Here is a 72,089-nt window from a genome sequence, read left to right as displayed (position 1 = left end):
GCCCGCAAATTAGGGGGCTCGCAATTTACTCAGAAAATGCAGTAATTTTGTCATTTTCAAAGGAAAAATTCAACAAGTGAATTCAACAAAGGAATTCGCAACAAGAAAACATAGAGACTCAACGAATTCAACCTATTTCGTCGCCTGAATATTTCGTACCCTGAAAAGATCGAGAAAAAAAAACGACATGGCCGAAATCGCTGATCGGAGTTGCCGCAAACATTTCAAAATTTCTCGATCTTTTCAGGGGACGAAATAAGTCGAAATTTAATTTTGTTACACGATTTCAGGGGACGAAATAGTTTGCATCCAGACTCAACATACTGTAGAGACATAGCTTTATTTCCGAAAAATGCCAAAGAAAGCATGATCTTATCCTTTTGCTATGCCACCGGACAGCACCATTTCACAGTAATATTCATACTTAAATTTTTGTTGAACATGCTCTCAGAATGTCCCAAATTCAAAGTAATTTTTCAAAATTTTCTGGGGGAGGCCCCCCAGACCCCCAGCCGCTGGTTGTCGTCTTTGGCGATCACGCCGCCGCCCCTCTCCATTCAAAGTACCTAGCTACGCCACTGAATTGGATTATTGTCATTGGGGCCCGCAAAAGCATATTCCGCACAGGGCCCGAAAAACCCTAAGACCGGCACTGCTTGCATTGACAGAAGCGTCGCGCGCTTCTTAAACAAACCGGCAAATCAGTGGCGTATCCTGATTGGTTGAGCAAGGGAAGCAATAAAACTCGTGGGGGAATAGAGCGTGCCGAAGGCACGCGTTTTCTAGGGGGTCCGGGGGCATGCCCCCCCGAAAAATTTTTGCAAAATTACACTCAAATAATGGATTATAGCGCTTTCTGGAAACACTTTTAGGGTAATATTTGTATGAAATTTATTAGCAGATAAACAGCCATTAACTTATTAAAGGTAGCTCTTACACACGAACGGGCAAAGGGCAAAAAATGCGGCTAAAATTAGAGAACACCAAAAACTCAGTTACAAAGTCAAGTCTAGCTTAGACCTCACATATCCTGTCTTACTCTCATGCCAAAGTCTATCCAGCCAGGATAACAGTGTAAAGCCAACATTTGGCTCAAACTTTTGCTTACAAGGCCGATATTATAACCATAGCAGTGCCCTGCCCTAGATTTTCTCATTCCATAGCCCACAGGAAAAAACTAGAGCATCACACGGCCAGGGCGAAAGAGAAAATTGAATTGAGTCTTGTCTTTGTCATGAGTTACCAAGAGGGGTGGGGGGACTTATATACCAGTCCCAGGTATAACCTGTCCTCCCCACCCCCATGGTAACTCATGACAAAAACAGGACTCAATTCAATTTTCTCTTTTGCCCTGGCCGTGTGATGTTCTAGGCGTTACCTAGCCCACAGGCACAACATACAACAGAGCAGAGTTGCCAGATTATGAAAAGGTCTTAAAGCCAAAATAATACAAAGAAAAGGCCAAAACAAGGAAAATATTAGACAAAAAAAGCCAAATGGATATATTTACCTGTTTCTATCAAAAATAATAAAATGTACATATATTTTATGACTTGTAGCGGATTTTAATAGAATGTAGTAAAATAATTCTGAAAGTAGCCCAAAAAATAGCAAGTTAGCCTATAAAAAGACCATAGCGGATGAGTTTTGATCCGCCACATTACGAGTATTAAACAAGTATAGAACATGTATTGAATAATGGTGAATATGGTTTCATCTGGTAAGGTGACGAAATTAGAGAAATATTGATTACATTATGCATTTTGAAGAGTTAATTTTAAAAAAGACTAATTTGCGGAATTTGGCCAATCTGGCAACTTCGCGACAGGAAGCAATTTTTAAATCGCTTCCACGATTAGTTAAAATTCAATTCAATTCAATTCAATTTATTTTTCTTTGTCGGAAAACAACAGTAATGATAAAGTTACAAATAGTGAACGGGAACAAAAGGAAAAGGTGGCAAAACTACAAAAGTTTAAAACGTGCATGCGATGCAAATTTAAAGGTTACGTACACGAAAGTAAATTAAGCACGGCCACCAAACCTAACAGTTTAAAGTAGATGAATTAGTTGGAAGAACCAGTTGGCTCCACATACCTAAAGCAACTGGAGGTGTGCCAGTTGATGAAACCATGCGGGGACGACTGAACCTTACAACCAATATAAAAAAGAAAAATCAACAACACGAGCATTTAAGAATAAACAATGAACATACGGCTTATTATTACATATTAAACATATTACATATTATTTACATATTAAACATATTACACATACAAAATACTATGTACAGTGCTTCGTTTTAAGTGAAATGGAGTGTTCGCAGCAACGACAGTGGAGTGATGTTGAATAGGAATTGATAACTGATGGGTACAGGAATTTAGATTAATTAACTTATTATTTGAGCATGATATTAAACTGATGATCATGATTCATGAATGATGAAAAATGTAGTGAAGATGATATGAAAATGGTCTAGATGGCATGCGGGTGACTTCGGTATCGGAGCGGGATGGAGTTTCTTTGGAGTTTTTTGAAATGAATTTCCAACCAAACTTCTGGAGAGTCATACAGCTTCATTGTTGAAGTACTCTTGTCAAACAAATCTACACAACAAAGTAACAGAGAGTTATAAGGTTCTGTGAACAAGTATATTATACGTAGTTCGGCTAATTAAAGGCGTATTGCATTGGTAACATATTAGCAATTAATAGCAGCCTATTGAAATTGAACAGTTTTAGGTGGTGATGGCAGATGTACGACAGTGACAGCTGTAATAAGCTAAGCAGATACTAGGTGTCAAACAGTAGTACTTGAAAGATTAAATGTACAAAAGTGGTATCTATTACACAATGGACGTATGCTAATCGGTTAGATTTTTTGTTTGCAGATGGGTTTTCAGCTTGCTGCTGAATAATGAAAAGGTTTCGATTTCAGTAATGTGTTTAGGGAGATCGTTCCAGACTTTAACTCCACTAAATTGGATGGATTGTTGGGTTAACTTTTTCGAGTAATAGGGGAGAAAAAATCGATTGCTACTTCTAGTTGATATGTGATGCAAGTTGCTGTTAAGTTGAAATAGTGAGTTAAAGTTTTTAGGCAGTTGATTATGTTTTAGTTTAAACATGAATTTGCCAGTTTCGATGGTATAAAGGTTATCAATTGTGAAAAAACTGTCAACATTGCATTGTGGTTCATGCTTAGTGATTATTTTTAAGAATTTGTTACAAATTTTTTGCAGTTTGTTTACAATGGTAACATGACCATGCTTCCAAGCACTAATGCAATATCTTAGATTGCTTTCAATGAGAGAATGATAGAGAGAAATCAAATTCGCAGTGTTTAAGTAAGGTTTAATCTTGCAGATTATTCCGAAATTTCGTCGCAGTTTTTGTAGCAAGTGAATCATATGAGATTTCCATGACAAATTTTCATTCAGTAAAATGCCTAGGAAACTAACAGTGTTAAGACGTTCAATGGGTTGATTGTACACAGATAATGTATGGGTGCAGTTAAAACACTTTGTATTATTATTATTGTTAAATAAAATGTGCTTAGTTTTATTTACATTTAACGACAGCCTATTTGCTGCCAGCCAGTCTGTTACATTTAACATTTCCATATTGGCCAGTTCATAAAGCTCGGTGATACTGTTACCACATAAAAACAAATTGGAGTCATCAGCAAACATTACAGATTCAGAGTGTTGTAAGCTGTTACAGAAATCATTTATATATATTAAAAACAGTAAAGGTCCTAGAATTGAACCCTGGGGGACCCTTTGCGCTGCTTTTTTCCTTTCTTTCAAACGTGTTTCTTCTTATTGCAAAAACGAGAGCAATGGATGCAATACGAATCTTTGCTTCCGTAGGCTTCCAACTTTTTTAAAATTAAAACCGAGTTGAAATCATACGGGGGCATGAGTTAAAAACCGTTCTAAATCGCATTCAGGTAAAGAAATTACGAAATCGTTTTACTGAAAAATATCAGCTTCTCTTTTTTCAATTTTGACAGGGAAAGCAATGCTTCCCTTGCTTCCATTGAGGATACGCCCCTGCGGCAAATTTTGGTTAGACGTAAATGATGCCTACAAACCTTTATCTTTTTTGATCTTCTGACCATTTAGCACAACCATATGACACAGTTCTAATTTTTTTATTTGTATCAGACAAGGTTGTCCATATTAAAACCAAAACACAAAAAGTTAAACAAACAACACAAAAAGCTAATGCACACACACACACACACACACACACACACACACACATGTACAATAATTTTACAAGATGAATTTTAATAATGTAGCCTTCATAACACGTTCATGGAACGAAATCCTACGTCTGTAAGGCCTATCAGTATCAAAGCTGCAGCAGATTATCAGAGTATCAACGCTGTGAGCAGACCGCATCCAGCCAGCGGGCCCTAGGTTGCCCACGCCTGCATTCAGGGATACCTAAACTAGTTTAGGTATCCCTGCCTGCATTAAGGCAAATTTTTATTGACTTAAAAATTCACAAAAAACGACTTTGAAGTTTAAAAAAATTGACTTTTTTGACCTTAGAAAAGAAAAGTTTTACTTCGTGAATTATAGTAGGCCAAAGTGAGTGTAGGCGACAATGTTACATGGGGTAAATACGTACAGCGGCGTTATCATCGTCGTCGTCGTGTGAGCCTCAGGGACCGAGAGTTTATTATTTTACCACACCAGATTCATGATGTTCCCGGAATAAGCTGGAAGGCTACTAGAGAGCAGCCAGCTTTTGGTTTCATCATCCAAGATGCGCAGACCTCCACACAATTAGGTGACTTGAAGGTGGTGCAAATGTCGATGATGTGATCTGCGGTCTGTTCCTCAGCACCACATTGACAAGTAGAGGAACAAGCCATTCCTTATTGGTGCATGACTGCATGGTTAAGCGGAAAAGACATTGAGAGTTCCATTTATGGTCCGGCCCAGTGCCGGATTAAGGGGGGGGACTGGGCTGAAGCCCAGGGCCCCCACTTTTGGGGGCCCCCACCTCAAAGAAAAAAATTAATTTTAGTTAATTTTTGGTTGCACAGCTGGAGTTTGCTGCGTTAATTCGTATCTCAAACAAGCAAGGGCGGCTCGCTCAGTGGTGTAGCCAAGGGGGGGGGGGGGGTTTCAACCTTCATTTGGCACGCGTGTGACGTCATGATATTGAGAATGATGCTTTCAAACTCTTTATGTCTCTAAAACAAAGTTTGCCTAATTTTAAACGAAACTGCATTAAAAGAACGAGTTTTGCCAATAGCCTACCAAACATTCAAATATCTCAGCCAGGAATTAGTAACAAGAAACATAGAGACTTAGCTTTATTTCCGAAAAATGCTGAATAAAACATGATCTTATCCTTTTGCTATGCCACCGGACAGCACCATTTTACAGGAATATTTATACCCACATTTTTGTTGAAAATGCTCTCAGAATGCACCAAATTCAAAGTAATTTTTCAAAATTTTCTGGGGGAGGTCCCCCAGACCCCCCGCCTCTGGGTATCCTTTCGTCTGCCGGCCGTTAACCCCCCCTTTCAAAATTTCTGGCTATGCCACTGGGGCTCGCCCACATGTGCACCGCTGCTGCAGCACCCCTGCCCCGCCCCAGTTATTCAATTTCTTTTTGTATGATGGTCTCCAACTGCAGTGGAGAAAGATCTTTTTCAAAATTAAAGAGAATCAAAAACGGAGTTCGAAGTTCTTCGCGGCAAGAGCGAGTTTCGAATCTTTCGCTTCTAAGCATTGAACACGATATTTTGGATTCATTGCATTTTGAAGAATTGATCAGCGATTTTTCCAAGAGAAAAGCAAGAAAGCGTCCATTTTGAGTTGATATGAACAATGTTCTAGGGCAGCAAACAAAATGACTACGGTACCGACTACCAGTTTGCAGTTTCATTTTTGATTTGTAGCCTATACTCCTATGAATATGATTATGTTTTTATCGTGTGAAGCTGACAAACAATTTATAGTTCATACATAAAGTTGCGGACAAAAACAATTTTTGTGAAACGATTAAACTTGCTTTGATCGCTCTGTATCTCAACAGTTTTGTGTTTAAGTATTCGACACCATTCACACCAAGCACTAAAAGTTCATTGTCATTGCTAAATTTGCTTTTCAACCAGAAAACGAATCTTTTCCGAAGAAATACTGTTGAAAATTAACCAGGTTTTGCTTTCAAAAAGACAACTAGAGAACAGTGGCGTACTTAGAGAATAGTGGCGTCGCTCGGGTAAGTTTGAGAGTTTGTGCCCCTCCAAAGTCAGCATTAAACGAATTATGTCATTTTGTTGTTCTAAAAATAATGCTCCTGTTTAATCGCTTTTTTCGATCTCAATCGCAGCAAAGGCACAGTACCAACTACACAATACACACAACTCGGAGTTTGAAGGCGGAGCCCCCAGCTGGTGAGAAATGCTTTTAGCGTCATTGATCGATAGCCTTTTAGCGAAAAATGTCACTTGATAAGGGCCCCCACTTTCAGCTCAGCCCAGGGCCCCATAAACCCTTAATCCGGCCCTGGTCCGGCCGATTAGCCGAAGAGATGTTTTGTCCATCAGCTTCGTTGATCAGAAGTTGAGCGGCTTGCACGAATGGGTGCTCCCCTTGGGGGAGCAGAGATCTTGGAACGGAGAAGACACATATCATCCGAGACATATCACATGAGCAACGTGTCAAATGATACACAATTGCAGCCTTCACCTGTTCCCGACAATTTTCACCAAATCAAACGTCATATAAAAACCGTTATGGTCTACTTAACCTAGCTGGCATCTTACGTCATGGAAATTGCTAGAAAATGTCCAAATATTGCACCATCGGTCGTAAGACCTGATGAAATATTGCATCAGCCGCTTTGAACACGGGTTTGAATTGCGTGACAATGTCTTTCATTATTGCGTCACAGTTACTGTGTAGGCTACGTGCATTTGAGATATCGCAAATTATTCTAGTCATTCGTAAAATTGTTTGTTGGAAGTCAGCAGTCGCAAGTTTAACTGTTTGCTTGGTGCTTGCTAGCTGGACAAATTTTCCGTCTTTTATCCAAGTAATCTGTTCTGTAGTGACAGGTTTAGAGGCGTACGGTGTTGCGTCCCATTTTCGATAGCCGCGGGCTAATTTTACAGGAATACACTTTTGAATAGACGTTTCAAAAGAGTGTTTATTTTTCGGTCATTACATGCAGACGAACGGATTTGGGAATCTTATGTTACAATTTTCCCACGAAGAGATTATGGTTTACCGCTGTGACCATAAAAAATAAAAGACGTGGCTTGTTAGTTGGTAGGCCAAGAAGCACTTAGAAGCACATAAAAAATAAAAGACGTTTTTGTTAGCTGGTAGGCCAAGAAGCACTTGAAGGCATAAAAAAATAAAAGACGAGTTCTTGTCGGTTGGTAGGTCAAGAAGAAATTAAAGCAAAATAACAAAAGAAGATCTTGTTGGTTGGTAGTCTACAGAAGCAAAAGAAAATTAAAGACTTTTCTTCTCAGTTGGTACTGAAGAACTTCAAGTTAAAAATTAAAGGCGTTTCTTTGTTGGTTCTGAAGAAAAAACAACATTGACATTCATTTGAAGAAAAAAGATTAAAGACAATCGATCTGTGCTTGAAGATTCAAGTGAACGAACCCAAGCAAGTTTTGTGGAACTCTAGGATTTCATATACCCGTACAACTACGGTATCGTGCATTTAAATTCTTTTTGTATTTTTATGGTCTTTGCAGTTAAGTTTTTTATAACTTAATTTTGTGTGTTTGTGTAACTTAATTTTTTTAATTGTTAAATTGAGCCCCAACATTTAATATGTCTACACTCGGTGGCGACAGGGACTCGACCGCCGTCGACTCGACTGAGTTTAAGCCTGATGATGTTCTTTGCGGTCGGGCAGGCCATTCTGGGGAGGGACCCAGTAACGATGAGGCTAAGTCAGTTCGAGAGGCCCGGCATCTTAGACGGGATATTTTGACTCAAATTGGGAAACTTTCTGTAGCCCTAGGTTCTTTGAGTGATAAGCAGGAACTGTTAATTTTTAGATCTAAGTTCTCTACTTTGGAAGAGGATTTACTGCATTTCCATGCTCTTTTGACTAAAATTTTTAACTCTGCAATCTTGGCAGAACTTCGTGATAGGGTAGATCCCGAATTTAACTCGTTAAAAAATAACCTTGAACAAAAAGTAAGTGAGTTCTCAGATATGTTGGATGCTGACATACATCCTGAGGATAGCGCCTCAAATGTAAGCACTAGGATGTCTACGAGTTCGTCTCGGATAGTGGCACAAATTAACCTACAGCTAAGACGAGAGGAGCTCCAGATACAAGCTGAGGCCGAAGCAAGAGCTGCTGAGGCTGCCGCGAGAGCTGAGACCATAAGAGCTGAGGCCGTACGAGCAGAGGCCGCTGCGAGAGCTGAGGCCGAAGCGAGAGCTGCTGAGGCCGCCGCGAGAGCAGAAGCGAGAGCTGCTGAGTTCGCACTCAAAGACGCTCAGTTGAGGGCTGAACAACGTAAAGAGGTAGTTTTAGCTGAATATCGTTCAGAGTTGGGCTCCCGGCGTAGTTCTAAGAAGGGCTCTTCTAGCCATTCCAGAAATGAACATCAATCGCAGTTTAATTTACATAACCTTTTCCAGACGCCTGTTCAATCTGTAAGTGGACCAGTGCAATCCACACGTTTTCCAGCTGTTTCAGGAGGTCTCGGGGCCGCGGCTAAGAGTCTTCCGAAGGCTGTAGAGCCAAGACCTGCGAATTATAGCCGAACTCCTCCCCCAGAGCGTACAGGTCACGGGGCCGCTATCAGAAGTAATGTTTTGCCCCCTTCACAATTTTCTGCGCCGCTAGTTTTTGATCTCCCAGCTACACGTAATTTGGGTGGTTGTGAGAGGCGTATCGCGTCTCCTGATTTTAACGTGTGTGAGGATCGTGATCGGGCTGTGCATGTGACTGAGCCCACTCAGCCCCTTAAGGGATATAGTTTGTCTTCTCCCGCTAAATCGAGTTCTCAACAACAGGATTGCTTTTTTGAATACCAAAATAGTAGGACGTTTTTTGATAAGGCGGCCTTGATTGGTTACGATGGTAATAATATGCCATTTATCTTCTTTAAAAATCGTGTTACGGCCTTAATGGCAGCTTCGCCCTTTAAAGGAACTCGTTTGACTTTGTTACAAGCAGCTTGTGTTAGGACAGCTGCTCAAACGATTGCTAATTTGGTTTCTGACACCCCTGGCTTGTCAGAGGAAGACAGAATAGAAATGTCGTTAGCTCGCTTGTCCCAGCGTTTTGGGGTTCGTGGAAGTCTTTTCGCAGAACCAGAAATTAGAAAGTATCGCTATGGTAGCAAATTGACTTCTATCTCTTCCAGTGATTTGAAAGAGTTTAAAGATGAATTGTCGCAGTGTTTGCTTTACGCGCAAGCTTATGGTCAGCGTGACAAATTGGAAGAACGTTTTGTTTTGGATTTGGCTAAGCGACTCCCGTTTGACGCTAAGCAGCGTTATCTTGACTTTTTAGGTGATCAGTATGGTGGCACTGATGAGCCTACTTTTCAGAGTTTGTTTGAATGTGTAGTACGGGAGGAAACGCGCAAGTCGACTGAATTTAGCATTATGCTAATGGGCGATTCTGGTGAGTCGCAGCATTTTAAAAAGTTTGGCAAAGGAAAATTGCTTTCTTGTCCGGTTAGGCAGACGTCGGTAAAACCCCATGATGATGTGATGTCAGGGAGTGTTCACGAAATTATGGCCAAGTTATCTGTCTCCGTATTGTGACATGGATTGTCGCGCAATCGTGACGTCATCATTGCGATGCACTGTCACGCTTGAGCGACAATCTCTCGTCATTCTTTTTCTAATTTTCTAACTTGTGTTTTCCAAACGTGCTTCGTCTTGACAGTCTAGAACAACTCATTGCCTCTGCACCGTCGTTGTATGTTTTGCAGAAGCGTGTGGCCTATAGGGCAGCGTTTGTTCAGTTTCTGTTCTGCAAAATCAAAGGACGCGAGTTTCGTAAGCCGAAGTTAGATGTCGATTATCTTAACTGGTCATTGGAATTAGTTGTTAAATTTGTTCAAAATAAAGTGTATGGGTCTGCTGTGGAATTGATGACTGAAGAATCGCCAGAAGCCTTGGATGAGGCGATCAAAAAGCTAAGCAAAAGGAGTAGCGTACGTAATAAACAGTGGTTGGGTGATTTGAGATCATTACGTAGGTTTAGACCATGCGTAGATGGAAAGGGTCTGTTAAGAATTGAAGGAAGATTGAGTAATGCACCGGTTTTGTCTGAAGATAGAAAACATCCGATTATCTTGCCAACAAAGCATGCGCTCACGCGGCTGGTTGTGTTATGGTATCACAGCCGAAATGGTCATGTTGGTGTACAACATTCGCTGCTTTGTACAAGGCAGAGGTTTTGGATCATCAAAGGTGCATGTGCGGTCAAAAAATACTTAAAAGAATGTGCAAGGTGTGCGTTGGAGAAAGCGAAGCCCATAAGGCAGCTCATGTCAGATCTCCCAGTAGCTCGTACTGCTACATGTGATAAAGCCTTTGACATCTGTGGCATGGACTACTTGGGGCCAATTGAATTCGTTCAAGGGAGAAGTACACGTAAGGCGTGGGGATTGTTGTTTACTTGCATGGCTTCAAGGGCAATACATGTCGAACTTGTCACTTCGCTGTCATTGAATGAGTTTATATTGGCATTTAGCAGGTTCACTGACGTAAGAGGCTCCGTGACGAAATTGTTCTCTGATAACGGGTCTACGTTTCAAGGGGCAGCTAACCTTTTGCCAGAGTTGCTTGAGTCTTGCGAGTGGTCGAACTCTCTACGTGAAAGAGGTGTTAAGTTTGAAAGGATCCCGCCATATGCCCCATCGCAAGGTGGCACTTGGGAATCCATGGTCAAGCAGTTTAAGCTAATTTTCACAAGAACTGTGCACGAGTTGGCACGTAAGCCAAGCTATGTTGAATTGCTGACGTTTTCCTCGAGCGCCGTTAGGATTGTCAACGAAAGACCATTAGTATCGTTAAGTGATGATCCTGACGATTTTGCGGTGATAACACCTGCGTCATTGCTTACACCCGCCTTCGGCCGTTATGTGCCTTTGGGGGATCCTCAACCCAGGGACCTTCTGAGGCGTGATTACCGGTTTTTACAAGGGCTCTCTGATAAGTTTTGGGGTCACTGGACAGATTTCTACCTACCTCAGCTGCAGGGTCGGGGAAAATGGAGAGACATCTGTCGCAATTTAGAACCCGGAGACTTGGTCCTGGTATGGGATATGAACGATCGGCCTAAACGAGGGGACTACCGAGTCGGCAGAGTGGTTGAAATTTTACCGCAGCATCGAAAAGGTAAAGAGTTTGTGAGAAGGGTGAGGGTGGCTGTGGTAGCATGGGACACTAACACAAAGAAGTCGCACGTTGAAACCGTGCTTCGTGATATTTCTTGCGTTGCTCCGGTAAAGGGCGCGCGGGCACGCACTGCTGTGCTCGTTCCAGTTGGTTCGGGCCCCCCGGATGGACGTTAAGGAACGTCACTCATAGAAAATGTGTTCACTTTTTATTAATGTTTAATTGTTTATGACTTGTGTGATGTATGATGCTTATGTTGGCTGTTTACAAATTAAATAGATACAGTCTGGCTGGAACCGTATGTATTTATCAAGTACATATTGTCACTTTGAGTTACGCCAATATCGCTTACAGCAAATTTGCTTGTGATACCTGTGACTAAGCTGAGCATCTTATTCATTCTTTCACATTTAATTTAGTATCTTCATATGACAACTTTGTTTTGTATAACTTTAGGTGTATGGTGTGTTAGTACTGTAATGTCGTGTGAGCATGGTCCGTTTTAAATACCTTCAGACAGCAGTATGGGACTACAGGTTCATCTACATGACTATGTATGTTATTTATACGACAATATTATGCGGTATTGCTATTATGTTTAATGCGTGTTAGGTATGGCCAATGATGAGTAATTTCGTTTAGGCAAAAATAATCTTCTGGAAGATGGATATTGTAATATTCATCTTGGAGGCTGCTATGTTCACGAAATTATGGCCAAGTTATCTGTCTCCGTATTGTGACATGGATTGTCGCGCAATCGTGACGTCATCATTGCGATGCACTGTCACGCTTGAGCGACAATCTCTCGTCATTCTTTTTCTAATTTTCTAACTTGTGTTTTCCAAACGTGCTTCGTCTTCCTTTTATGATGTGTGAACCTAACGGACGGACGTAATTAAGAGTGTGAAGTGACTATTCCACATCACAATTGAACCCGTCTCTTGTTAACAATATACCATCAATCTTCACTCAACACATGTGGAACTTGAGTCGAAAGTTAGGAAGAAGACAGGTTGGATAGCAGCTCATATACATAGCGGTTATCAAAAAGAAAGAACAGGGAGTTCGCAGTACTCGACTGCTGTTGGCGCACCGCGCGGTGGTGTGGCCAGACGTAGTGACATACCGGCATGTTTTTATTGTTCGTCACGTGGTCAAGTTGAATATCATTTTTTGTCTAATTGTAAAGAATTTTTGCGCTTGACACCTAAAGATCGGAGAGATGTCATTGTGAAAGCTGGCAAATGCTTGAATTGTTTGCGCCAGCATATGGTTAGGGATTGCGTTCATGCAAACAACTGTCGTAAGTGTGTCCCTAACAACGATAGGAAACACTATTTTCTTCTGCATGATTTTTATGTGATGTCACGTGATTCTCTGGATTCGATTGGCAAAGATGATGCTGGTGCCAGAGTTCCTGTGCGTAATGTTAAGATTGGAAATGTTAAAGCAGCTTTTAACCGCGTTACTGCTGCTTGTGTTTTGAATCCAATGACTGGCAAATCGAAGTTGGTGTATTGTCAGCATGATCCTGGTTCGCAGCAGACTTTTGTTTCGAGTGATTTGGTCTGCGAACTTGACGTTAAACCGTATGACAAAGCGTCGTTTAAAATGGACACTCTGGCTGGTCAGAAACCTACTTGTGCTAACCTTGTTAAACTCAACATCCAGTCGTTAGAGACGGATGAACTGTTTTGTGATATAACTTCGGTGGTTAACCCAGCTTGGGCTGACGATGTTAAAACTTTACCCCATAAGCAGGATTTAAGAGGTTTCCGTCATTTTCATGACGTGAATATGTTTTATTTGAATGATTGTAGTACTGTAGATGTGCTGATTGGCAACGACAACGCTTATTTGATGTGGGCCAAAGAGGAGCGTGTTGGTGAAAATCGTAGTGAACCGCATGCTTTGCTCACTCCTCTCGGTTGGTTGGCTTGTGGTGGTAAGTCACCCTTAGATGAAAGCGTTGCTAATGTGTGCAGAATGCAAACGTCTTCAGAGTCGGATGTCATCTCTAGCTTTCAGCGTAAAATTGAGTCTCGTGATATGGAAATAGCAGACCTGAATAAAGTCATTCAGGATTTGACCTTGCAAAATGAAACCTGTGAATTGTCTCGCAATGATATTTTGGCTAGAGAACTTGTCGAACCGAATATTGAGTTGAAAGATGGTCAATTTGAGATACCTGTTCCGTTGAAGGAAGATATTGATCTACCTAACAATTTTGTGCTGGCGTCAGATAAAGCTGCTGCTTTAAGGAAGAAGGCTTTAAAACAACCTGAACTTCGTGATTTCCTTACCGACACCATGAAAGATCTTAAATCTACTGGCTATATTGAGCGTGCTGGTGAAGCAGAAAATGTAAAAGGATTTCAGTGGTATTTACCATACTTTGTGATGTCACAATTAAAAAAGCGCATTGTTTACGATGGCAAGTCTGAATTTCGAGGAACTTGTGTTAATGATGTAATGTTTTCGGGTCCTGACTTCTTAAACCTTCTGGCAGATCTCTTGGCTAGATTTCGGCTTAGTAGATTTGGTTTCGTGGCCGATATGACCAAGTACTTTTTTCACATTTTGGACTCTTTAATTCGTAAGCCCAATTTTATTGAACTGCTTACGTACACCAGCAGTGCTGTTCGGATCGTGAACGAACGCCCTTTGGTACCTTTGAGTGACGACCCTAGGGATTTTACTGTCATCACCCCTGCCTCACTTTTGACCCCATTCTTAGACCCATACTGTGCTGTTGGGCAACCACATGATCGTGACCAACTAAGAAGGGATTATCGGTTCAATTTGTCACTTTCTCAGCAGTTTTGGAGTAAATGGATCGATTTTTACTTGCCAGGTCTTCAGGGCCGGAAAAAATGGCTAAAAATGGCCGAGAATTTGGAGCCTGGTCAACTTGTAGTGGTGGGTTCTCTCCAAGACATTGGTAAACGTGGGAAGTATCAACTTGGGAGGGTGCATGAGGTAGTCCCACAAATTAGGAAAGGGAAGCCTGTGGTTCGTAGAGCCAAAGTTGCCGTCTGCAACTATGATGAGAGTACGGGGAAAGTGAAAGTAGACTACGTGTTGAGGGATATTTCGTGCCTCGCCCCCGTAAAGAACACCCAAGTGTTAGGGTTTGAGCCTGGTTTTGTCTGCGGTGGCCGACCCTTGTCTGAGCCCGGAACAGTCGGTTATTATCGCAACCATTGTATATAGCGTCATTTTAGTGTGTACCTATGGTACCAATTTCATGTATCGTCGTGTATTATTCCGTATTGTTGTTCATTCTTTGCATGCCCTTTGTATTTACGTATTAACTTAAACGTGAGTGATTCAAACAATTTGTGTATCGTGTGTTTTTATTCATTGGCTCACAATTGTCGTCAATTCTTTTTTAGTTATGCCATGTCAGACTGTCATAACTAGGGGCCGCTATGTTCCCGACAATTTTCACCAAATCAAACGTCATATAAAAACCGTTATGGTCTACTTAACCTAGCTGGCATCTTACGTCATGGAAATTGCTAGAAAATGTCCAAATATTGCACCATCGGTCGTAAGACCTGATGAAATATTGCATCAGCCGCTTTGAACACGGGTTTGAATTGCGTGACAATGTCTTTCATTATTGCGTCACAGTTACTGTGTAGGCTACGTGCATTTGAGATATCGCAAATTATTCTAGTCATTCGTAAAATTGTTTGTTGGAAGTCAGCAGTCGCAAGTTTAACTGTTTGCTTGGTGCTTGCTAGCTGGACAAATTTTCCGTCTTTTATCCAAGTAATCTGTTCTGTAGTGACAGTTTTAGAGGCGTACGGTGTTGCGTCCCATTTTCGATAGCCGCGGGCTAATTTTACAGGAATACACTTTTGAATAGACGTTTCAAAAGAGTGTTTATTTTTCGGTCATTACATGCAGACGAACGGATTTGGGAATCTTATGTTAAGTTACAATTTTCCCACGAAGAGATTATGGTTTACCGCTGTGACCATCACCATCCTAGAAAGTTTGAGCTTAGTTGAGTTCATGAATTAGATTTCATGAAAAAAAACTTCTTTTAAAATCATTTTGTAAAATTTTGAGGTATGATAGCAAATATTTTGTAGTGACTGTCGTTTTTTCTTCACAGTTTGCTTAGCACATGTTACACCGAAACCGCGACCAAAGTTAAATGTGAAAATAACACATTAGGCTGTAGTATCTGAGCATGCGAACAAGTTGCTATGCGGAACCATCGGGGCAAGTTGTGACACATAAGATGGGGTTGTTTGTTACAGTATCACAATTTTACCTATTTGCAGTAATTTTGCGGGTCTGACAAATAAATCAGTAGTTTCACGTGTGTTGGATAACAATATGTAAAACTGGCTGCTTTTGAATGATGGGATGTAGGAATGCGGCAGGAGTTGACTGGTTTCAGGGTTAAGAAATGGTTTATCATTGCGAACTACGGAAAGAGCAAGTTAAGGCAGAGCTAAGTTTCATATTTAGGTTCAAAACACACGAAAGTTTTTTTGATAATTTTCTGAAGGTATTTGATAGTTACAAGTTGGGCCCTGAGTCTATATACAATGTAAGCAAAACTGGTGTTACAATTGTGCTTAAGAATATCACATTAGTTTCTAAAACGGCCACACGCTAAGTGGGTCGAATCCAGGGATATCTAAAAGGGCTTTTTTTTATCGTAAAATGACAAATGGCACCGATAGTAGTATAATAAGTTTGTTTGTTTGTTTATCTTTATCCTGCATTGCGGGAAAGCGGACTTGAGCGCTATGCATCGGTGTACGCCTTCCGACATACACCTGACCCACGCTGCAGCCGACGGCAATGTCAGTTTCCGGTTGTCTACTCTACTTATGACTTCAATTTGGTACTACCCATTACTCGAAATCGATCACTAGGTAGAGGCAATTATCGTTAAGTTTCTTGCCCAGAGAAACAACAGCAAGTGCGGGTGGCTGGTAACCTGCTTTGCGCTATTAACATCAGGTTTGGATATTCACTGCATGCTCATGATTACTTGTTAATTCAACTACCCGTATGCTTGTTTTACATCTAGCCTACTGCAAAACTTTGTTAAGTAAAACAGCTTACTGGTAACTTTTCAACTGTCTTTTCGAACAAGTATTCTTTAAATCTGCTCTGCTACTCTGCGTACCATTTGCTAACTGTCTTGTGTAGCTGACTGCACCAGCTGCACTACAAAACTTTCTGCAATCGCTGCAAGCCTTCGTATTCCCTTCTTTAGATATCCCTGGCCGAATCGTATCTTGAGAGAGGGACTCTGTATCCATTGTTTGTGTCATCAATGCGATTGCATATTTCACCCTCCCTATGTGTCTCAAGAGACTTTACTGCGTTTATTTCATTCATGATGTTCCTTCTGGATCTAAAAGAGTTGCAAATGTTTCAGGATGTATGAAAAAAGAGCATTGCAAGTTTTACTAAGCCCACTGCAGAAAGACCTGTAGGCCTACTATTTATTTTGGACAACCACAAGTTATTTCTCATCTTTACTGGCCAGTGATTGAATTCTGCACAGGATTATAACATCGTACTTTTATCCACCTCTCCTCATTCATCTTACACATTGGAGCCGCAGATCGAGTAATTTGTGGACTCTTTAAAACTTATTTCAACAACAGATTGCATGCCTCGTCAAAAGAAAACCGGGGAAAAGCAATTACAAGTTACGATGTACCGGTAAAAGAAAAACATATTTGTTTCTATTTGAAATGACTCCAGTAGTGTTGACAAGGGAGTCTAGACTCTAGTCTAGAGGGTAGCCTAGTTTTGGGCCAGGGAAATTGAAGAAACCCTCACATATTCTTCGGATATTGTGCCTTTTTCTTAGAAGTACCTTGATTTGGGGCCCAGGAATCTCATTGGTACCGGGCCCAAATTATGGTCTCTGTGCCCTGAATGGCTCTGTAACAACTTGCCCCTGAAGTTAAACAACTTACTCCACTAATGAGATAAAAAGTTAAAAACGACACTTTGATTTCAATTTTAGTTTACAAGGTCTTCAATGTACTGAAAAAAACGCATCAACAAACGATACACCAAAGCTCTGAGGCCAGCAGGCGAAATTTGATTGCAATCGAATTTGTAGTTTGACCAGGAGATTACTTTATATTGAGTGTGAGACGAGTGTTTCCAATTTTTTTATATGATATATAATATACTGTATTCATTCAAGTGGTTTGAGAAAATCGGGAAAAATTTTATTACTTTTTCTGTAGCTTTTTATTTTTAAAAAGCAAATGTCTGTTTCACCCGTCTTCCCAACTGCCCTATATGCGACAGTTTGAGGCTCTTCAAGTTGCCGAACCTAAGGCACCAATTTATTTTTAATTAAGAGAAATTTTCCCGACAAGCCTCGCTCTCTCTCTTGGTGAATTAATCTATACTTCTCAGTGCAATAACCTCCCTAAAATCGATCCAAAATCTTACAAAACAAAAAGTAAAATATGGCTTTCGCCAGCAACCACCAAAGCTGGTTTGAAACAAACTTAGTGCAACTTCTTTCCAGTTTTTAAAACGTTGCGAAGTAGCATTTGAACATTTCTTACGGAAATCTGTTTTGTCTCCATTCTTCCAATATCGTTTACTTTACACGACACCAGAAGGAAATACAACGTTTACACACAAGATTGCCGCAGACGTTAAATTAATCTAAAAAACGGACCATTTGCTGGCTAGAAAAGTTTGACAGATCTGCATCTAACTTCCACATAACATTTATTTATGACCGCAAGCAGAACAGACATAACATAAAGACGTCTAACAACGTTTCAGCAACCTTATCAAATTGATCAATGAAAGAAAAGAGTTATTTGGAAGGAGCCGCAACAGGCATCGAGATTTCATTAACAGCATGGAAAGGAAAGCGCATTGGGCAAAACAAACGAAAAACAACCACAGCTAAAGTTATGCATCATGTAATTCAAGATTCCAGACACTAAAATCCGTCATTCTTAGATTGATTCAACGTCTGCAGACGTTGAATCAATCTAAAAATGACGGATTTTGTTGTCTGGGATAATGCTACGAAAAAGTGCCAGGTCTGGTAAGTTGCAAGATTGAGTCAATGCAACAAGAGCAAAATTTACAGAAAGAACACCAGCGCCAAGTGGTCACAGCAAATTGCGCAAAACATCACAGCTACGCCGCACAGTACAATCATAAGCACACAGTTCAATTGTAGCCAATGCGAAGGTTGTCCAGGCTGGAAACATAAATAATTTTAAAATTTAAAGAGTTTGTGCAAAAAATAATCTTCTTCTTAAAAAAAGTAACAGGAATGCAAGATTTCTTAAAATTTTATTTGTAAAACACAAGTTTCAAAATTATCAGTCAAATTTACGGGTTAAAAGTTAAAGAGATCCAAATGCTGAACGTTGAAGAGTCTTAAGTATAAACGTTACGCAATCGGTGATGATGTAACCGGCAAAGTCAATCCTATCAACACTGACATATGATTGCAATCAAACACAGCACAAAATGATTGCGAGAAATATAAATTAACATCTGACAAATACGCGATATATGATTGATAGACCTGAACAAGAAGAACTCTCTTGACGACAATCCATATCTGGCAGCAACAAACTTTCGGATTTTTCATGCATTTAACATCTGGTAACATCAAATCAATGACAACTGATTGATTTTTACACAGACAGCAAAATCCACCATTTTTACATTGATTTAACGTCTGCAGACGTTGTATAAAAATGGCGGATTTTCCTGTCTGGGTAGTTTTGAGAGACATGTTTAAGCTGTCAATGAGCAGTTCCATATGGCATATGTCTTATCGAAGACTGCTCGCTATCAAAACCCCGTTGGGCCTTCAATAGTAAGCAAACTTCAACAAGCTTGCGAACCATACAATGACAGACCATGGGAGACGTTTAAATCCATCACATCATAACATACTTAGTGAAATTAAAGTGCTTGTACTAAATAAGCATGATGCTTGACTAAATGCAGCGAGACCCATCACGAATTGAAATATGTGGGGACGACATAAAAAGAATTACTTACACAGCAGCATTGGATTCACACACAGTAATACACATTCAATACACAGCAGCATTGGAATGCATTCACACAGTAACACTTGGATATGTTCATTGCAGACACGCATATATGACTTTAAAAATTTTAACAATTTGATATACACAATGTTATGACATGCTACTGGATGTTCATGAACATTGTAATTATGAAAAGCATCTAAAATTAAAACAAGAGTTTGCAAGAAAATTTGTTTTAAGTCTTAACGCAATCTAAAATGACGACATGCAATTAATTTAAAAGTAAAATAATTTTGCAAGTCAAAATCCGTGGCAAACCACGCCCACTCTAAGTCGACACTGGTTGGTTTGTCAAGTCAACCGTGCAAACTTCGGAAGTCTCTGAAGACGCGACTGATGGACTTTTCGCTTTCGGCGAAGATAGCGGCTGATTGTCTACCCAGAGGGGAACCTGAAGCAAGAACAATAATTAAACCAATTAATCTTTGCCAGCCGAGATAGTTTCGAAGGAGAAAGAAGAAAAATTTATCTGAAACGAATATCAATATCCTTCTCCATTTTAGTTACTGAAAAGTATATATAAGATCCTTTGTGTTATTGATTATTTAGTTTCAAAAATGTCACACAACGCAAAACAGGTGCCAACAGAACGTTGTAAGTAGCTGCTGACCTGCAATCCGGTGTGTATCTCCATTGATCCACACCACACCGAGAAGCCTGGAACTAACGAAGAAGAATACTTGACTTGCTTGAAGAGATGAAGACATTCGTGGGTGTTCACGTCATAGAAAGCAAGAAAGCCTTCAAACAATCGCAGTCATCAATAATTGATGTGTTTCAGCTACAAATTGAGCAGCTGGTACAATCGCAGGCTAAAATCGCCACAAAAATGAAGTACAAGGTTTTCACAAATAGTTTTTTGTACAAAACGAATATACCAGCCAAAATTGCTGGGTTAAATTTCGTTTTCAGGAAAAAGTGTTTTCTGTAACATGGTCATGCTCGATTTTATCGTCACTGTAAAACGAATGCTACAACTGTATACGACTTTCAACCTTTTTTCTGAATAACAACTACTTTTATCGCAAATATGTGACTTAGTGTTTCCTTACTGTAATCCGGGAAATACTTTGTGGGCGTCTTCGAAGCATGACAAGAAAATTTAATCAAGAATGGATAAAAAAAGGAATCAAGCATGCACTGCACCAAGTTTCAGATGTCGGTATATTCAACCATAATTTCGTGCACACATTTTCATATTTACAAACTGACGAATCGAAGAAATTTTATTCCAAAACATGGTCAACAATCTGTTAAAAAATATTTCGAATAACTGCTTGAGACTGGCCTTTGTTGGGATGTTTATAATCCGGTTTAAACAAGACAAATTTAACCAGAACTGCTGACGACTTGCCATTTATTATTTTATTTTACTTTAATTAACTGTTTATTACGATAATGTTGCCGATAATTTTCAAATAAAGTCACACAAATCTCACTTTGCTCGCTGTTGAAGTAGATTCCGATCCTTGTTGGTACAGAAGAGTCGAGTTGCTTCATTTTGTTGTTGTGTTTCGCAGCAAAACTGTTCTGAAACGGAAAAGTGTCAAGTCTTGATCTCTACACATTGCCCCATAGCTATACCATCAATACAAGCTCCAGATATATATTTCTGTATGTCATGTAAGTTAAATCTCTTCACACATAGAGCACACTGAACAATGAACATAGAGCACTTGCAAATTACATCCAATTGAAAAAGCTTAATTAATCCAAATGCTCATATTTTAGCTAAAAAGACGCAAATATCTAATTCGTCAAATCTCAAGTCGCGAAACGCTCTGTTACAAAGTTATCGTGTTGTGGTTTTAATGAAGCGGTGTGCAACGCAAGCAGTAGTGCGATAGAGTATTTTTCAGTAGATACCATACTTTAAATTATGCGCTACTGTTTTTAGCATGCAAACGATGGAGAGTAAACTGAAGTTACAAAAAGACACATTATTAATACCCCGCTAGCAAAATTGGTCATTTTTACATTTCTTTAACGTCTGCAGACTTCAGTCTGAACACATTGAAGCAATGTAGTAATGACCAATTTTACTAGCTGAGTAGCCAACCAAAGAAAACCTGATTTTTTCATGTCTAAAACAACTGAGCTGAAAGTTAAACGTTGATTGCGTGTTTTGTTTTATTTCCTAACTCATAAACAAAAAAATTCCATTTCAAACTGGCTGATCCAATTGAAAAGAACGATATATACAAGTAGGGTAATTGTCAGCACCTGAATCCATTTGCTCACGAACAAGCACCATGACCCAGCAGTCCTGCCTAGCTGGTCGTACCGGGACAGGGTGTTGGAAGTGATCCCAACCGCAAAAGTCTTGCAATCCTTGTGAGGAGTCACCTCAAAGTAAGATTCTTCTTCCGTGAGGCTTGAATCGCCTGGGAGAGTTAAAGTGGATTATTGTTTGTATTTATGCGTCACCCCATTTCCATCACAAACGAGGCAGCAAAAGTGAATACAACGCAACCGCGCTGGTTCAGTAGCAAATACGTAACTGGAAATTATTTCTAAACAAAAAAAACAAAGAGTACTCAATATGGCATCCACCACACTTACTAAGAGAGCGTACGGCGTATGTTGATAAATGTACACATCATTCACGGCTTCCATGCATTCACCTCACGATGGTGGGGTGGCGACGAGAAATACGCCAACAATGGATCTTTCATTTTAACGTTTCTTAATCAGTTTTACAACAAATACATTCGTCCAAGGAGGGGAGGGGTTGTGTTATGGGGCGAAATATGTAGAAAAAAAGAACACAAAAGCAGATATAAACGTTATATATAATACAGAAAACTCTACTGAAAACCACCTTGCACAACACTGAACATGTTAAAAACAATGGAGTAGCCGACCTAGGATTGTATAAGATTCTCCAATAAATCGATCTTTGTGTTTCATTTTCTTGGGGGATTTACTCGGTGACAAAGAAGTTCGTGAGTTCCCAGCACTACGAACTCTCGCTTCAATAGCTGCAACAAACACGACGTTTGACAGATGCCATTGTGAGAGCATAGAGAACACAAAGGAATAAAAAATCAACTTTATTCTCTTTCATTAAAATAAAGCAAATTATGCCACGTCATGCGGCTTGCATCTGAAGGGGTTGAAAACGCTGACTTATATTGTCAACCTGTATACGCAAAACCCCTTGTGGCATAGAGATAGAGTGCACTTGAAAACATTTGAAAGATGACAAAACTACTTCGAGCATTCAACTACAGGCAAAAATATCACGTATACATTGGAAAAAATCGGTTATATGTCTAATTTCAGTAGAATAAAAGATTTCATGTCATGAAGCAAAAACATCGCAAGAAGCGAAATAGTAAAAACGAAAACCATTAATGAAATGTAGAATTTATAGTACACTGAGTATCAATTAATAAACATCTGCTTACAGAACAAATATTTTTTCACTCTAAATTTTGTCATCTTCAGCTGAACGTGCTTGACAAAAACCGAATGACACCAAACCAATATAAAGTAGATACCGTAGAACAATACTATTTCGTCATAAAGTGATGGGTAAAATCCCAGATACGTTCGTCTTACGTTTGGTGGCGGAAGAATCCCATTCTACTGTGTGGGGTCCAGTCACCTTCAGATTGGCATGGACCGCCTCGGGATCTAGGGCGAAGTTAAATGCGGGAGTGGGGAGGGTGATGGTTTTACTGAACTCTCCCCCGACAGCTCTGTTCCACGCCTGCACGCGCACTTGTATTAGAGGCTCAGTGAACTCTAAATCTGCGTAAATGATGTTAAGTGACTAAATGTTAACTGTTATCGATAAAAAACAGCTGGTTGAACTTGCACAAGATGGAAATGTTAGAAACGTGGTCGAATCCCAGCTGCTATCATATACTTTTGTGGTTTTGCCAATACAAGATTACATTCTAGTCATCTTCAATACATTTTACTCTTTTAAGATTTTTTTTTAGGTTTTGAAAGCTAGTGCACCGGCACTGATGGTTAGTAACGCAATAATCATTAGTATGACCTCATAAATATATACATGCATAATAGTTATATGTAGACACTGACCAGAGATAACATGCTTCATCTTAATTATATTTTCTTTCGTTTTCCAGGGGACATCTTGGCTAGCCTGATCTGTGAGTACTTGACGATACTGAAGGAGGAACGACTCCGTTGAAGAGTCCTCCATTCCACATCTATCCTCATACGACCCCATCCTCCACTCACATGTCACGCAGTTATTGGCGATCGTGCAATTGTCTTCAGTCATGATCGGTGTTTCAGGGACTAAACAAAACATAGATACAAGGAGTTTGTTTTATTAAAATTTAAAACTGCACGCATTGTGCGCTTTCACGCGGACAAACGGTATATAGATGGTATCCCGATGAGTGTACTAGAAAAAGCTACTGTAGATGCGGGAGATTGAACGAAGTTGCGATTTTGTTGTTGTATCACTTAGCAAGCAGTAGGCATTTAAACGTTGAGATATTTTTTCACGTATTTTGCTTAGATACAAATCGTGTTTTAAACATGCTTTTTTCATGAAAGATATGATATAAAACAAATATAGTACGGTCCCACGAATTACCCATAAGTACCCATAAGCACCATAAGTACCCATAAGCCCCATAAGTCGCGTCGAATTACCCATAAGCCCCATAAGTCGCGTCGAATTACCCATAAGCCCCATAAGTCGCGTCGAATTACCCATAAGCCCCATAAGTCGCGTCGAATTACCCATAAGCCCCATAAGTCGCTAGGAATTACCCATAAGTAGCATATTGAATTACATAGAAGTAACGTCGAATTACCCATAAGCCTGTATAGTGTAGAGTGTAGTTTATAGCCGTCTAGAAGCCTAGTAGTCGGCTGCATAGCCGAGTGGTGAGGAGCATGGCTGGGCGTTCCAAAATATAGTTCGACACCGCTCAAGAGCAGGACACTTGAAGGCATGCCTAAAGGTGGACACGAAGATTGGCTTCGTTGCCTTCCCGTCCGCTTATGTGTAATCTGCAGTTTGCTGCAGCAGATGGAGTGTTTTGTCCGATAAAACACCTTAACATTGGACAATTTTTCCTATGAACCAGGTGACTGCAGCATAGCAATCGTTCTCGCACTCAGCCAGAGACTTAATTCTTGCTTTAAACTTAATAATTAAAGAAAAAAAGAATAATGGCAAGGGTGGGAATCAAACCCGTGTCACCAAATTCAATAGCTCTTCGGCTATACCAATCCGCCACGCAAGCGCTCGTGAAATCTTCGCTTAATTTGGTTTATATGGGTAATGTTTCGAGAACGCTCACAATATTATCACTTTAGTTTGTTTTTATTTCTGACCATCACAACGAAAAAACAATATACGACAAACTTGGCAGAGGTCTATAAAAGGTAGAAGCGACAAAACGCGGACGTCATAACGTGCATGATACCAAAGCAGGACAATCAGTTTAAGTGACACGATCGCAAGTCGCAACAGCGACTTGCAGATTACATATCCGCTGACATGAAGGCGCAAGTAATTCCACGTTGCTTATGGGTAATTCGACGCGACTTATGGGTAATTCGACGCGAGTCGAATTACCCATAAGCCCCATAAGTCGCGTCGAATTACCCATAGGCACCATAAGTAGCATTGAATTACATAGAAGTAACGTCGAATTACCCATAAGCCTGTATAGTGTAGTCTATAGCCGTCTAGAAGCCTAGTAGTCGGCTGCATAGCCGAGTGGTGAGGAGCACGGGCTGGGCGTTCCAAAATATAGTTCGACACCGCTCAAGAGCAGGACACTTGAAGGCATGCCTAAAGGTGGACACGAAGATTGGCTTCGTTGCCATCCCGTTTGCTTATGTGTAATCTGCAGTTTGCTGCAGCAGATGGAGTGTTTTGTCCGATAAAACACCTTAACATTGGACAATTTTCTCTATGAACCAGGTGACTGCAGCATAGCAATCGTTCTCGCACTCAGCCAGAGACTTAATTTTTGCTTTAAACTTGATAATTAAAGAAAAAAAAGAATAATGGCAAGGGTGGGAATCAAACCCGTGTCACCAAATTCAATAGCCCTTCGGCTATACCACTCCGCCACGCAAGCGCTCGTGAAATCTTTGCTTAATTTGGTTTATATGGGTAATGTTTCGAGATCGCTCACAATATTATCAGTTTAGTTTGTTTTTATTTCTGACCATCACAACGAAAAAACAATTTACGACAAACTTAGCACAGATCTATAAAAGGTAGAAGCGACAAAACGCTGACGTTATAACGTGCATGATACCAAAGCAGGACAATCAGTTTAACATGACACGGTCGCAACAGCAACCTGCAGATTATATATACGCTGACATGAGGCGTAAGTAATTCCACGTTGCTTATAGGTAATTCGACGCGACTTATGGGGCATTTGGGTAATTCGACGCGACTTATGGAGCTTATGGGTAATTCGACGCGACTTATGGGTAATTCGACTTGCGTCGAATTACCCATAAGCAACGTGGAATTACTTACCCTTTAATGTCAGCGTATATGTAATCTGCAAGTCGCTGTTGCAACTTGCGATTTCACGAGCGCTTGCGTGGCGGATTGGTATAGCCGAAGGGCTATTGAATTTGGTGACACGGGTTTGATTCCCACCCTTGCCATTTTACTCTTTTTTTCTTTAATTATCAAGTTCAAAGCAAGAATTAAGTCTCTGGCTGAGTGCGAGAACGATTGCTATGCTGCAGTCACCTAGTTCATAGGAAAAATTGTCCAATGTTAAGGTGTTTTATCCGGAATGGCCCGTTTCGGTGAGTCCGATTCGGTGAGTCCGATCCCTTAACTGGGGATTTTTTCAATTTTTTTTTTAAATTATCGGGTACCATAGCCTAATTATCATTGCCGTTTTAGGGTTAGGGGTTAAGGTTAGGGGTTAGAAGTTAGAAACTCACCGAATCAGACTCACCGAATCGGACTCACCGAATCGGACTCACCGAATAGTAGCAGACCCGTTTTATCGGACAAAACACTCCATCTGCTGCAGCAAACTGCAGATTACACATAAGCGGACGGGAAGGCAACGAAGCCAATCTTTGTGTCCACCTTTAGGCATGCCTTCAAGTGTCCTGCTCTTGAGCGGTGTCGAACTATATTTTGGAACGCCCAGCCAGTGCTCCTCACCACTCGGCTATGCAGCCGACTACTAGGCTTCTAGACGGCTATAGACTACACTATACAGGCTTATGGGTAATTCGACGTTACTTCTATGTAATTCAATGCTACTTATGGTGCCTATGGGTAATTCGACCCGACTTATGGGGCTTATGGGTGATTCGACGCGACTTACGGGGCTTATGGGTAATTCGACGCGACTTACGGGGCTGATGGGTAAGTCGACGCGACTTATGGGGCTTATGGGTAATTCGACGCAACTTATGGGGCTTATGGGTAATTCGACGCGACTTATGGGGCTTATGGGTAATTCGACGCGACTTATGGTGCTTATGGGTACTTATGGGGCTTATGGGTAATTCGTGGGACCCCAAATAGTATATCAAAAAATGCTGAAACAAAGCTACATTGCACTTTTGCGGTGCTGAAATATGTACGTTCTAAAATAAGCAAGACTTCTATAAGTCAACAAGTATCAGATGATTTAACTGCCGGCTCTCTAAGCAGCTTTAAAGAGCATCTACAAAGTCCGGTGCTTGGCTAACTGAGCTACCAGCCACCAGGGTAATTGCTCAGCACACAAGCATTCAGGGTAACGTAACTAATGGTGACACTGGAAGACAACCAAACACCGAAGTACACCAACGAATAAGCGTTTCATTAAGAGCAAAGGTGACGTGAATACCTGGCAAAAAATCCAGATTATGCAAAAGTATCTGTTCTCGCTTGAAGTCGGCCACTAAACGGCAGTGCAGGTCAGTGACGGAAGGAACTGGTGATAGGCGGAATATTGACGACATGGTGACCCTATGTTCAGTGTGGACCGATTAGTTACCTGGATCGAGTACAACCTTGGCGCCGATGACAAAGATTTAAATATCATAGTTATATAAACGAGCCCACCGCCGACATCTTAGCTTGTATTTTATGTTTTGGCAAAGTAGGATCGTACGCCCAGAAAAACTAATCTGACGCACATCAAATGTCTTCATTAACTGTATTAAATCAAATTTAAGAAAATTCAGACGAAAAATAAAACTTAATCACTCCTTTGAAGCAGTCGTGGAGATATAATACGTACGGAATATAATATAGTATAAGTAGCAAACTATGTAAACTCGCACAATTACAACCATAGAATAGTAAAAAAACGAAGTTTTACGACTTGACTTGGTATTAAGTTATTATCACCAGTTGACAAAAAATAACATTCTCACTTAATTGTAAGAAATACAATATTATCAAATGAGAAGTGCAAGTGAAAATGAAATCCCAAGTAAAGACTAGTTCTGACAAAGTCATTGTCATAAAAACAATCTATCTACTTACCTTGATTTAATTGAAACAGCCGCCTGCAATAAAATGGATAGATTACTGACTACTGTGATTGACGGAAGGGTGCATAGATAATTATTTGACTTGTTGCTGAATGAAGTTCATAAATTTTACAATTAATAACACTTAAGATTTTTCAAAAAATTATGTACATTGTAAGTAGGTATACTGCACGAGACTTCACACAAACTTTAAATTTTTTTAAAATAAAGATGCAAAATGTCAGATGTCATAATGTCAAGATGCAAAATGTCAGATGTAGTTAATTTGTATGTATATTATTCCTGAAGAGGATATCTTGTGATGTCGAAAACGTTCGATACTTAATTTGTTGCGTAGTTTTATGTTTATGTAAATGTAATAAACTTGAAGATGTTAAACTTGATCACGTTGCTCGGCTTCGTATGCCTATGGTTCAAAAAGATGCAAAAATTGAAGAATGAAAAAAGGGCATGATACCTGATTGAACTCAGCTGGGTCAGTGACTTCTGATGCTTTCCGTGCTAGATTTATTAACTCAGTAGCATCTTTACGAGCTTCTTCATAGCCATTCAACTGGGTCTACAGAGCAGATGGTCACATGAAATCATGTGTTAACCATTACCCAGTTTAACAGAGCATGCAAACAGAATACATTGGCAAACTATTAGCAGATTTTAACAGAAGTAACCATGATGCTAAAACCTTGGGGTAGCATCAGACTAAGACAGTGTATATATATAATCACTGAATCTCAAATCACCACAAAAACTCCTAATATTGCGTTAAAAAAATGACAAAACTCCCACTATTACCAGATGCTTTTTGGATTTTCAGCACAAGTGCTGTGAAATTGAGTCCATTATTTGTATGGTAACAATAGCACAAAACATGCACAATTTATTAACTTCTACTCAAGCTATCCACTTATATTAGCGATTTTGGCTAATAACAGATCAGCCTGCAGTAAAATTGTAAGTTGCGTGTTGGCATGGCCTGTGTTAGGGGGGTGTGTTAATTGTCGATTCATACCATACGCTGCTAAAAATTTGTGGAGCAGTATCAAAATCTAGAATATTTATGAAAATTCGACATACGATCCCCCTAACCCCCATGTACATGCCCCCTGAATAAAAGGTACTCCTATTTTCAAAAAAATATGAGATTGTTGGCCTTTTCACCCACTATACTTGCGTTTTGGTGGTATTTATCTTACTCATATGTGGCTTTTCGGGGTCTGTGTGTTCAAATATGACATTAGAAAATTCCTAAGAATTTTCAATATGGCGGTATTTCAATATGGCGGCCAAAATGAGGCTTGGAATGGGTACTTTTGTAAATTTAGACCAAACATAGTTGTGTGATATGTCGAATTATAAGTTTTCGAGGGCGTAGAATACGAATTTGATCCCAAAAGTAGGCTTATTCTTTCCTGGCATGTGCAATGAATATACCTGAGTATTTATATATGTTCATACTGATGAATTATGCTTGTTATTTTGCATTGTGTTTTGCAATATCCTCTTATTAGGCAGGGCCAAAAAATGGGTTATTTTTAAGAATTTATACTACGAAGTTGTAAGTCACCTAAAAGTTGTGAATGGGTATTAGGAGCAAACCCATGATAAAATTTTTATTTTTCAATGACATCTTACGGTCAGACAGTCCGTTACCATAGCAACCGTTTCCGGCAAGACAACTACTTGACTAAAGTGGTGATTTTTTAGGCTGTGAATGACTGTCAGGGCTCATTTTGGTACCAAAATATGCAAAAAAGACAGCCAAAGAGCATGGAACATAATTATAATACACGAGGTCTATGAAACAATTAATTCCACTTTTAAATAAAAAAACATGTTTTCTTCATATTTATGGTCAATTATTGAACAAAATGAAAATTAGTTATCCCGAAATGTACCAATGGAAGTCTATTACTTCCAAGTAACTTCAGTACACAATACAAACTCATACAATAAACATTCATATTAGTCCCAACTGTACAAAACGGAGGCCAGTGACTTTTTTGTCACAACCTCAGATGACGTTGCCAGTCCATGCAGCTTCTCTCGGACACCCTTCACAACTCTGTATAGTGCCTGGAGCCGAGCTGCTCTTCACATTTGGACGCTTTATTTGTGTTCAAATCTGTGGCGAGTCCTAGTGCCCGCTTTGCTGCGTCATTGACAACATGGAGGTTGGCCACAACTTTCTTGCCATGACGGTAGTTATCTGAGGTGGTCCATTGTGCAACGGGCAGCTTGACAAAGCTGGAGTCAATATTCAAGAGCTCAAACATGCTCCAAGAGTCATGTCCAATGAAGTCTTTGAGGGCTTTTGTGTCCAATTGATGAGGCTGGCATCTCCTGTTTTTTTGTCTGTGTACTGTCTGTCGCGTTATGGTACCTCAGCAATCAGCATAGCATTTCTCATCGTCTGTTTGTCAGATGATGTTCGTTCTGAGAAGACTGCCAAAGAGACCAATCTCTCTGAGAGATACCACATATGGTTTTGTAGCTTCTGTCTGGCCAGAACAAGGAGAGAAATTTGGCAGGCCACATCATTGGGTCCTTGCTGATACTGGCCTCTGCCTTGAGGGGGTTCTTCATTAGTACCAGGTCATTCGATGGTGCATCAGCAGCACTCCTGCACGTTAACTACGCTTTTGTGTAAAAGATTGCCAAGAATACAGCAAGACTGGTGAGTGGTGATGTCTTCCAATTCTTCGAGTGCATATACATTCCCAAGCTGGCATCGGAAGAGTGCCACCTTAAACGTGTACAAAGTTTTGCTAATCCAACGGGCATGGTGGAATGCCCCAGGCGCTTTGATGGTGATGGATCTCCAACTGGCAGGGACGATCCCTCCAAGAAGCAGCAGTGTTAGTTCTGTCACCTCCAGGTAGTCATGTTGAAGAGTCTCCTTGGTGCTGTTCTCGATCCATGTCTGAAGGAAGGTGATGGTGTTATGCATATAGCCTGTCAACTCTCTTTATGGAACAGTCACCTCGATCAATGTGTAGTTGTTGTGGTTCAATTCGCTCCAATTGTTTATCAGTTGCTTGAACAGCTGTTCATTGGATCATGTGGTTGGGCTATACACAATTGAGCAAGATGCCCCCCAATCAACTCATGGATGTGGTGTCTACATGCCAGTTGCAGAAAACTTCTACCAAGCTCTGTCTCCAGTCCAAAATGTCTGCCTCGTGTTTGCCAAAACTTCCCTTTTTTGGCTCTGTATCTGTTAACCTATTCCTCTTACTTTTCCTTAGTTTGTATTCTTCAATAACTGTAAGGATCATCTGTTCTATCGCTTGCCACAATTTAAGGGTAATGCCAGTATTTGCTCACCAGTCCTGCAAGTCCATTGTTACAAGTCTGGCGGTATCCAATGCACTAGACTGAAGATGGCTGGCTTGCTACAGTTAATTGTTTATGATACTCATGGTACTGAAAAAACAAGGCGGTCCTTTTACAAAGGACTCTGATGTGGATGAGATTCTAAACAGTAATATAACAGAGATTGAGAAACAGAAGCGGTTATGCCTCGAGATCAGATACGCCCGTGACACTGCACTCTCAGTTCCAAAACAAAGTGACATTTTTCGTTTATTGAAAGACCATAAAAAGTTGCCATCTTCTGTTTATGGAGCCAATCTGAAAGCTTACCTGAGTAATTTGAGTTGCAAAGCGGATGTTACGATGACTGATTTAAATTCTGTTCTTGACGGCATGAATCTAACAAAGAGCTGAATACTGTGTTTTATAGCCTACTAAATTACATATACGTCATAAGTTTAAAAATATGTTGTTATCAGCTTATTTTTTGTTTGAAATAATCATGAATTCGAACTCTACGCCCCCGAAAACCTATAATTCGACATATTACATGACTATGTTTGGTTAAATTTTACGAAAGTACCCATTCTAAGCGCCATTTTGGCCGCCATTTTGGATTATTACTATATTGGATTTTTGGAGGTAATTTCTAATGCCATATTTGAACTCACAGACTCCGAAAACGCCTATAGGAGCACCATAAATACCGTCAAAATACACGTCGTTTGGTGACAAGGCTTAAAAACTCATATTTTGGTGAATTTATGGATACCCCCTTTTCAGGGGGCATGTACATGGGGGTTACAGTGGTCCAATATGATAATTGTTTTCATATTCCGGATTTGGATACTACTCCACATATTTTAAGCACCATACCACGTTGCCATCGTGAAATTTGTCAAATAACACACCCCCCTACCTGTGTATAAAAGGTTGCCATGATACCTACCTTTAGTAGTTCTTGTTTTTCTAGTAATTCTTTTTGAATGCTTTGCGTCAAACTTTCTTTTTTTGTATTAAGAAATTTATAAAGCTTATCAAACTCCATGTTCAAATCAGCCTTGCTGGTTTCATAAGTGTCATTCAAACTCTGCATGTCAGAAACCAACTCGGATTGAAATGAAGAAGTTTCATCATACTTGCGTTGAAGTGAATCCACAATGCGAAGCAACGCTTCCTTAAACACAAATTTAGATCAAAGTTATAATCAGTGACATAAATAATATCATACAAAATTATACAGTATAGGTGCCAGTACTTGAAATCTATTTGTATCACATGCAATATGCATCTATTGCAGGAGTACAGCTAGGGTTGGTTACTACACAAAGATCATTATGCTCTATTCACAAATCCTTCCACATATGTATATTATGGTTATAGGCAAATTGTTCGTAAACAGTTGTTCGTAAAACAATTCCTCGTAAACAGTTGTTTGTAAAACAATTGTTCGTAAACAGTTGTTGGTGAAATGAAATCCGTAAAACAATTCTTCGTAAAGCATTTCTTCGTATATTATACATCAAGCACGAAGAAATGCTTTGGAAAGAATTGTTTACAACAGGCCTCGAAATTCACGGCGGACAACGCGGACATGTCCACCGTCACAGCATGTGATGTCCGCGGGAAGTACCATCTAGATCGGTCATATTTGTCCGCCGAAAAACAACACAGGAACTAGTGATACAGAACGTCATTGCATAGCACGAACATTCGAACAATTGTTGCGAAAATATAATTTTCCGCGCATTCTAGCGTGCATCTAGAAAATGTGAATACTGTATCCCTTAGCTTCCATTCAAGCAGGAAAACTTGCGATTTTTATGTTGCTTCAACTATTGATGACATTTTTCTTGCTGACGTTGAATCAGCGTAACAAAGGTGAGTTCTTCGCTAAGATTCGATGGGAGTACCGGTACTTTTACACTAATCGCGCGCAACTTAGTTCAAGTCTTACGTCACAATGTCTAGCTTTGATCTCCGAGTAACATTGACAAAGCAAGGTTGGTTACAAAATTAGATTTATACGAGTAGGCTATTACAGCAAGATGCAGCAAAATTTGTTAAGTTTTGGTATTACAGTAATAAAGAAAAGACCCAAGGAAAATTCACTTTCGCTCACATGACACGCAAAAATAAACCTAAAGAAAAAAGCCTAGTGAAACTTTGCTCAGCAGAAAATAGTAGCGTTAGTGTAGAAGTTTTCCGACTCGTGCCCAGAGCATTGTGACGCAAGAAGTCACACGACCTCGTTCGGTGAAAGTTAATCAGTTGGGTGCGTATTAAGCAGCTACACGCGCTTTGAATCTTCAAGCGCACGTCGTTGTGCTGATGATAGCCTTTCAGAGTGACTTTGTTAAAATTTAAAAAGCCTTCTAAACCGTAGCTAGAGTTCTCAAATGACAAAGAATTATCAAGATAAAGTGATTAAGTATGACGATCGACGCTATAACTGGTGTGTCCGCCGTGAGACTTAATTTGTCCGCCGAGATAGCTGCTCAGACCAGACAGGTTTGTCCGCCGTCAACGAAAACGAATTTCGAGGTCTGTTACAAAGAATTAATTTTACGAAAAATTATTTACGAAGAATTGTTTATAATATATAAATTTTTTTACGAAGAACTGTTTACGAAGAAAACGTCGGACACCGTATATTATTGTATAAGTAACTAAACATTTTACTATTTGATTATTCTGAAATCAAAGTTTGCGATGACCATTCTAGTGTTTTCTACTTTAAACTCTGCAGCTAAAGACTTGGTTGTTTCTAATACTGTATACAGTATATGCCATTATAGTTTCTAGAAAATATACCATACACAAATCAGTACAATATTGCTTTTCAGCATTCAAGAAGAAATATATATATTATATTACATTTAATACTTTAATATAGTTCAAATCCAAAATCCACTTCAACTTAATTCTTAAACTAAATTAGCAACTGCAACTAAACCGGATCGTCAGAGATTCAGAGTGGTTGAAAATCCACTTCACTGGTTTAATAAGACAGCAGACTACATAATTGAAGGAAAGGGCATTCCATGGAAAAAATAAAAGTGGGCTTATGAAATAGAAGGTTTTGTATACCATATGCAGTTTAGCGATTGTAGATTTACCTTAGTGATGGTATTGGTACAACACTAGCATTTAAAAAACTCTTAAGATATTATTATTAAGCAACAAGTTTTCAGAATCATAACTGAAAAATTTGTGGGTGAGATACAAAAAATTTCATTCTATGGCATGCCTGGTTAGACATCACTTTGTTTAAAAATTATTACCATAAGTAGCTAACAAGTGGCTTACAGCTAACCTTCTGTTTGTCCATATCCAAAAATATTCTTGCCTTTATGCAGGAAAACTATTGATTGCTGAATGTTTAAGCATACAAGACAACAGACACATACAATAAGTCCTTGTACTTAAGACATTTACTTGTCTTGAGGTATGACAAAATTCAAGTCAGGCTGTCCTACTTAAGTCTAATCATTTTTCATAAACCATAAAAAAGCAAAAAATAACATGTTAACATAAGAAATCGTGTAGAAAATCATTTAGGCAATGGCAACGGTGGGCAAACTGCGCTCTTCAACGTAAATTTTGTGGCTCTTGTATTGAATCGTAATATTACAAAAAAAATCAAGATTATAATTTATAAATGTATCTGGGACTGTCAACCAAGCAGTGGCGTATCTACGATATAGCAGGTATGGCTCGAGCCATGGGCGCCACATTGATAGGGGCGCAAAAATCGGTTGGTATAAATTAAAATTTGTGACTTAGCCTACACTTTCTTCAAAATCTAATTTGCGGTCAATACAACACAAAGATCAAACAAGGGTCTCTCTTTTACTGTAGCCATTGTTAAACAATGGAATTGTGACTTTGCAAAAGCAACATTGTGCTTTTCCTGGCTCATTTTGCGCTCAGTCAGCAACAATTGGAAGTTTAGTAAAGTCGCTATAAGCAGTGATTAGTTGAAGCTTAGAAGTAGCACCTGAACTTACTTATTCATTTTTACAAGAATTTATAACTTTGTAAAATCAAAACATCGTGCGACAAATAGAAGAATTAATTCGTACAGCATTAACAACTTATCGTCCAAGTTTTCAGAGATTAGTGAGTCAAGTACTTAACTTATATGGATAAACAATCATGGTGTTTTTATTGCTGTTATGTTATGTAAACCTTGTTATGTTATGTGAACCTTACTTTCAAGAAATTACTGAGGTGCATTGCCATGGCACGAGAGCTTCTCAAAAAAATAACTTTCACTTACGTAGTGTCAGCTCAAGAAAAGGTCAAGGCAGTTTGAAATTCTTAGGCCCAAAAATATGGAATGATTTACCTTCAGAAATAGTTAGGGCTAAGAGTATTAAAACTTTCACGAAAAAACTAAAAATTTATTATATGAATGAACTTGGTCCGTGACTGTTTTTATTGTCACAACATTGACAATTGTTTCGGATTGAACATTGTTGGTAGGCTACTATACGTAGGCTAACTAATACTCACGAACTTGTGCTACGTACTACTTATTAACGACTGCAATCTTATTAACTGTACTCAAGTCGGCCTATAAACTGACTGATTTTGTTAAAGTATGAATTTATAAAGATAGGCCTACTTTTAATGTTTTTGCTTCGTCCCTTATGCTAGCAGTTAACAGTTGTTGTTTTTGCATAAGTGTTTTTTTTTTCATACTAACTTACTTTTGTAGGGCATGATATTTTTTGATGTTACAATGAAACCACAGGAATCCACTTTTTTGTTTACATTTTTGCGGAACTTACGCTTATCTTGTTTGCAATGTAATGCCGATGCTTTACATTTGTCACGAGAAGCAGCTGACTCGATGACTAATATAGTCTTTCGCTGCTTCCTGTCTGTTGCTGAATATATTTGTACCGTACACTATTTTTCGCAGCAGACAAAATAAAAAGTTTCTCTCTGTCAACTGATTTTGCGGCTTGCTGGTGTTTATGGTTTATCTGCGAGCGGCTCTTTCTTTGAACAAGTTTGCCCACCCCTGGGCTATGGTTTCAATTTTTTGTAGAATTGCTCAACATGAGTGTTTGATAAATAAACAACATAAGAATAGAAAAAGGAAAAAAAAACGTCAATGCAAAATAAAACAAACTCAAGGCAACAATTTTGACATTGAGACAATATATATATTTTAAAACTCCAAAAGATAGCAGTCTAAAAATTGACTGAAGTAGATAGGCTAGCAAATGAACTGTTTATCAATTAATTGAACTGTTTGACTTTGCAATTCCATGCTACAGTAGGCCTACTTTTAGACTGTGTAGAATATAATTTTGGGCTAAACCTGTGAAAATAACAACTCTAATAGCAATGCTCCTCCTCATTAGAAAAGAAATGGGTGACTCTGATGTCGCCCATCGTACGTTGAGATGCACGATTATTTACTCAGCCAGAAAAAGCTTCATATGCGGCAGAATGTTGGATTTCAGCTCAAGTGTTACTGCCCATGTTGTCTCTCGCTCAGTACGGTAAGTAATAAAATACACCATTATCAAAAACACTTGGTATGTGGGAGAAATACGCTTTTTGCTGAAGCATACAGAAGCAAAATTGCAAAAGTATTGTGCACTACAGTAGTTCAAAATTTCAGACGGCTTGTAGATTAACTTTACTCAAAGTATGTAAAAAAGACAAGTGTAAGTTTGCACAACTTCCCGTACAGTACTTCAGATACATCTTGTACGGTAAGTCCAAAGGTCCCAAGGTAAATGTCATACTGCAGATGTCTGCCCCCACTGACATATCTTCTCTTCATTTGCTTTTAGGTTCCATACAATTTTATTCAACATTTCTATGGCTGAACACTTTCACAGTAGCGAAACCACTGTAACGTCTAACAGAAAAGGACATTCCGTAGAGATGGGGAAAGCAAGAAGAAAGCTCTTTTCTCTTTTGTTCAACTCAAACATTATCTTTCAACTGATGAGGTTCTAACACATTTCAACGCGTCACTTTCAGTAAGTATCGCTTGTGATCAGGGCCGGATTTAGCTGATGGGGGGCCAGGGGCACTTTTAGATCGGGGGGCTCTCGTGCAAAAAAAATTTTTGCTACTACGATGTGAAAAACCACCTCTACGTCTACAGTAGCATTAATCCAGCACTGCACTGCATTTTCCAGAAACTTTAAAGGCTGTAAGGAAGAAAACAACACAAAATCACATTTTTCCACATCAGGAAGCCCAGGGCACCTGTACCCTCTGCCCCCCCCCCCCCCCCCTTAAATCCGGGCCTGCTTATGATGCTTCTAGTGTGGGTATAGGACCTATTGGTGCTACTCTTTTCCACCGGTACCCAGATGACACAGAACGCCTATAGCAAACGTTTCAAAGGTTTTACCGGCAACAACCGCTAGAGAAACTATAGACAAATTCAGAGAGGCAGTGGATTAATAAATTAACAGTTAGGCTATCAACTGCCTTGCAGAAACATCACCATTTCCATTGCTTGCTTGTTTAATCCATAGCTTTTGTTCCCACTTGCTTGTAGACAATAGCCTACCTGTACTACCGAAAAGGTTGAAACAAATTGCCAGATTTCTCAAATTTGACTGGAAAACTGTCGATTGCTCACCCCCACCCTGATTTGTATCAGAGCTGCCAGATTTGCTACAACACTTAACCATTTGTCAATAAATTAGCCATAAAAGTTTTTCAGTCTGGCCATTTTCGAATTGGGCCCAGCGTGGTAGCCAAATTAGTCAAACTGGGCTATAAACATAGCTATTTTCATTATTTTTGCACTATACTTTTCATTTTGCTGATAGGCCTAATATTGTAATTCTCATCCATTTTTTCTGCAGTTTTGAGCTACTGATTTATTCAAGTAGTTTCTATAACATAAGCTACGACTTTTTTTCAACCAGTTAAATTACCACGAGTAGCCTATTTTCCGCCTTGGCATGTGCACAATATTTAACATGTAGCTACGCCACTGGCTCACTGCTGATGCTTGTAATCAACTCACAGTCTTGCGTCGCTGATCGTGGTTTATTATCTTAGTAGCCTACTGTGCTTAGGTTATCAAACTATTTCACATTAAGCCATTTTCCCAAGACATCAACGCAATAAAATCTGAGGTTTAATGCAAAACTATCAAATGACTGAATTAAAGCGAAGATCGAAAACGTAGGCTATAGAACACGATGTCATAATCATACAAAAGAATAGCTTATTGACACGCCGAATCGTAAAAATTCTAATCTAATCGTAAAAATTCTACTGTTCGACACTCAAAAGATAACACAGTGCTTTACGAATAAAGAAATGGACGTGATTAAAAGCTTCAAATTATGGCTGATGCCGTTGAAGAAAACGCCTTACAACTCTCTCGGGTAAAATTAAACGAATGGGAAAATGTACGATAGCAAAACCCGCGAAAGAATTGGAACATCTTTAATGCGGAGATGTGAGCTTGCAGCTAAGGTGCATAGGACTGGCAGACTTTGCAGCTTAGACGTGGAGTTGTGACTTTGTAAGTCAGGGTTCAGTTTGATTGAGGCTACATTACTTGCACGGAAATAGATCACTGGATAACTTAGCCTGGAATTTCGTATCCTTCTAATGAATGTTTTCTTCTTTCCATTCCTGATGAACGACGAGTCTTCCCAAGTGGCGGTTTGAGTTTGAAATCACTGGCTTTGGAACTGATGACAAACAGAGAACAGGAACAGCCAAGAAAGACGAACTTGGTCTGATTTGCAAACCTCCGCAAGTCCATAGCCTCAACAAGCACACAGCCGCCGAGAAAAAGTGCAGAATATCGGATCTCCATAATGTAACAAATCTACAAACGTATTTTATTTCAGTCTCTTGATGGACAATGAACAATAAAGACGACGGTCGGTCATGCAGTCGCTGTGGTGAGCGGGAACGCAGTGAAGTGGTCAAAACGGCGAATTCATTCCAAGTTTAGTTCCGAATGCCAACCTGGCTCGTTTCTGGCTGCGAGTCCACATCCGGATTTCTTTGTATTTTGCAAATTCGTTGAACGCAAAGAGCAATAATGGCCACACGAACATGATGACCCAAATCATCGCCTGCAATCAGAATCGTAAATGTGTGAATAAACAATAATGTGCATTGGAAAAGTTTTCATTATCCCAGGCAGCAAAATCCGTCATTTTAATGTCTGACATACACACACGTCAGGAAGGTAGGCTACTTCCCCTGATCCTTCGAGACAAGGTGGTCTTAACGCTTGAAGTTAAAACGAAGTCACAACTGCTGACTTTGAAAAGTATAATAAAAGTCTTCGTTCAAACGTCACACATCACTGAAGGATTCTACCAACAGGATCTCACCTGAAGCGGACCAAGTAATCCGTTTTGGGAAACGTTTCCGACGGAAAGTATTGTGATTGCGGAGTAGATTGTTTGTGCTGTGAAACTGTATTGAAAAAAAAAGTTATACGAGCTTTTTCCAAATCTTGATGTTCGAACTATAAGCAAGAAATATGTCGATTATTGTCTGAAGTGATGTCCACCCGACATGCTGGAGTCACTTAAAATTCCATAGATAATTGGATGTCGATCTTGCATCTGCAATATAGCACAACACATGGTGTGGATCCATGTGTAGATACGGTAATTACTGACTATTAAAATTAAAAACAAATCGTTAACCACTGCTGCTGGATACTTTAATGATGCAAACAGAAATACAACTAGACACAACTAAATAATAAACGCGCACAAACACAAAAATACGTTTCAAAGACAAGAAGGGTTTCCCAGTCAGAAAAGAAAAAATGTTATGCCAATTCCACAAAAGAAACGCTACGGTGTTGCATTTACTTTGACGTTTGTGTCAATTTGTTGTATAAAAGTTAACTTCTAAAATAAATGTTTCAGCAATCTTAAAACGAAGTAATACTGACACAGCAAGTACAGCCGTGATCCACACTTTGTTGGAACAGGGAGGTTGCTTCATGAACAGCTTCCATCGATGGACATATGCGGAAGATATGATACCTGAAGAATGGGAAACAAATCACTGCGTCACTTTGTTGACAGGATATAGGAATAAGAAATGTAGTTTTACAATATTAACAAAATAAAATTTATTGCATTGCAAGAACTTAGCAGTGATCTAGCACACAAAAACTCACAGGTTGGTAATTGTAGATTAATGTTCACGTTTATGACTTTTCCTTCAAATGAAGTCTTAATTTAAAATCGCGGTTTAGGTTGTACACCGCACAGTGAACTATCTTTGCATTGATATAGAATTTGTAGTAAATAAAGAATTTTTGAAGTCAGAACAAAGCACAAAAACATTGATGGATTTGTAAAAATCAACACAACTATTCATCTACATTCCACATCTATAATATTAGAATCCCTTTTAAAAAACAGAGCCCAGACCATCGTGCAAACCCACATGTATAAAGCACCATCGCACAGATGCATAACTGCTGGGCCAGTCGCTTCTGCAGGCTAATGTAGAACATCGCGGACTCTTTAAGTGGAAGAAGATCTGTTGCGTTTGTGTTCACAGAGAAGCAAGGGTAACACTGCACACTGCGAAGAGTTTGCGTTCATGAAACTCGACAAGTTTGGATACACTTAACAACAACGATGTTGAGTAAAGTGCATTTTTTAACTAAACCAGTCGGTCCTTTTCATTTTTAACGAAACTAGATTTAGTTTATCCGAAACGAACTTGTAAATGCAGCTTTAACCAAAACAAACTCCATTGACGGTATGTGTTAGAAGTAACGTTAAACAAGTGCTAAGGTCGTTATACAATACATCGAGCCAACACAACAAGTTACAGAGTCATACAAGAATAAAACATATGCAGGGAATACCGGGTTGTAAAAATTAAAAAAAGGAGTTTTCGATTTTTTCTTTTTATTTATCTTCTTCAACAACTTTTCAAAACCTTAGTTGTTGGTTGTTGAAACTTCTGCCGTTGGTGTTCGAACTAGTAAGCAATCAACTAGTTGTTAAATTAACAACAAACCCGATTTTAAATTAACCAACCAGGGTTGGAAACTCACTTGGTAGGATTAGGAAAGTTGATGGAATTGTCACGGCCAGTGGAGACGTTGTTGGCAAGTGGGACAAACTAAAGCAATGAAATGCAAAAAGTAACAAAACTATGCTGGCGTTACCTCAGCTACGGAATAATAATGAAACATCATGGTCTGGGCACCAAGAAAAAGGTGCATTCTATATCGGTGGTTCACTGTTTTCTAAGATTCATCTGCACCAACTGAGCACATGATGTCGCTCGCCGTTGTTTCTGGTCGATGGCTCCCCTTTACCTTTATCGAAACAATCTACGCAGCATAGAGGTTACTTACTTGGCTATTGCCACAAAGCTCTCACAGAGCTGTGGCTCTACTATCTATCAACAAATAACTTCTTAAGTGATATTATCAAAATAATATATCATTAGTTGTAAAACTTTGAATAACTTCCCCGTACATTTTCTTGAAGAGTTTGGCATGACGATTGCAATCCGAGTGCAAATAGCGCCACAACGACCACGCAACTTGGCGCGAATTTCGTCACAAAATGTCGTAGGTTGTCCTTGACGAGACGTGATGACGTGGACTGGCGTAACGTGTTTGTTAACGACGCCCATTTCATAATGTCAGAATCACGTGGTGACGCAAGAATGGAAAAACTAGAAATAGACGAGAGGAAAAAATGAGAAATTAAAATGAAAATATAGACACAAACAAAAACTCTGACCAAGTGTAAGTCGGCTGTATCTGACAAAAAAAAAACAAACAACAGATATTGTTGCCAACACTAAGAAGGAGAAAGAGCAGAATACAAGCCACAGTTTTAGTTTCGTCAAAGATCTTTAAAACTTCATATATTTGGTGATACATAAACACACAACTATCTATTCGCAATGGCAGCAGGTGTCACCTCAAGCAAGGTACGATGATGTACGACAACCAGAAGACATCAAGCGGAGTGAAGATAAGCGGCAGATGGAGAATGTGGGTCAGTAATTGGATGAATGAAATCATGGAGAGACATTTCATGTAAAAAACTAGGCTGACGTGAGTTAGGAACAAAATGTGGCGAGCCTGGAATAACAATAATTTTATTTGCTTCATTGTAACAGTATGCAGCAGGCTACAATGTCATTACAGATGCAATAAACTACACAAGGTTCGACAAAGTTGCTTTGTTCACATCGCTGGACATTAAAACAATCAAAAAGATGTCAAGTTTCGGCTTGCTCAGTTGTTACTTAGTCAGTTTCATTATTTGCCAACTTCAGTCACTTGCTCAAATGTTGTTAGCTCAGTTGTCACTTGCTCAGTTCACAATTGCTGACTTGTAGGAGACTCCGTTTTGAATACGATATAACTCCGGTGCAACATTCATTATGTTAAAAAAAAAACTTCTAACGTTTTCGGCTATCCATCATCAATCATTTTCGAGACCAATTCAAATTGCACTAAAAGTAAAACCGCCAGAAATTTATTGCTCTTTCAAATACATCATAAAGATTAGGTGATAGCCGAAAACGTTTGAATTGTTTCATTTGTGACATGGTACAGTTGCTTGGCTACGGTTGCCAACAGTTCAACATCATACTTATTACATACTGTTTCATTTACAAACTGACATCGTATTCATATGGTATTGTGGTGTGGTCCAAAAAGACACACACCGATTAGGAACGCCCACTGTTCCCCGTTGTTGCACGCTTCCGGACACAAACTTCTAATAAACCACTCGCTCTGACAAGGTAGCCTCATCCCTTCCTACAGGGTGTCTCGCATTCTTCTCACCTGCTTTATCATTTCGTACATAATCTCCAAACTGTCATCGCTAGATAGCGCTACAGAGCATGGAAAAATGTTCAAGGTTCTAGCAAGGGACATCAGTGTGTTGTCAAGCTGCTTCTTGTCAATGTCTTTGTTTGATTTCTGTACAAGGTCGATGATAATATTGTAAAAGTTGAAGATATGCTGCTTTACGCGCAACAGATAAAAGCGTAATGACCTAATGTTAGAAAATGAATATTTCTACAATTCCCACTTTGAGAGCAAACTATGTACAATTTGTTCCAGAAGCAAATGGTCTAACAGTTTTTTTAAAAAATGTATTTTTTTAGAAAATTATTGGTTTACAAAAGCCGTTATACTAATAATTGTTCACACAACAACAATGCTTACATGCACAGTTCCTTGAGACGTCTCGCTGGAAACTTGCAAAGTAGATTCCATTCGGGGACTTTCCCGAAATGAGGACGCCTTTCCTCTGGACACGTGATCGTATGACGTCAGAAGAGGTTGGAGACCAATGCTGAAGATATTGATGACGTCAATATCGATATACTATAGTTTTACACAAATAAAACTTCATTATCTTAAAACAACCTTAACATTCACCGACTGAAAAAGATTCTTAAGTTGGATTTATTGCAATAGAATTCGTTGTTTTCTTTATAATACATTCTAAACAGTTATTGATAACAATTTATTCTTTCAATGATGAGTGAAACCAAAAAAAATCCGTCAAATCTTCGTAAGTCTTTTTGTGCGATCAGAAGTGATGTTTGGTTTTACAAAAAAGCAAAAACACTTATGTGTTGCATTAGTCAACCGTCACTCCAAATTTTTCGTATTTGCAGTTGAGTTCTGGGTATCAACAAAATTTGGAATGTGCTCATTTATTCATCAGACATTTTTAGCACTTGAACTTTTACAAGACTTGGTTTGGAGTTCAGTTCAGTTTATTTGTTGGCAAAAAATTGTGCAAACGCATAGACTTCGCACAATAAGGATGGCAATGAAACACGAAAAAGTCGCGTCGTCAGCTGCCACCCAAGTAAACCATTGTTCCTATGGAATGAGGTCTTTCCACATCATTAAATGAATGAGCTACCACCGTTTTTTTAATGTTCTTCCAGGCATTTTTATTTTAAAGCAAACACAATTTCATCACTAAGTCATCTTATTCCAGACCACTTCTCGTCCTGCAAAGAAACAGGCAGGTAGCGATATCTTTCAACGTTACCTGACGTCAGCTTTAGCGAAGACAGGAATGTTGTCGATGTGATCGGAGCTTCCTATGCAGCAAACCACCTCGTCATACTTCTGCATTATCTCAATCATCTTTATGGTGGCTGGAAATGTAAAAACATGCAAGGAGGTGGTTAGGAAGTTGTTCAGTTGGTTCACTCCTTTATCGCCTTAAAAACGCTGGTGTTCACTTAACAGAATTAAATCCAAAAACGTAACCTAGCAATGAAGTCCGTGACTACAACCGGTGACGCTATAACTCGCGGTAAAAAGGCTCATCACAAACTAGTATCCTGCTCCACGGATGAGGAATTCAGCTCGTCCCCAGATGTTTGGAGTGCATGCTCCTCACATCGCAAGTGAAGGCTCTACGACTGCTGGGATCATGGGCCAAGGAAAAAACATCAAAACACTAACATCGGTTTCTCCATAGGCAAGCAAGGAAATCTACACTATTTTCCCATGAAGATGAAACAAACGTGTCACTTACAGTCTCGCCTGCAGTCAGTGAAGAGAGGCACCAGCAGGGGAACATTATCAATGTTTTCAATGTGGGGGATGATGTTCTCAACTCCACGAGGAAGCTTTGCCTACAATATAAACGTCAATGTGAGAAACCACGATACAACACTGTGCCGATGTAAGACATAGATATTGAGACGGCTTGAATTAGCAATGTTGGAAGAGCGGAAAGGACAAAAATAATGTATAGGGTAAAAGAATGGTGATAATAAGTACAGCGATTTAAGTTTACAAAATGTTACAAAATTGTGATATATGTGAGTAAGTTCAAAAAGTAATGGTATTTCTGCACAGTAATGGTATTAATTGATAATTGCTTGTTTTTATAAAACGTTGTATCCATTACAGATACCGCTATGCGTTGCTCTCATGACAAAGCAAATAGTGTAGAGCAGCCGCAGAGGAGCAAGCGAGTGAGCCCATTCCTCTGGTGAGCGCCAAGTAAGAATGAATAGTTAACTTCCCAACTTCCATTGATTCAATATCTGTAGACATGAACAATGCAAAGCAACGATCGTCCAAGTTAGTGAAGTCATGGCTTACCCTATTCAATAGGGTGCGGTGAAAAATTAAAATTTTAGAATTTCAACAAAAAGTATGTCTTAAATGGTGGCCCTACACCTAAAAACATGTCTGATGGTGTTTTGGAGTTGTTGCACCCCTAACTGTCCGTGCAACCTTGTAAAGTTGTATGCGGGGGGCCAAAATCATAAAAAATAGCATAACTCATGATCCATGTGTCGTAGAAGGTTAATTTTTGGCCCTATGGAATCAGAAACACCATGTTTCTATTTGTTCCAAGAGAACTTTTAGCTCTAAGAGCAATAGAATTTAAGTTATGCTCAAATATCTAAATTTGAGACATATTGTGGGCAAAATTGTCACACAATTGACAACAAGTTTGGACAAAGCAATGACAAAATTTAAACAAGAAAAATTTTCATTTCTGTCATGTGTCAGTGCTTGACTGTTGAGCTTACACTTCAAATTTCGATAATGGAGCACTGGCTTATAGTATACCGGTACTGTAGCCTACAAAACAATGATGCAAAATTGTGTATGATGCGCTCAAATAACTTTGGGACAAGAAACTCTGTAGTTTGGGCTAATAACGGTACTTAAGCTAAGCTCTTTAAATGTTGTCACTTGACTAATCAACGTGTGGGACATTAATCATAAGCAATACATTACACAATCATAAGCAGTGCATTAGTAAACACAATATGATGTGTTGTCAAATTTATTTTCTAAGAGAGTTTGTTGACAGTAAATTGATGCTTAGTATGAAACTTTTTCATAAGTGTTCTTGATTTGATTCGCTGGCGTATCATGCCATTTCGTTTTTCAAAACCAGCTACTGCTCCAGCAGGGTCTGCTACTATTCGGTGAGTCCGATTCGGTGAGTTCCTAACCCCTAATCCTTAACCTTAACTCCTAACCCCTAATCCTAAAACGGCAATGATAATTAGGCTACGGTACCCGATAATTAAAAAAAAAAATTAAAAAATCACCGAATAGGGAATCGGACTCACCGTATTGGACTCACCGAATCGGACTCATCGAAACGGGCCATTCCGGCTCCAGCAGCTTCAGTAACAAGCTTGACATGTCTCTCTACTCTTTGATTGTGACAGGGATGCTTTAAACTCAAAGGTTTATCATACAGCATGTTTAAATCAGCATCACTTAAGTCCTTGACAGCAGGTGGCTCTGTGATGCTTTCGAGTGTCAAATCAGTAAGTTCATGATATGACTTTGCCTTGACATTAAGTTTTGGTAAAACAAATTTTCGAATTGCTTGGTTGGAATTATCAACATCTTCAACAATCACACCTTTTTCTTCTCGATGCCATCCAGAACCTTTTCCAGAAGTAGAGCCATTTTGTAATGCTCGTATTTTATTTACACCCAATCTTCGAATATCATCATCCTCTTCACACAACATTGCAAGCAAGATGTTTTCGTGGTGGCCAAAATAAGCATTTCTTTGAAAAGTTTTCAAGGCCTCATCTTGTACTTGCTGATTTGAAAATTTGCTACCACGCTCGTCGTCGTCAACATTCTGAAGAAATTCTTGCTGTCATCGGAATTTTGTTGTTCAGTTTGATGTCAAACCAAGAAGAAAAATATACTTTCAAACAAAATTCAGCCAAAACTTTAAGGTTCTTGGATGGTGTTGAAGCTGAAACATATCTTCGAAGAATTCTACATCCAAAAGTTAACCACCGAAAGTGCACGATAGGTCCTACTTCCATAAATCTCAAATCCTCATCTACTTCTCCTAAAATGATGCACCAACAAATTCTATAAGCGTAGAATTCGTCTGAACTTAGATCATCAGTAACGTCATTTGGTAAAGTCGGGAAAGTGGAATATGGAAGTGGCTGAAACTCTGCAATAAGCCATTCGGAAACTGAACCGCCAATTTCTTTTCCAATTGCACCTGAAAAGCTGTCAGAACGTTTTGGGCAACCATCTAGTAAGGATTTAACATGTCGTAATGGCAGTTAATTGCAATGAAGTAAACAAATTACCCATTGCAATGGGCGTTGAAGGTGTCTCTCCAGGTTTACAATACAGCCATTGACATTGCCAGTGTTCACAGCAGTTCCATCAGAACCAATAATTTTCAGTTTATGCTCCAGATCAGTTCCTGACAAGACATTATACAAATTTTCAGCAAGTATTTTTCCTTTACTATTGCTTGTTGTAAAGTGTGTCAAATAAACTTCCTCTGGTTCACCCACAACAACGTAGTGTTCTTCCAATTGTGTAGACATTGAAGTTTTTCCGGTTTGTTCTTTTACCAAGGTTAGAGTTTTCTCGTTCTCTTGGGCCTGAAATTCGATTTTTACGCGTAACTTAAATTCTATTGCTCTTAAAGTTAAAAGTTTTCTTGGAACAAATAGAAACATGGAGTTTCTGATTCCATAGAGCCAAAAATTAACTTTCTACGACACATGGATCATGAGTTATGCTATTTTTTATGATTTTGGCCCCCCGCATACAGCTTTCCAAGGTTGCACGGACAGTTAGGGGTGCAACAACTCCAAAACACCATCAGACATGTTTTTAGGTGTAGGGCCACCATTTAAGACATACTTTTTGTTGAAATTCTAAAATTTTAATTTTTCACCGCACCCTACTATTCAATGCATGGAAGGCGGAGTCGGAAAAACTTGATTCACTTATCGGCGTTTGTGGGAACTGATTATTCAGTAGAGAACTGGATGGGTCGTCGTCTGTGCGATATACAGTAATTATTTAGGTATTTGTTTCAATAAAAAAATTACTATGTTGTTTTACATTTATTTGCCAACAAATTGTGGTGATCATTTCAATACTGACTTGATACAGAATTTACAACGAAATGGCAATCAACTTGGGATGATCACTTGCAAATGCTGAAAAGCAACCAAAGATCAGGTGGCCAAAGTAGATAGAACGATTGAAGACCAACGAAAAGTCGGCAAACAAATTAACGTTTTGTTCTTCAACAGAAAATCGGTCAAAAGCTTTCAATGCACGATTATGCACAGTCGCCTGGACATAAACCAAGACACAAACCCAACAAAATTGCCATTTTCTGGCTGGAAACACTGTGACGTCACGACCTTCTTGTCCATCGCTGTCCGAGTCGTCCATGCTATGGGGGGTAGGGTCGGTGGCTTCATGGCCTCTTGATGACAACGATATGTGGCAGTTCCAGCCAACTTCCAATCCCATCTTCTCGGCGAATACCTTAATCAAGATGAGACAGAGTTTGATGCAATGAAATACTGGCGGCCGGCTCGGATCAAAGCTAACCTAGAAGGGGGTGTCTATAATTTTGTGCTTGTGTCATCTCTGAGTGTATTTAAGGAATAAAAAGCAAATTTTATCCGACAATGTGCAATCTAATCAGTTTCAATCTGAATTTTACTGGTATTCGGAGCAGAAAGGAGTTAATAATGTGCGAAGTAAAAACAACACTGCAAGTTAATACTATTGCTGGGATATATGCAAATCAAAAACATAAGACACAATCTCAACCACCAAACCAGTTGATTTAAGGAATGTAAACGTTAAATTAACGAAAAAAGCTGAGTTGTTTTTTGTGGGAGTATAACTTTAATTTGTCAAGTACGACGCATTGAAACAGTGCCGTGAGATCGTAAATAAAAAACACAGCACCGGCACTCACTCTCGCTTTGAATTCATCTTCCGATGAGAAGTGTACGAATCTAATTGAGGCATGATCCAGGGACTCAATCAAGCGGAAAACATTAATGCGGGCTTGGTACTGCATGGCCACTGCACCCAGAAATATCTGCTCTGGCGGGAAGTCGTTATCGCTGAAAGTAAATGACGTCTGCAGCTATGACTATCAGCAAACTGTGAGTGGCTGGACGTAGCATTGTTGACATTTTGTTCCATACATTAGTTCCTATTTTTTCAAACTTTAACCTTAAACCAACCCGACGTGCAAATGGTAAAAAGCGAATCATCTGTGATTAAACCTTAGTGTGTAGTCTCACAAGGCTATACTTGTCACAACTAAGCAAATATCAACAATCAACATTCTACAGTATATTGAAAAACTACCTATCTTCCAAGGCGTGCCTTATGTGGTTCCCCTTCGACTTGAATGACGATCCGATCGGCCGGAAGGAAAAGGCAATGCAGCTCCCGGTAACCACATGGCGGTGGCAGAAGTCAAGCACTCTTCGTCGGTTGGTGTCGTTCAAGAGCTTCACGTCTGCACCATCCCAGTAATGAGTACAGCTCTGCACCACACGATCTCCCGTCCCGCTCACCATGAGATGATCCTGTGCTGGGGAGGAGAAAACTGATAGTAGAGAAGGCACTTCAAGCTTCCCGTTCTGTCTATTGTAACTGAAACCTGTCTCTCTCTCTCTCTGTAGGTATCATAGCTGAAACAGCCCTCGATGTACAATGATGTTCCAGTTTGATCGATCTCGTACATCTTACCAAATTTTAGTAGGGTTCTTGATATGTGGTTGAAAATTGTGCAAAAATGTGAATCTTTGAGCTCCTCTTGACCGTTTTCCTAGTATTTTTCCACTTAAATCTGGCAGTCAATTGTTAAGAAGCATGATTTTGAGAAAAAATACGTTTATGGGTAAATGGATTATAAGCACAACCGTCAAAACCCAAATGATTTAACATGGATGTCACGCGACAGCATCACAGATTTAAAAGGTAATGATAACCAGCGTGTGCATCAACTAAACATCGTCGTCAGAAATGAACCAATCTACGACATGAACACACCTTGGTCAGGCAAGCGGGAGACAACAACTCCATGTAGATACCCGATGGTGGGGGTCGTACTCAACGCCTCGGATGCAGGGGGAGATAGGAGTCTCTGGAACCTCTTGTTGAGGTTTTGCTTCAGAAAAACTCCCTTCTTATACGTGGTAATCACCATCTGGGACATACAAATATTTGAATTTAAAAAGGCAGAAAGGTTGGGTTTCTAACGGTTTGTTGTTGGCGTAATTTTGAAACAACTTGTTTCCAAGTTACAAACATGGACACAATTGTAACTATAGAAATTGAATCACTGAAAGTTAGCGACATAAGCTAAAGGTTTTTAGTGTGAGTAGAACAACTCAAAACCAGTACTTACTTTCGGCACGTAAAGCAAGGAAGCGTTACCTTCAAACCCAGTTAGCTCAGCCAAACCGTGTAGTCCAGTTTTCAAACAGGATATCTCTGAAGTCAACAACATAAAGAAGTTAACGGCTAAACAAGAAAGCTAAAATGATATCAATGATTCATTAATTCTTGTCAATTTGCATACACAGCTATTACAATTAGTATGTTATGTGCGGCCTGCAATGTTTGCACCGTAGGGAGACATGAATATCAAGATAGTGTCAACTGGAAATCCTGAGAACGGAAAGGCGATGGTGGGAGCAATGTGTGGGGTAAAAACCAGGAGGGAGGAAAAGAAGCGAAGAATTAATGGATATGCTAGAGATGAGGGAGACTATAGATCAACAAGCAAAGGCAAATGTATTAAGATGGCATGGGCATGTGCTAAGTCTGTGTATGATAACTGTCTTTTAGCACAGCTTGAGACTGACAATGCACATGATGGTTTGATGTATTGCAATACAGTATTCTAATCTAAATAAAGAAACTAACTTTAGTTAAGTAAAAGAATATGTTTTGAACGCAATACCTGGCGCAGAGCAGCCAAGCTCATATGCACGGAACTTCAGCTCATCTTGGTGACGCACCAGAACCTCTCGACATAACTTCCAATTCGTATCTCCACCAGAGGATTGGAATCCCTATCAACACCACAAATGTGATCTTTAAAATGTGATGTCAAAGCGACTTATCAGTGCGACGACTCTGTACGCTTTTACAGGAAGTAAACCATCACGAAAACCTTGGCGAGTCGGTTAAAAAGTTTAGACAGAAGCTAATCCAAGACAGAATATTTTTGTTTGCAATCATTGCAACTAAAATGCCTACAACCAAACCATGTTATTGATAACAATAAGTAGTCAATGCAATGCATTGTTTGAAAGCTGATGCAATAAAACCCAAGTGAACATAGCAAAAAAATAAAAAAATTTGTCACATAATTACAAGCACCTCTTTCAGGTTGCCTATGATGTTGTGGGCGTGGCCGTGCTGGCAGTCACGATGGATGGAACAGAACGCTTTTGGGTCTTCCAGTGTTTCAACTGATGTAGTGTTGAGAATATTTAAGCCAATCGCTTTCAAGGAAGGAAGAAACCTCGACCAATCTGGATCGTCAAAATGAAACTGTATACAAGAAAGAAGAAACAGTGGTGAGATCTTCAACCAACTGGTTGTTAAAATAATAAAGAAGCAAACAATGTCTACAACGAAGTGATCGCAGTAACTTCAAGTTTCGCAATTAATATTATATAATAGCCAGCATTTTTAAGCAAAAGTTATTTTATTCTGTTGTTTGCCATAAACAAAATATATGTCTACCATGTACCTTGTTTGATCTTTGTGAGTCTTGTGAGAGCGTTAGGATTTCCATGTGGTCGTCCGATGGTTTCCCGGTGAAGTTTTTCTTTAGAAAAACATTGTTTCAGACCGACAAGCAACCCACATACCCCCTTAAAGGTATATAACTAGTAGGGTGGGTCGAAATTTGGACTTTTTCTCCGATTTCATTGCTACAAACTTTTTTTCTTGCGAATAGTCATAAAACGACATTCCTGAAAGTTTGAGCTTGATCGGACATCGTCTTCATTTCTAAAAATCGCGATTTATAAAGGTACCTGAAGCGATTTTTTTCGAGGCTTGAAAATGCATTGTTTTTAATAGGAAATTGTTTTCACTAGATTTGAAAACGTCATGACTTACTTAATTCTTATTGTAAAAAGATGATTTATGCGTCAACAGATTCAATATAATTAGGAGAATCCAATTCATTGTGTACTGACTCCGGAAAATGATGACGTCATCAATGACGTCATTAAACAGTAATTTGCAAATAGCGATAAAACTGATATTCCTACATGCTTCATCTCTAAGTTACTTGATAATGAATTGATGTACTTTCCAAACATAAACATCATGTTGGTACTTGATGACGTAATCGATGACGTCACCTACATTATTAAGATGAAACTGTTAAGATAGCATCAAGAACAGGTGGCAAGGTTTTTGTTCGCGTAGAACACTACAGTATTGTTCAGAAACCTGGAAATCAGTATTTAACTGCTGTCAGTCCAATGTCAGGAACAGCTGAAGATATTACAAATGCTCTCATGGACTGTATCAAAAAATATAGTATGGAGCATTGTGTCAAAGTATTTGGGTGTGATTCCGTGAATGTAAACACTGGATTTAAATCAGGTGTGATAACTGGACTGAAACAACGCCTTGGTCGTCGTATGAGTTGGTTTATATGCATGTTGCAGCCAATGAGTTACCCCTTCGACACGTCTTTGCTACATTAGACGGACCTACCAGTGGTGACACACCACTGAAAGGGCAAATAGGGAAGCTTCTAAGTAGAGTTGAATTTGAAGAAGTCAACCCTTTATTTGTGCCTGTGAAGATGGGGCCAGGAAATCGTTTGCTACCGGAGCACATAGTAAAAGATCTATCGACTGATCAAAGGTGTCTGTACGAGATTACCAATGCCATTAGGAATGGCTATGTTTCATCTAAACTGATGTACGCAAATATTGGTCCGTTAAATCATTCGTTGTGGCTAAGTTTCGCTTCACGTTGCTACAAACTATACATCAGTGATCACCAATTGCCAAGTGACATTGTAGAAAACTTGAAAATAATTGTTGCGCATACAGTCATTCAATATGCCCCATGTTGGTTCAATATACTGTAAAATGTGAACCATTGTACAAAGACGGACCAAAGGATATCCTTAAATCATTGCGGTGCTGTTCACTTTTGCCTGATAAAATTCGAGACATTGCTTTAAAATAATTGTTAAAAAGAATGCCTATTTTGCACACCCAGAAAGGCAGTGTGGAACAAATCTTTGAAGAGCAATATTGTTATTTAAAATCAAGCGAATCATAACTAATTGATAACGATCCATCATCTATCACAAACACGCAATATTTTCCAGAAGCCATCACACTGAAATGTAATTTAATAATGTATATGACGTCATCGATTACGTCATCAAGTACCAACATGATGTTTATGTTTGGAAAGTACATCAATTCATTATCAAGTAACTTAGAGATGAAGCATGTAGGAATATCAGTTTTATTGCTATTTGCAAATTACTGTTTAATGACGCCATTGATGACGTCATCATTTCCCGGAATCAGTACACAATGAATTGGATTCTCCTAATTGTATTGAATCTGTTGACGCATAAATCATCTTTTTACAATAAGATTTAAGTAAGTTATGACGTTTTCAAATCTAGTGAAAACAACTTCCTATTAAAAACAATGCATTTTCAAGCCTCGAAAAAATCGCCTCAGGTACCTTTATAAATCGCGATTTTTAGAAATGAAGACGATGTCCGATCAAGCTCAAACTTTCAGGAATGTCGTTTTATGACTATTCGCAAGAAAAAAAGTTTGTAGCAATGAAATCGGAGAAAAAGTCCAAATTTCGACCCACCCTAATAACTAGCTACAATAAACTGTTTTATAAGCACTTCCAGCACTCAATCTTATGGTGAAGTTACCAATATTAAGTGAACATTAGCTAGGATACAGGCCAGGGCATGGTGGTAAAAGTGATGGACCTTCATTCGATACCGGGATGATGCGTTAAAACGGTACCCGGACATTTTACCGAAAGACATTTTGCCGAAAGGACATTTTGCCGAAAGACATTTTGCCGAAACACATTTTGCTGAATGGACATTTTGCGAAACTCATTTTTGTGTTACATGTATCGATATTCTCCACAATGTGTTTTAGTCTATCGTTCACAACCTTAGTTCTTTCGGCAATTTGTCCATCGGCAAAATGTCCTTTCGGCAAAATGTCTTTCGGCAAAATGTCTTTCGGCAAAATGTCCTTTCGGCAAAATGTCCGCGCACGGTTAAAACATACAACAATTTTGATATTAGCAGCTCTCATTCACAATGCTCAATGCAAGGAGTAATGCAAAGCTGGTAATCGCAATCACAAATACAAAGTAAGAAAGTTTCCACAGTGTACGTGTATTGCGTTTGAAGCAGTCTGACCAAAGGACTACGAAACGCAGATTGTGGCCATTCCCCACTTTACCAGATACAGGACGAAGTACTTCTTGATTGGGGTATCCTTAACTCAAATCCAAATATTTAACCCTATCCAAACCAGGGTGTTAATAACAAAACAATGCGTTTCTCTAGATGGCTAATACAGCACCACCAAACAAAAGAGCCTTTACCATGGCTGAGATGGGAGAATCAGAAGATGAGTCACTGGATGTAATGGAGTCGTCACTGTCTGCAAACAACCAATACGGAGGAGTTAGTACATCGCTACTACGTAAGATGTTATAGTAGCAACCGCCCCCAACTAAAAAATACCACTTGTTATTATAAGCTGTGAAATTAATTGTAGGTACCAAATACTATGACGGTCATCAAACTGATGTGATACAACGCCAATCATGTGACCTACTCAGAATATGTGCTTTAGAGTAGATCCACTGAAAGCGGAAAATGTTTTAGAAGTTTTCATTAGCTGTGCATGCTTGCAAAGGCATTCAACCAAAGGCATTCAACCACTCTCGCCTGCCTGGTCTGCTTTTAGTCAACCGATTCTCTGTTCTCTATCCATTTTTCATTACAAATATGCAAAAACTGTCGTCGCATTATTCGACCAATTGAGCAAGCTGCTGCTGCTTCCTCAATAGCAAGCCACTGACAACATGCCTTACGGTGGACATGAAAGTTGGCTCCCTTGCCTTCCCATCCACTAAATCTTCACCGACCGGATATTAGCTTGGATATCGTAAAAACAAAAACACAAGTGCTCCCCTTCCATTAAAAAAGTTAAGATGATGTTATGAAACATAATAATATAACACAAATATCGTTGCTTGTACCAACATAACGGGAATTATGCGAATTACCATTGTAGACAGAAAGCTCTCCCTCGTCAAACTGTCAAAAAAGCCAGGGAACAACAAACATGATTTGAAAATTGAATGAGGCTGTTCACCAGGCATTAAATTAAATAATATGTCAATCAGACACGACTGTCAGTCGTGTCTGATTGACGAAACGTCGGAATAAAAGCAGATTGTCACTGTATACACTATACATCTTGTGGTAGTTTAGCTTAATTTGCACCAGTAGAACATCTCATATTATTTAAACATGATTTGATTTTACAATTTACGTTTTGTTGTTTCCGAAGTGAGAAGAAAATATACTGCACTGCCGAGAGCGGCCATATCACAGCTCGGTGTAGATGATTGGAAGTTTGAACTAGAAGGAGTGAAAAACAATCCGATTACCTTCCGCGTACTCATTGTCATCTTGTGTCTCCGTCATTTGAGTGAAGAAGCAGACTTTTTCAGGAGCGGGATCGTACCATGAAAGCACACCTTCCTTGTCGATACAACACAAAGCCTGGATGATGAGAAGTTATTTGAGATCAAACACTACTATAATTTGACATTTGTTGGAATTTAACAATTTCCGGCAACCCTGGGCAACGGTGACGTCATCGGATTAAAACTGGACCACTACAGCACCACTGCTTAAACCTACCATGCATAAAAGTTACAAAAAGCTAAGTTTAGATTTAAAGCATTATTAATAATGTTCAGTAATTATTATTCAAAACCTGTGTTGCGCAGTGTATTTAGCTTGTGCACAATAAAATCGTCTATTAAATCTGCAACATTGCCAACCTTACAAACGCATTTCATTGTTTTAAGCACCACATAAATCGAAAACTGTTGCCTTGTCCCATTAAAGATGCACAGTGCATACAAATGGATTCAAAATGTGGTTGAATTAAGCTTCACAGATAGAACATTACTCGCTAGCACTTATTGCGAATAGTTCGCATAGAATTGACAAAAGAAACTTACGGTCAGCGACCCCAATACATCAAACGTTCCAGCATTTTGTGAAAACAACCTTGGGTCACCAAACAAGACCTTTGGCAATAACTGAACCCAGGTAACCGGTTGCGCCTGTTGTTACAAGTAAATGAACAGGTTAGTGAAAACAAAGATGGCCTTGGCGGTTTGCTTTCTTTATATCAACATGTTTCGAATAGAAAAATAAATTGCAAGCCACAAAAACGATAATACTGGCGCACCATTAAATAGAGAAAAGTTGCAAATCCTTGAAAGGTTTGAAATATCTGTAGCTGCGTATTGTAATATGAGTTCAGCAGGCCATAGTCCTAAGTAGGGCAGTAGGCATTTCTCTCTAGAGCAGCTAACTGTTCATAATCATGGGAGAAATCAACGGCTGTTGTCGAAAGGGCGCCACTCCGCAATCGACGGTTCGGTATCAAGATTTCCTTATTTCAGCCTTTGCCACATACGGCATGACCGACAAGGCTGTAAGTTGTTGAGCAAGATAGCACAACGTTGTTCATGTTCTACAGCTCGAATTAACAGATGTGTTTAAAAGGCATTTCCTCCATCAGGGCACCTAGCCATCATGCGCCAAAAGCCAGAGGCATTTCTTGGAACATCGGTTATACCGCGTGCTCAGTAATAATATGAGTTCTGGGTAGTAAGATGTGTCTGAAGTGGGCCTAGATACATTTGCAAATCCAGTTCCTACAGAAAGGGAAATTACAGAACGCAGCTATTCTGTTGTCTGAAATCTTGCTATACAGTAGTGGTTGATCGCTTTAATGTTGAGTTGTACCTCTGCGCTTGGGTTTTCTGCGAGCAGCTCATCCAGGCTGTATGTTGGGGTGGGAGCTGATGATGTGAAGTCCTTCTGGAATCAAAATTTAAATGAGGAAGACATTATCATAAGTTCACAAAAATTCAAAGTGAAGCATACTACTTCCTCATTGCTCTATGAAGAAAACACCAAACACACTTTTTGAAAATATTAACGCAACTTGTTTTACAATTATAACTAACAGCAATACTTGTTTGTGAATTAGGGCTAATAGTGTTTCAATAAATAGAAGCTTTCAGCCACATTTTCAAGTTGTGCAAATGCTAAAAAGACAATTTATATTTTACAGAACCAAAAAAGTCACCACAACCTTATAACAGAAAACATATCCCGAAAAGTATGCAAGTAGTCACTATTAGTCAATTATATAACACTTCCAAACACTAAGCAACTAACCGTAAGCATAATTATGGTGAAAGTCAGTGTTAGCACAAAACGTACCGATCCCGAATTTCGCTTGCTTTTGATTTCAAGAATCGGCGCCAAAGTTTTTGCTTCTCCTAGCAGATACAACCCTATCCATAGCATCGGACACAGGATGGGGATTAGCGGAAATATAAGCAGCACAGGAGTAGTGATGAAGAGTTCAAACCAGTAGTTGTCAGTGTTTCGTTCAATCAACAAGCTCGCACGGGAGCTTGAGTTGGTCCCTCTCATAGCAACTGGGTGGTAGCAAGGGAGGAAATACCAGATGAAGCTGATGATGACACTGCAGCTCTGTTCAAAAGATGACGTGTGGTCGCATGAATAATAAAGTAAAAGTTGGACGTCTTTCCAATTCGGTTCTGACTTCTCGGTGTTAAGGAAAATGATATAATAGAGTAAATATTACTCGAATTTAAAGCTGAAAAAATATTTTAAATACAGTATATTAGTCCTTTTAAAGCTTACCAAAAGCACCGGAAGAAGAATTGTAAAGACATAATGAAACACCTCTTCCCTTTTTTTAGTTAACATTGACTTTGGACGATTAAACAGTCGCTCAGTACCGGAATTGCTTGAACCATTCAAACAAAGCTCAATTTCTTCAACAATGGGACTCCGTACCACATCAAACCTAGAGATTAAAAATAAAAAATGCCTTTCAAACTTAAAAACACACATCAATGACGCCATGAGAGATGTGAATACATATAATATCCGAAGGCCGAGAGACGAAGATAGGTGGAAATTATGAGAAGAAATGAGGTGGAACGCCAGAGATAGAAATCCGCCAAACTCAGGGAGTTGCTGGATAGTAGAAAACATCTTCGAGTTTATGTTTTCGGGGTCACCAAGGTAAATTTTGATTTACGAAGTTATCATAATTCGAGCTTAAAGTTGAACTTTGTTTCAGTTAAATTAAAGTTAATTGCAATCTCAGCTTGTGATACCTTTCGCAATTTAACAACAGTAATTCTTTGTAGTGGCGAATGGTTTTAACGTTGCATATTTCAAATTTATGGAAAGAAATGCATTCCCTCTTGTTTATCAAAGAATAGTGATTGCAACTGTATTGGCATTGAACACCAATTTCAAGTACACTTTCTGGTATCAGCAATATAACAAACCAAAAAGTAGGTAAAAACATAGAAAGTTCAATTGATTGCTCATTTCCTTTAAAGGATTATATGGATGCTGCAAAACATAAATGTTGTATGGTTTTATGTATGAAAAGCACGGAATGGCCCATTTCGGAGAATCCGATTAGGCGATATTCTAATTCGGAAACGACTAATTCGGTGATTTTTCGAAAATTCAATGACGGCTTACGTTTATTTAGAGAATTTGTAGGGATCATTTGGGTAAGCGTTTTTTGTGCTTACGTACCTTTCTATACCCATGTAAACAATACGGTTATTATTTCAGTGAGGTAGACGAAATTTAGATGGTATCTTGTGAGAGTAAAGTAATATCTAGCAACGAGTATTTTATAGCTTAGGTAAGTATGCGTAACAAGTATGGATGGGCAATTTGGAATTAGATCTTTGCATGCACGTCGTAAACCACTACGGTTTTGTTTCCTTGTCACGTTGCTGTATTTATTTCCACAACACCGTTTCATCTGCATTTAACCTCTGTTATTAATCATGAACTCCGTTTGATAACTGTTTTTGTTGCTGAGACTTTATTCGATTAACCTCAAATATCTGCTGATTTCCTTCGAATACACAAATGCCACTGTGGGATTTTAGTAATTCCCGAATAAAACTGTCATCGAATTGGGATCGCCCCGAATCGGATTCTCCGAATAGTCCCAAACCGTGAAAAGAACTGCTTACCTGTAGAGATGATTCGAATGCTCTTCTGTGCCGTGTATTTCGCTTAAGTCGTCCTTAGAAAATGTATCTCCCTTCCGCAAAGTAATACACCTGTCCTGGTAGAAGATATTAGAACTTAGAAAAAAATAAAATAATAGGAACATCTGGTCATTTTGCTCAAAAAGAAAGAGCCCAACATGTAGAAACTAAACCCTTGTTAGGCAAATGTTTTGAAAATTGAATGAAATTACCTGAAAATGAAAACTTGTTTGTTTTCAAAACACTTGCAGAATATTAGTTTAGTTTCTATATTTTTTATTACTTAAATTTCCTTTCTTTTATATCAGTGGTTCCCAAACTTTTTTGAGCGCGACCCAAATCTGAGTTTAGTGAACATCTTGCGACCCAAGACACAGACAACGTATATAAACAATTTTACCACTCCACTGTTTTTGCAATCTTTGCCTGATATAAACAAGACACAGACAACCAGTTGAAGGGTGGTCTACTGTAGATCCTCTTACTCAGAGTCTAAGTAAAAGTGCTAGATTCGTTGCTGAGTCAAACCGTCTTGGCTCCAGTGCCTCTTCTCGTTGCTTAAAAATGCGCTTATTTTTTACATGCGTCGGATGTCTCTTTAACTTGTTCTTCTTTAAGGATTCGTTTGACAACATTTTACAACACAGCCTACTGTACATAGCGGCTTGCCAGCAGCACCTGGGTCGCAGATAAAGCTGAACTTTAAATCAAAAAAATAGTTTAGAAATCTTAAAGTGTCAACTTAAAGAATAGGCTAATTTATGTTTACAGTGATTTATTGAAGGAAGTGACTTGAATGCCTGTAAAACTGCTTCCCATAATTGATTTTGATAAGAGAAGCCGAATAAAAGAGTGTGATGCTCAATAGAAGAAAAAAAACCTTATTTATAAATTAATTTACAACAGTCCGATTTTAGCAGATTTAGACCGTCTCTGCACGACCCATTTTCTGACCCTTCGCGACCCATGTTTGGGTCGCGACCCATAGTTTGGGAACCACTGTTTTATATGTTAGGCTACCTAGAAGCACACAAGTCAGCCGTCCTTCATCTACAAGTGTCGATAAGTTAGGGCATATGATTATTCAGTTGATAAAGCAATTTTAATCGTTTTAAAGTTTAAATCATCTCAAAAGAGGAAGTTGACTCGCTCCTCAAGATAAAACATTGGTTTCTCTTTAAACTACAAAACATTTAAATATTTTTTATGATATACCGTACGGCGTACAATTAATATGTTAGTGGAACAAGTTGCAATGGTAAGTACAAAATATCAATGAACAGACATACAAGCTTGATGTAGACTTGACTTACCAGTGAGCAAACCGCATGGCATGAGGAAGGTTGGCCACAACACAAACCAATCACAGACCCGCTTGCTACAAGAGAAGTAGGAAATGGAACAGGCTCGTCTGAAATTTAATCAATTTTGGAACAAGTCTGCATTACCAGTGCTAAACATAATGCGCTCAGTATTGCAACTATTTTGCTGTTAACAAGCAAGCATTGGCATTTGATTTCGCAGTGGGGGTTACAAAAAAATCTACATAAAATTTAATACTTCTAAACCAAATATATAGTTTATATAACACCAATGGCAACACTATATTTTACCCTCGACAACTAAAGTGTTGCAAACATTCATTTTTTACAATGTCTTTGTTATCTTGAAATCATTGCTCAGTCAAATACCTTTTTGCAATAAAGGTTTGATGAAATTAAGCTGCACAGATTAAGTGTAATCGATATCAAATTCTTAGATCACCTTTTTGTGGCAAGTAAAGCAATGAAAAATTGTGAGATGGTCCAGTGAAGAATGATGTGATCTGGCAACACTTCATACATGACAGGAACTCTTGAATGATACTTTCAGGACTTTTATTTTTACAAGCCACTGGTAAAATAAAACAATAATATAGATAAAAAAGAAAAACTAAGTATAATATAAATGATAAATCAAAGCTCCAAATTAGTGATGTCGCGGGCAGGAAAAACCTATCAGGGGCCTGCACTGCACTGCAAATGTCTGCCCGCACACTGCACAGCAAAAAGTCTAAAAATGTGACACTGCGTCTGCAGTGCAAAAAAACTGAAAATAATACAAGGTGCTTGCACCAGTGAGTGACAAATTTGATAAAATTCATACTTGTGAAAGCAAAGTTTGGACAACATTAGATTACCAATTATCAGCATAGTAATATCAATAATATCATAATGAAGAAGAAGATATATGCACAATTGCACATGGCATGCTTCCTGCCTTTGAACACATATATCATATGGGTCAGATGCATCAATTTTGTACCTGTAGTCTCCAGAACGGAGAAAAAAATCAGAATGCTTGGTGCCATAAAATTTTGATTTAAAAGTCTTGAGATACTTCTCTACCAACTAAATCAAAAGACTGCCCCCAAAAAATATCATGTTTTTATACTGAAAATTAAATATCAGTGTGAGTATACCTATTTTATCAGTTTCTAGCAGGTTTACTGCAGTTGTGCGATAATGTACCTAAATATTCTGATACTTCAGCCAAAGTCATGTATTGTTTGACCTCAAGGTAGTAATAAATCATATGCTAGCAATAGTAATAGCAATACTTTTTTCATATGGAGCCATTGCCAATCAAATATGCGTAAAAAGCACCTCACAATCACAGCTAAATTAAAATTTAACAACTTTAACTGTATCTATGTTCTCTAAGATCAAAAATAGGTTACAGAATGCTTTAACAGGTATCATTTCTTATGAGCAACTTTTATAGTAACATTACATGTAAAAATAACTGTACAAAGGAGTGCTTACTGGTTTTACAAAAAAAAAGAAAAAAAAAAAGTTCTGGAGACTACAGTGTTCTGGAGACTACAGACAAATTCAATAAGAAAGAAATTCCTAATCTTTTATTTATTCCGAGTCCTCTCTATGAAATCCTGCTAAGTGAGCATACTAGTCCATCACATACTGGAAGAATGTTTGCCATTTTAAACAGGGAAGCATACATTTTTTGTTAAAGTTTGTTCTGGAGACTACACAATTTTGGAGCCAGGCTAAATAGCTTCCATAGAAGAGTGAACTATTATCACACTTTTTAGTAAATCTGTTTTCTTGTTTTGTAGGTTTGTTTATATATAAATTTGCATCATTTTACACCCAAACAGGAGCACAGAGTAGGCATTGGTAGAGTAGTACCATGGGTCGTTCTGGAGACTACAACATAGTGGAGCCAAAATTGCAGATTCGTAAAATTGAGAAAAATACAAGGCCAAAATTGTAAAGCCAGTGTCATTTCAACATTAAAATGTAGCTAAAGCTGCACAGTGTTAAATAAAAGTCAGTTTAGCACTGCAGTATTTGCCTGTGAAAAATCACAAGGGAATTACAGAAGTAAAAACGTGAAAAATCCAAAAAAAGTGGGCAATTTTGTGATAAATCCAAAATTTTTGCTAAGAAGTTAACAATTTCCATTGAAAATTAGCATTACATAGGGGGGGCACATATCTAAACTGTAACTTAAAGCCTAAAAAAGTAGACTGAAACCTTAAGAAATACCAAAACTGCAAAAATGCGTTCTGGAGACTACAGGGTACAAAATTGATGCATCTGACCCATATACGTCAAGATAAAAAACAGAGTCAACAAAATCTGTATGGAAGGTAAACTTTACGGAAAGAAAAAAAGAGGCAGACCACCAAGACGATGGCATGACAACATCCAGGCATGGACCAAAGTCATCATCATAATCCATCGTCAGTTTGTTCCCCACTAGTGGGGGTGGCCGATTGTTTCCGCGCAGCAATTGTTTTTATCCCTCTTCTCCATTTCACCCTGTCCCTTGCATCTTCCTCCTTCAGTCCGACTTTTTTAAATTCATCCTTCACGTGTTGTTTCCATGTTCTTCTTGGACGACCGCGTTTCCTCTTCCCATCCACCTTTAGATCTAATGCCTTTCTAAGAAAACTTCCTTCCTCCCTCCTTATCACATGTCCATACCATCTTACTCCATTTGCCCTTGCCAGTCAATTTGACAAAGTCAATTTGACAACACTGGGCAAGCTAGCTAAAAACCGTGACTCATGGAAACAGATAACCCATGTTGATGCGCAATCTGCTTCAAATGGAGATGGCGATTGAACAATGAACATTATATTCTTGCCACTAACCTAGGTATACACTACAGTAATAGCCTACCCTAAAACCTTTAGTCAACCTGATTGCCTGCAAAAATAATAAAAGCTTTGCCTTTGAATGGAATAATGTTGCTGAAAACTGAAACCTTTCACCCAACACTTACAAGTAGCAAACTTTACATCATTATGTTGCAAAAAGCAACATGGCCAGATCAAACAACGGTATTTAAAAAAATGGTGTTGCCAGAAAGCACATGTGATTTTTAAAATAATGTGTTTTTATAGTTTTGTTTATATATGTCTTCAGATTTTTTCTGTGCGGTGCCCATGCAGCGCAGTTCACACAGTCAAAATTCTACACGATGAAGTTGCATCATTGCATGGTTGACAACGCTACTCCAAATGTATCTTTTACACCTCCAAAACCCTTAAATAATTTGTAGATAAACAGTACACTTTACAATTTGACAAAAATTTGAAGTGATTTGCGTGCTTAGTACATTGTGAAGCAAAAAAATCATATGAAATCTAATCGCAATTGGTTAGAATAATAAACACCATAAACTAAATAAATTGAATTTGGAATGCTTTTATCCAGTAGATGATGAAAGTTATGTTAGAAAATATTCACAAGAAGTGAATATGCAAGGATAGTGTTTCTCGGACCAGAAAAGCTTTTCCAACTTTAATTGTGACACTTTTGAATGGTAGCAAAAGTTAAAGACTGAAGCATATCAAATTATTCATTGTATGAGGAAAAACAGAAAATCGACAACAATACCATGAAACACAGCTACTATATTTTTTGTACTGATGGATGCTAATTGCTAATATTATCTTAAAGTGCAATGGCATATTTTCCAGATGAAAGCGGAGCCTGGCGTGCCAAAAATGGTAGATGCTTGAAAAAATATATATATTATTGATTTTCTTGTAGTTTGAAAGATGTTTCTCAATTCAGTTACTTTGTCGTCAAGGGCCTGTTTATGGTGCCACTGAAATATATACCTTTAATCATGTCAGAAAGCAATGAAATTCTTTGAACAACTTCTCTTTTTTTCCGAACTTCATTCCAAATAACCAAAAATATATTGAAGCCAACAACACAAAGGACCATAATCGCAAAACCAAGAGTCAAATCACTGTAGAAAAAAATGAAATCATGAATATATCAAAGTACCATTGTAACTTGCTTCATTTTTAAACAAGTTCATCAAAATGTTTTTATTCAAATAGAATAAGTGAAAAGCTTTGTAATTGTAGCCTATATGTGTATTTAAATAATACATTCTTTCCTATTTATACGACAAATGGTTAATAATACCATAAAAGGGTGCTCAATGCGATGTGCAATGCTAAGTGTAAAGTTAATACAAAGTGCTCAATTGCTACTTCTTTTCTATTTAGATTGGTAATGGTGATATGCATTACAATTTTATACCACATGCATTGGGTATTGCTTGCTACGGAAAATAGAAAATGTATTATACAAAACATACCAACAAAAGTAGATGAGTCTTCAAACGTAAAACAATCCGGGGCTTGTTACTTTTAAGCTGCCCGTGATTTCATTTTTTGCATGAGAGAGAATAAGAGAACGGACCAAGCTGGAAGGCTTCCAGAGAGCAGCTAGTCTTTGATTTCATCATTCATGACACACAGACCTTCGTTGATGATGATGGTGCAATCGTTGATGATGTGATTTGCGGTCTGTTCCTCAGCACCACATTCACATAGAGCAGGGGTTCTTAACCTTTTTTGTCTCGTTTACCCTTTGCCGAATGAAAAAAGTAAAATTTACCCCCACCGTTTTGGTGGCCCCTTGTGATGTCATCCTGTCCAGTCAACCATGCAAAAACTTGGAAAAGTCACCATTGCACGATAAGAATTTGGAACAAAGCGTTGTTGAACATTGAAAATCAATCAATTCATATTTGCAAAGAAAATCGTCAGCAAGCTTTCTAACTTGGCTTCGAAGGGATGAGTTATCCAAAGAGCAGTGCTTGTTAAAACTTTCACCTTCGATGTAACCGTCAAAGTTCTTTTTTAAGGCGGCAAGGTGCTGGCATATTTCGACTTCGAGGTCAGAAATCTTGTTGCGACTTCTAGTTCTACTGACTTTCCAATCATCAAATGTTGAAAAAATTTGCGTAAATTCCTTTTTGAACTCTTCTACTCCACAGATCTAATTTTGTCAGAAAGCCCTGAATTTTATCATGTACATCTATAATGGTAACACTTTTGCCTTGCATTTGCATATTGAGCTGGTTCAAACTTGAAAAAATGTCTGTCAAGTAGGCCAATGCATCAATAAATTTGTTGTCGACAAAGTGCTTACTCAACGGGGATTTGGGTTCTCGAAGAAAAATCTCGATTTCACCATGTAGCCTAGTTCGAAACCTCGAGACAAAACACGACCCCTATAGAGAGCCACCGAGCTTCGGTGTGATAAAGGAGAACGGAGTGTTCTGATCCCATCTGATCACAAACCACTTTGAAAACACGATGATTGAGAGCACGTGCCCTGATAAAATTCACACATTCACAGTCCTCGAAATTAGCGGCGGCACTCGGCAATTGCCGTGGTAAATGCCGCCGTAAACGTCATAATGGCCATTCTGCTACGGCAATAAAAATGCCGCCGCAAAATGAGCACTTAATTAGAACAAAACTTGTTCAAAATTTCTTCCTGTGTTATTTACTCGCAGCGGGAGTTTAATCAGCAGAAACATCGCACCAAGACCTCACCTCGGACTATTTTAGTTGCTGTGAACACTCACGCAGTCTTCAAAAATATTATATTTTATAGCATATTTTTACTTGGCAAGAACTTTGCCGAGGCCAAACGGCAAAAGTTGAAATTGCGTCGGCAATTGCTCTGAACGTTCATTACGAAACAATTGTACCAAAACATGTGAAACGAGAAGGGAAAAGTATACTAGAGTACTAAGAGTAGTCTATCACGACCGCATCGTTTGATTTGTTGTGATGTAATAATACTTAAAGTAGCGATAAAGCGAGCAACGCAATACGCACGCTGTTACGTTAATTCACGTAAAATAGCTCAGGGGAAAAGTAAGTTAATTTTGGGTTGATTCAACGTTCGAGTCCGCACAAATCGATTTACAATTTTCCCGGCGGGTTATATTGCGCACCCAGACAGCAAAACCATCATTTCTACATCAATTCAACGTCTACAGACGCAAAATCAATGCAAACATAACGAATTATGCTGCCTGGGTAACAACAATGCCCAATAAGAAATTTACGTTTGTTTTTCGACATCTAGCGACGTTGAACCATCATAAAATAACGTTAATTGCTCAAACAGGTACCGGTAACAAATTAATAGCTCCCTGCGAGAAGATTGGCTCGATTTATGTTTATCCTAACATAATTTCGGCACAATTGGGATACTGCGTGCGAGCAACACAAAGTCTGTTGGATAAAGAACTAGTCGGATATCATATATAAATCGGAATCATCAGATGCTGTATCGGAGGATGAGGTTGTCGCGTCGTCACTGGAATACTTGAAGACGCAAAACTGCCCGTTCGTGAACGCGCAATGCCACATGATCGGAAGCATTATTTTACTGCCGAAGAACCATTTATCCAATTTTGTTCTACTTTTTTAACTTGACCCCTTAGCTTTTCTAATTCCGATTTGTTTCCGTCATAAAATTCTTGATAAATTTTGTAAAATACCACACTAACTTTTTCCTTCTGTTTCCTCTATTTGATAACCTATAGCAGGTAAATTCTACTTTTCAACTGTATCCTTCACCATGATTTATATTCGCAACGACACCGGTAAACAATAAGCATTCGATGTAACAATAACTTTTTCGTAACAATTAAGCCAGTATTTACAAGGTTGCAAACTTTTTACAGTTTACAAGAGCATTGTCAGCGCGTAAAATAGCTTGCGTGATGCTCTCCGCTACCGCCGTATGAAACACGTAGAATAAACGATTAAAATTTCGTTTGTTTAAACTTTAAAGCATACGGCAATTGCCGCCGCAATCCAAGGTTTGCTGATTTGGCGACGGCAATGTTTTTGCCGTCGTAGATGGAAGCTAATTTCGAGGGCTGCATTCAACCACATGCTTCAATACTGCTTTCAAATATTCTTTAAGGGTTTTACTTGCCAGTGCATGTCGATGAACTGCACAGTCAGTAGAAATGATGTTCGGTGCGTGTTTTTTCACCAGAGTTGTAAAGCCAGACTTCGCACCTAGCATACTGTAGTAGAGGCACCGTCTGTGCCAAGTGAACCCACATTATTCCAGGATATATTATTTTGTTGAAAGAAATTATCGATTTTTTCCAGTTTTCAATTTTTCCAAAATTGTAGCACACATAGGCCTACGCTGCTGAAATGAAACTGGTAGTCTACTTGCGTTGAGATAAAAAAAAAAACGGAAACTTACATTAAGTTTGAATTTGAATCAAAATCGAGTGCAACACTACCAGTTTTTTAATAACCGAAAAGATAAAGTTTGCTTTAATTTATGATTCAGTAAATTTACCCCCTTGGTAGGTAAAATTTACCCCCTGGGGGTAAATTTACCCCCGGTTAAGAACCCCTGACATAGAGGAAAAAGCCATTCCCCATTTGTGCACTGTTGAGCAGAAAAGCCCGACCAAAAGCTAATTTAAACGTCTCTTGTAACGTTTCTCTTCTTTTTCTCTGATGAGCTCTCTTTCTCCCTCATGCCAAAACAGGAAAAAATGAAATTGTGGGCAGCTTAAAAGCAACACGGCCCAACAATCCTTTTGTATATTTAAGCATCGGGAGTGTGAAATTTATTGTTTTACCACCCAGTTGATTATGTTTGCTTCAATTACACTGAAAAGGTACAAATTTCAAACTTCACTCTCTCATTACCCACCTCAACAACATTGTTCAATGTTCAATTGTTCATTGCAACATACTATACATAAATGTTCTGCATTTGAAATACAGTAATACACTGATAGCAGCTTAATTTTAAGGAATTTACAATCTCATTTCTAATTGTATGTACACATAATAAAGTGGCTGGACAATACATCAATACAGTTTTAGTGATGTTGCAATTTTACGCGTCTATGAACTAGATCCTAATTAGGATTCAAAAAGTTTAGGATTCTATGATGATCTGCTAAGTTTAGGATTCTGCTAGCTAATCAAAATTGAATTTTAGCTGTTTATGATCAAACTGACTTGTGTAAAATTAAATTCGTTTATTTTGTAACCGAGTCATTCATATCAAGCATAGTTGTAGGTTTGACACCTGTCAAAAGATATTTTATTTTCTTGATTTAATAATATTATTACTTTCTTGATTTAGGATTCGGTACAGTATTCTAAATTGCCTATCTCTAGCCTCACCTATATGACAAGTCCATTATTGAATGAACCAACAGGGTGGTGGTGCAGAGGAAACAAGCCAGAATGATGTGCCATGGCAGAAGTGATGTTCCATCAAAACAAAATACTCCCTAATAAATAAACAAATGATAAAAACAATATGGCCTATAGGTGACACATTGATACATTGTAAAAATCTTTATCCTTGGACCAAAAATCCTCCTTCAAAAGATAAAGTACAAGACCAAATCTAGAGCCACTTTTTTAAGGTTTTCTTGTTGTTCAGTTGAGAGAATGCTAGTTTTATTGCTGGATGATTTAATAATAATAATCATGCTTTTTATTTATGGTTTACGCCCATTGCGATAACATACAGTACACTGCGATCACAGATGCGATACAAAGACAACAGAAAGAAGCAAAGTGACATATAGTCTTCGAGTCAGCTGCTCCCCTTAGTTTGGCTTGCCATTAAGTGTCTTTGCCGAGACACATACACGTGCTCTGGAGTGGTGTCAAACCCACATCCTTTTGAACGTCGCGCACTCGGCTACGCAACAAACACAGAGCAGTCTTAGTAATTTATAGCCTACTTGATTACCAAACTTACATTCGCAATCAATTTTTAAAGCTAAGTTTAATGCATGTATGCTTTAACGTCAAGACATATTACTCAAAATACAGGTCTACTGTAGGCATAAAATGCAAAACAAATGTTCATGACTTGTTATTTTGCAAAAATCTGTTGATTCCGTATGATATATTAGTTTAGATACTTTAGATACTGTACCAAAAGTAGTGTTGGGCGATATTGAAAAAAACAAAACGATACGATATTTGAAGTAATACTCGATATTTCGATACTTTTCGATATTTTTATACTAATTAAGAAAACAGTTTCTCAGTCTTCAAAATTAGTGTCGGCAATTGCCAAGGTGATTGCAGACGCAGATGCATGAATGGTGCATTAGCGTCGGCAATAAAAATGCCAAGGCCACAAGAGCGTTTGTAAGGTTAGGGTTAGACATTCCGCCCAGTCGTTATGCTACAACCATAGATTTGCTCCTTAGTCAACACCTTGATGGAGCTCTGCGAAAGAGGCATGTGGATGGGTATCAAAGCACGAAAGCGGCAAAACGTGGACACTTCATAGCAAACGGCGAAAACATTGTAGATTTACAGCCAAGCGATGAGCCTCTTGATGTGTCCGATTCCAGTGATGACACAACAACCTCATCCTCCAATACAGCATCTGATGATTCCGATTCTGATATCTAGTTCTTCATCAAACAGACTTTGTGTTGCTCGCAGTATCCCAACTGTGCCAAAATTATGTTAGTGCATACCGGTACCTAAATCGAGGCAATCTTCTCGCAGGGAGCGATTAATTTGTTACTGGTACTTGGTTGAGCAATTAATGTTATTTCATGATAATTCAACGTCGCTAGATGTCGAATTAATGTAAAACAAACGTAAATTTCTTATTGGGCATTGTTGTTACGCAGTATAACCACTATAACCAGCCGGGAAAATTAAATCGATTTGTGCTGACTCGAACGTTGAATCAACCCAAAATTAACTTACTTTTCCTCCCCATGAGTTATTCAACGTGAATAACTCAAGTAACAGCGTGCGTATTGCGTTGCTTGCATTATCGCTACTTTTGGTATTATTACATCACAACAAATCAAACAGTGCGGTCGTGATAGATTACTCTAGCATATTTTTCGCTTCTCGTTTTCTATGTTTGGTACAATTTTTTTCGTAATAAACATTCTCAGCAATTGCCGAGGCTATTTCAACTTTTGCCGTTTGGCTTCGGCAACGCTTTTGTTGGGGTTTGCAATTACGAGTTATCGAACAATATTGAAATAAATAACGATATTGAAAAGATATCGTATCGTATCGAGAATTCGATATATCACCCAACACTAACCAAAAGCTCCTTTTTAATATCTCGGCTTAAATCATGGTTAAGCAACATCAGCCACACAAACACTCACATCAAAAACCAACCTTAAAAGTATTTTTTTCAGCATAGATGTCTCTAATTTGAATCAGTTCTTCTGCAATCAAAATCATGCTTGGAAACTTTGCCTGACATTTACCAGTTAACAACAATTTATGTTTACTTGAGCAAATCAGTGAACGTTTTTTAGGTAGATCAATTTATTTACTTTCCTCACAATTTAAAACTCGCAAGTTTTCTTGTAATAATAAACTGGCTATGGCTAAATCATGCGTTCTCACTTTCAACTATGCTATCACTCCATCAGTGCATCTCTGCTTGTTGTGTTTAACTTCGCGCTTGATTGACTTCTGCTTGCATGAGTGATGCTAAGCAAAGTTGCCAAGGGTTAGTTGGTAAGATGATACGCAAGTAGGCTATCCTGCTTTTTTATCACATCAACTTCATACTATGCAAAAAATTTACTGAGGCTGAGCTATAAATATTGTAGAATTTATCTACAAGTATGTTTAAATCTGTTTTTTTCAAGCACTCACAACCGGCACCCCAGTTCAGTTTCTTTTTATTTCTGATCATTTTTGAAACAAAAAACATCACACTGGTCACAACAACTTTTCTTGCATAATGTTTTTCAATGGATTTAGGGTAATTTTGGGGTGCTGAATCCGAATCTGACCTCAGATTTATCCTATCACGTCAGGTTTGTGAGGTATGATAACAGCAAATTGTTACTTTTGTCAAAAGTGGAATTGAATTTGTCAATTTTCATACCTCTGCCACACATAGCAGAGGTCTGGAAAAAGGTACAGTAAGAAGCAAAAAACGCACAGTCAAGCTCTAAATAACCATGGTCAGCAACGTGAGTGTTACCAAATGTCTTGGATAGATATGTTATACATTCTATGAAAATCGGTAGGAAATGAAACAAAACCCAAGTATTAAAAGATGCCACAACTCACAACTTCCATTTTTTTCTCCACAACTGGAAAAAAACTGGCCAGGTTTCGTGGTCAGAAACTCGCAACTGGCAACCTTGACTGGACATTGTCATTGTCATCTGTGTTGCCAGATTGGGCTACTTATCGCAAATTGGGCTACTTTCCATATGTGATTTGCGACAAAAAATTGAGCTTGGCGACTTGCGACTTTTTGGGCTACTTTTAAATTTAG

General features: G+C 38.7%; 3 protein-coding genes across 7 annotated transcripts; 1 reads left to right on the top strand and 2 right to left on the bottom strand.

Moving 5' to 3' along the window:
* Positions 1-10,115: 10,115 nt before the first annotated feature.
* LOC145787221 (uncharacterized) lies at positions 10,116-11,543 on the top strand. The gene has a single exon (XM_082598944.1). It carries the CDS (start codon positions 10,116-10,118, stop codon positions 11,541-11,543), a length of 1,428 nt encoding a protein of 475 aa, XP_082455070.1.
* A 6,548-nt stretch (positions 11,544-18,091) lies between these two features.
* On the bottom strand, positions 18,092-34,732 carry LOC145787654 (FSD1-like protein). 2 transcript variants are annotated; one of them, XM_082599445.1, is made up of 12 exons: positions 34,570-34,732; positions 32,203-32,430; positions 28,399-28,500; positions 27,934-27,956; positions 27,290-27,411; positions 23,520-23,741; positions 23,031-23,222; positions 22,331-22,447; positions 21,690-21,850; positions 20,906-20,996; positions 20,077-20,207; positions 18,092-19,857 (listed from the first exon to the last, which is right to left on the bottom strand). In XM_082599445.1, exons 1-12 carry the CDS (start codon positions 34,582-34,584, stop codon positions 19,735-19,737), a joined length of 1,527 nt encoding a protein of 508 aa, XP_082455571.1. In that variant the 5' UTR covers positions 34,585-34,732; the 3' UTR covers positions 18,092-19,734. The 2 variants fall into 2 exon arrangements, 1 of the variants encoding a protein (XP_082455571.1); XR_014291425.1 differs by having other exon boundaries at positions 19,718-19,857; positions 20,906-20,991.
* A 3,550-nt stretch (positions 34,733-38,282) lies between these two features.
* On the bottom strand, positions 38,283-71,201 carry LOC145787355 (transmembrane protein 94-like). Of its 4 annotated transcripts, none has more exons than XM_082599081.1 (32): positions 70,967-71,201; positions 68,972-69,081; positions 64,604-64,737; positions 61,234-61,362; positions 60,783-60,880; positions 59,452-59,546; positions 58,082-58,247; positions 57,632-57,907; positions 57,149-57,223; positions 56,353-56,457; positions 55,771-55,885; positions 54,694-54,752; positions 51,812-51,889; positions 51,436-51,609; positions 51,014-51,125; positions 50,456-50,541; positions 50,098-50,254; positions 49,408-49,636; positions 49,007-49,157; positions 48,438-48,564; positions 47,965-48,065; positions 44,792-44,891; positions 44,297-44,405; positions 43,453-43,582; positions 43,066-43,203; positions 42,188-42,351; positions 41,735-41,936; positions 41,305-41,372; positions 40,683-40,822; positions 40,180-40,273; positions 39,605-39,689; positions 38,283-39,340 (listed from the first exon to the last, which is right to left on the bottom strand). In XM_082599081.1, the coding sequence occupies exons 1-32, from the start codon at positions 71,030-71,032 to the stop codon at positions 39,188-39,190; spliced, it is 4,026 nt and encodes a 1,341-aa protein (XP_082455207.1). In that variant the 5' UTR covers positions 71,033-71,201; the 3' UTR covers positions 38,283-39,187. The 4 variants fall into 4 exon arrangements, with proteins under 4 accessions (XP_082455207.1, XP_082455208.1, XP_082455210.1 ...); XM_082599082.1 differs by having other exon boundaries at positions 44,792-44,892; positions 47,969-48,065; XM_082599083.1 differs by lacking the exons at positions 38,283-39,340; positions 39,605-39,689 and adding an exon at positions 39,716-39,841.
* Positions 71,202-72,089: the final 888 nt, after the last annotated feature.

Source organism: Aplidium turbinatum, chromosome 18 (assembly GCF_918807975.1).
Source record: "Aplidium turbinatum chromosome 18, kaAplTurb1.1, whole genome shotgun sequence".
NCBI classification, from domain to species: domain Eukaryota; kingdom Metazoa; phylum Chordata; class Ascidiacea; order Aplousobranchia; family Polyclinidae; genus Aplidium; species Aplidium turbinatum.
Note: the sequence above shows the minus strand (reverse complement) of the source record. Positions and strands in the feature narration are given on the sequence as shown.

Bases quoted from the DNA above. Each gene is read 5' to 3' on its own strand.
- LOC145787221 (XM_082598944.1), top strand. From the start codon at position 10,116: ATGACTGAAGAATCGCCAGAAGCCTTGGATGAGGCGATCAAAAAGCTA.
- LOC145787355 (XM_082599081.1), bottom strand. From the start codon at position 71,032: ATGATTTTGATTGCAGAAGAACTGATTCAAATTAGAGACATCTATGCT. The intron at 49,158-49,407 runs GTAGTTTTTCAA...ATTTACTTTCAG, and splicing joins AGGCACGCCTTGGAAGATAG to CGATAACGACTTCCCGCCAG. The intron at 42,352-43,065 runs GTGAGAAGAATG...TTGTTATTCCAG, and splicing joins TGTACGAAATGATAAAGCAG to GCTCGCCACATTTTGTTCCT.
- LOC145787654 (XM_082599445.1), bottom strand. The intron at 27,957-28,398 runs GTATCATGCCCT...ATTTTATTGCAG, and splicing joins ACCCAGCTGAGTTCAATCAG to GCGGCTGTTTCAATTAAATC. The intron at 22,448-23,030 runs GTAAGACGAACG...TGTTTGTTGCAG, and splicing joins GGATTCTTCCGCCACCAAAC to CTATTGAAGCGAGAGTTCGT.